Source organism: Canis aureus, chromosome 3, assembly GCF_053574225.1.
Source record: "Canis aureus isolate CA01 chromosome 3, VMU_Caureus_v.1.0, whole genome shotgun sequence".
NCBI lineage: Eukaryota > Metazoa > Chordata > Mammalia > Carnivora > Canidae > Canis > Canis aureus.
In genome coordinates, this window is record NC_135613.1 from 50264061 (window position 1) to 50335620 (window position 71560).

Below are 71560 nucleotides of genomic sequence, written 5' to 3' on the forward strand. Positions count from 1 at the left end.
AAAATGGGTCATACAGGCATGCTTAACTTCAAAGGCAGCAGAGAGAGGCAGTGCTGTCATGCACATAGAAGGCAAAGAACTGGAAATAGGTAGTGAATGGTACTAATGACTTCCACATGCTTATTTGGCTTCCTTGCCAAGCATAAATGTGTCAAAAGCTATGAAATTGGTTTTCCAAACTTCTGGAAAATATTTTGACTTAAACCCTGTTTATGCTTTGAAGAAGACTTTGAATGTTGGCTTTGAAGTTTTAAACTCTTTAGATAAAAAAATATTCAATTTATAACTGGAAAGCAGTATCTTTGTACTTATTCTAGAAAAAAAATTCTCAACAGGTTTGTGAAAAAGGTCATCATTGGAAAATGATACAGAATCTTTGTCCCCCATTTGACAAAATTTCTAAACAGACAAATCTTTGCAGAGTAGAATCAAGTAAGTTCCTTGGTCTAGTGAAATTCAATTTTAATTTATTGTTTTATATTTCTAAGTAATATCTACACTCGATGTGGGCTTGAGATCACGATCTGGAGATTGAAAGTTGCATGTTCTACTGAGCCAGCTAGGTACCCCTAGTGAAATCTAATTTTAAAATTTATTGTCAGTTGGGGGTTGTTTGTGAGAGATCTACTTGCCCATCACTTGTTCTAGCACATGCAGATTCACAATCTATATTTGAATTAGGCTGGAATCCTCTTTCCTGTTTATATTTATGATTTTATTTTGAGCTGTAGTATTTATATTACTATTTTCATTACACTCTTATTTAACAAACCACTTTTGAGTCATTGCTTCTTTTTTGTGAACTGTGGATTTAAAACAGAAGAGAGGCAATAACAACAACAACAACAAGATAAAAAAAAACAAAGGGTAATGTGTAAAGAAAATAAAACAAAGTGCTTACATGAATTAGGACTTCATTGATTAGGATGGACATATTTTGTACAAGTTGACTTTAAAGTATATCTCATTTTCTACAGTCTTCAGCAGGAAATATTTTCCCATTGGGTGTGTGAGTCGGGAAGATAATTTACAAGCAAGTTAAGTTTAGAGCCTTTCTCCCCCCACCCTTTAAAAAAAAAAAGATTCTATTTATTTATTCATGAGAGGCACAGAGAGAGAGGCAGAGACATAGACAGAGGGAGAAGTAGGCTCCATGTGGGGAGCTCGATGGGGGTTTGGATCCCAGAACTCTGGATCACGCCCTGAGCCAAAGGCAGACACTCAACCACTGAGCCACCAGGCATCCCAGGTTTAGAGTATTTTTGAGTAAGGTATTTAGATGATGGGTAACTCATGCTCTAGAAAGCCTGTATTTAGATGACTTGTGAAAACGATATAGGCAGAACTCTGTATCTCCAAAGACAGATAAAAGTAGAAAATCCTACCTCTTTGATTTTCAGAAAGTGGTAAAATCTGAAAAATTCATAGCTTGTGATCTCAGAGAATGTGATTCCCCCTCTCCATTCTACTTGACAATGTCCTTCTAAATACCCTCAAATGGTTTTGAGGTGTTGTTTTGTCTTTATTGTAAGAGACATATCAATTATTTAATTGATCCCCCCTCTTTTAACTTTAAAATTAATAACGTGATGAATCTCAATGAATCAGTGGTCATCATCCCTCCCTGAGGAAGGACCCTGGAAGGGGTTAGAGAAGGGTCAGCTGTGTTCTCTTCAACACTCTTCCATAGGGAGGAGAAAGTGAAGTCCATCTTCTATGAACCAAAATAAGAAAAAAGTAGAGAAGAAAGTCCCTCTCTGGCACTCATGTTTATTATCTGCTCTGGTTTGAATGTTTATGTCCCCCAAAATTCATATGTTGAAACCTAACCTCCAAGGTGGTGGTATTAGGAGATGGGGACTTTGGGAGGTGGAACCCTCCTAAGTGGGATCAGTGTCTTTATAAAAGGGGCCCTAGAGAGCTTCTTTGTCCCTTCCAGCATATGAGAACACAGCAAGAAGGTAGTGGTCTATGAACCAGAAAGCAGCTTCTTACCAGACACTGAATTTGCTGGCACCTTGATCTTGGACTTCTCACCTCTAGAACTTGAGAAATAAATTTCAGTTGTTCCTTAGCTACCAGTCTATGATATTTTATATAAGACATTGTCTCAGATAATAGCAGTAGCAGCAAAGAACGTGAGCATGCTGGTAGGGCTCACATAGAAGGAGCAGCAACTCTATGCAATTGAACTTGTATTGGATCCTTGTGGGCCAGGTCATGTAGCGGGCACTTTATAGTGATGGGAAGAGGAAACAGGGCTGACCTCATGCTCAAGGGATCATGGAGATAGTTCCTATGAAGGCTAAGTGCAATTCAAGAGAGACAAAGTAAGTGGTGTGTGGAGGTAAGGGTGGAAATAGAGGAGCTCTTATGTTTTGGATCAGGAAAAGCTTGATACAGGAGGTGGGATTTAAAGATGGAGACAGATTAATAGGATAAATTGTGACAAACAAGGGGATAGTATGAATGAAGGTATAGAAAAAAAATGTGCTTTTTGGTTGGCTGGAACAGTACTCTGTGAGGGGAGTAGTGGAGGACATGCCCAGGAAGATATATTGGGGCCCTTTGGGAGAGTGATTTGAACTTTATTGACTAGTCCATGAGGAGACATTAGGGTTTGAGCTGTGCTTTGGGAAGATGCATTGCCCATAGTCGTTGGGTCTGTGGAAGAAGGGAGGGCTGGGCAATGGTAGAGTTAGTGGTGAGTGGGATAAGGTTTGGCCAAAAGTGAGTTTGGTTAAGAGATGGACTGCAAAGGAATATAATTTTCACTGATTGAAAGGAAGAAAGAAACCCAGAAACTCTAAGCCTGTTCTGGAAGGGGAATCTTTTTTGGAGGAGGGGGTGAATGGACTTGAAGCTGCTATTCTCTTCTCTCAAATTTATTTTCCCTTTGGAAATCCCTCAATAATTGCCAAGGCCCCACCACACTGTTCTGTGTAAGGATGTGATGTGGGCTGAACTGTGATCTCCCTAAAATTCATAGGTCCAAGTCCTAAATCCCAGTACCTCAGAATGTGACATATTTGGAGAAAGGGTTGGCAATTAGGTTAAGATGTGGTCATGAGGGCAGGCCCTCACTCAATATGGCTGGTGTTCTTATGAAAGGAAGAAATTTAGGTGCAGACATGCACAGAAGGAAGACCATGTGAGGACATGGGAAGAGGATGGTCTTCCACAAGCCCAATGAGAGGCCTCAGAAGAGGCACCTTGATTTTAGACTTTTAGTCTCCAGAACCTTGAGAAAATTAATTCCTGTTGTTCAAGCCAACCAGCCTGTGCTACTTTGTCCTGGCAGCCCTAGCAAACTAGTCCAGTGTGTAAGGGAAGTGACTTCACTTGATGTTTTAGAGCACAGCAGAGAGAAGACATTTAACATAGGCTTTTGTAAAGTTTGGGAGACAGCAAAGATGAGCCAAATCCACAAACCAAGATAAAACTAGGCAATAGAACTTGTTTGAAATGGCTGGCTTTTTAAGACTTTAGCAACCCATCCCATTCATAAAAGGATGTATCCAGGGATAGACGCCTTTGGATTCTGTTGCTGCCTCTTGCATTCAGAGGGGGAGCCCCCACAGTATCGCTCTGCCATTTTGTCATGGAGCCATGTGCTGAAAGAGGGGTTAAGACTCAGAGCACAGGTGGCCTGTGGTGGGGCATGTGGTCAAGAAAAGAGCAATAGAATCCGACATCACAGCCTCCAGGTTTGTCCACAAACCAGTCTGGACATTCTTGGGATCGGTATGGCCTATGGTGTCCCCATGCACTTGCTGGGAGGGCTCTACCATGAACAAAGTGTTTTAAGCTTTGATGAAAACTGGGTGTTCCTACTTCTCACCCCCGCCCCACCACAAGCCTGCCTGGGAGGGCAGTAGTACCGGCAGCTGCTGTCCTTGCACGTACAGAGGAGGGGTGGTGATTCCCTCTGACTGGAGAGAAACATTATAGGAACATTCCCTGGCAAAGACTCAGCCCTCTAGAGTGCTCCAGGAAAATAGTTCTGAACACAGGAATTGCCAGGTCTGGATAAACATAGTTCAGCCCCTCAGATGTTTTGAGCATGACTGAATGTTCTCAGCGAACAGCCTTTCATCAGAGGTCTTCAAATAGTTCACATAAAATCCTGATCCTATTCCAAGCTGTGGCTTGGTCAAGAGTTATCAGATCCACTGTTCTGGGGACCCAGCACCGTCAAGTGCTCATCTTTTTGAGATAAAATGAACTTGTGAGAAAGTGAAAGCTTTAAGCTGAGCTGGTGGAGGGGCATCATGCTCCCCAGGAGGGTCCAATTCTGGTTTTCTGGCTAATGGACTTGGGAGGTGTCTTTATACCCTGAACTTCATTTTCCTCATGCATAAATAAGGAATGTTGGTAAGAGTGTGTCTTCATATGCATGGCTCCTATGTTTTTAATCCAATTGAAAAGCAAAAGGCAAAAGGGTTAGAAATTTAAGGTGTTTGACATAATGTACATAAATGAGTTGTAAAAGAGCTCAAAGCAATGTTTAGCAGCCAACGGATGGTGCATATAAACATGGGGTCACCACGGGGCAGGCATTCTAGAAATACATGGAGGTTTGGGGATTTATACGTTTTTCTAACTATACTCTCATTTATTCATTCATTCAACAAATATTAGTAAAGTGCTTATTTTATGCCAGGGACTATAATTAGGCATAGGGATCAAAAAACAGTAAGACAAGACCCAGCCTTCCAAGGCTTATAGACTAAGGAGGAATATGGTAAGGAAATAAATGGACAAATAATGCATAAAGTATAATTAGATTTTAGCAGCTGGATGTGGTGCTGGTGTCAACAGCCTATAAGTAGTCACACAGATCTGCGACATGATTTTTAGAACTTGATTTTCTTTTTTAGGGACGTTTTAGTTTTACAGAGAAATTGAGAAGAAGGTATAGAGATTTCCCATGTAGTCCTCTCCCCATATATATACCGCCTCTCACATTAACAACATCCCCCACCGGAGGGGTACATTTATTGCAATTAATAAACTTACATTGATACATCATCATTTACTCAGTGTTAAACATTCTATGGGTTTGGGCAGATACGTAATGACACAGGTCCCTCATTATGGTATCATACAAAGTAATTTTGCTCCCCTAAATATCTTTTTTCCCCCTGCCTATTGGTCCCTCATATCTCTGTTAACCAATGATCCTTTTATTGTCTCCATACTTTTGTTTTTTCCAGAATGTCATGTGGTTGGCATCATACAGTATGCAGTATGCAGCCTTTCCTGGCTGGCTTCTTTCACTTAGTGATATGTAGCTAAGTTTCGTCCATGCCATTTTTTTTTTAATTTTTAAAAATATTTTATTGATTTATTTGAGAGAGAGAGAGCCTGAGAGAGGGAAAGCACGAACAGGGGGAGGGGCAGAGGGAGAAGCAGGCTTTTCACTGAGGAGGGAGCCTGATGCGGGGCTCAATTCCAGGACCCCAAGACCATGACCTGAGCCAAAGGCAGACACCTAACCCACTGAGCCACCCAGGTGCCCTTCATTGATGTCATTTCCTGGCTTGAAAACTCATTTTCTTCCTGTGCTGAATAACATTCCATTATCTAGATGTATCACAGCTTATTTAGACATGCTGTGATTTCAATCTTGCTGAGAGCACGGCATAAAATGTATGGGCAGGAACAAGTTATCAAAGTAGTGAGGAGACCAGCTCATCACCCATCACCCACTTTTCAGAAAGGCTTGGTTCTCTGTGGGGTGGGGGGAAGTTTCTCCAGCATGATTATCTTCAGAGTGCAATAAAATCCTATCTCAGTACTGTCATGGAAAATGATCCTGAGACAGAAACCAGCTGCTATGACAATGATGGAAACAAGAAGCAAAGATGTCTAAGGAAGCAGTAGTTCTTATCCAGGAAACAGCATTTAGAGAAAACAAATAGGCTGTATTGGTGGACCCCATTGTGGGAACCCATGAGGCCCTTGGAGTGTATTCCTGTCAATATAAAAGCTCTATTCTCTACAAAGGGTACAACAGTAGGGGGGGGGGAAGTCAAAAGAAGCTTCATGAAGGAGGTGATCTTAGAGCAGATTCTTGGTAGATAAGTCATATTCTGACCAGTAATGAGGAGGATCTTTGCTTGCTTGGAAAGTACTGATAAAAAAATCAAACAAAACAACTTTAATTTCTGGCCAAGAAGTAATGTCAGAGACTGGATTTACCCTCTGACTAGAAACAATAAAAAAGAATCAACAAAAAGCCAAAAACCAGACAAAATACACAGAAACTGGACGTAGACATCAGGCAGCAAAGAACATTCATCCCCTGTATATAGAGACATGAATAGGAAGGAAAGAAGGGAAAAAGATATGATATATTAAGGTTAATTTTTAAAAAGCTGGAGTGATAAATATTGGACAGTCACTCTTAGACTTCCGGGCAAAGAGATACATTTTATAATAATAAAAGGATCAATTCATCAAGACGACATAACTATTCCAAATGTCTATGCACACAGTAGAACTCCAAAGTAAATTAAGCAAAAAATTATTAAACTGCAAAAAGAAATAGCCACAGCCACCAGTAAAAGTTAAATGTTACAACACCCTTTTTCAATATTTGACAGAAAAAAAAAAAGATAATCAGGAAGGATACAGAAGACTCAAGCCACACTATCAATGAAGGGACTTAATTAACATTTATAATGAACATTTCTCCATCCAGAAACAGCAAAATGCATAAACTTTTCAAGAGCACATGGCACAATAATGAAAATAAGCCATGTGAGGACCATAAAAAAGTCTCAATGAATTTAAAACGATTAATGTCAGACAGAGTATATCCTCTTACTACAATTGAATTATATAAAAAATTAGCTGTAAGATCCGGGAAAAGTCCTCACATATTTGTGAAATAAGAGACAGACCTCGAAACAACCCATAGGTCCAGAAATAAATTAGAAAGGAAATTAGAAAGTATTGGGAACTGAGCGAAATAAGCAGTACTGATCTGGACAGTATTGATCTAGAGGATTTTTTTTTTTTCAATTCTAAAAGACAGAAAATGGCTTTTCCATCTTTTGATTGATACTCACTAGGTGCTGAGGGTAAGGAGACTTCTACTTTTAATATAAAGCACTAGTGAGAAAAACAGACCCTTAATGAACCACTTTTGGATTGTTCAACACAGGTAAATTCTAGTTTGTAAAGCAGTCATAGCAAGAAACATTCATAAGTTGGTGGCTTGCCCTTGAAATGTCTTTTCCCCTAGCATTGGTTGGAAGTTTCATTCCCAGCTAACCCTCAAAAGCCTGTCTCAGCCACACAAGGGGGATATCTCAACTACATTCTGTGTTAAGTAGGTTGTGTGGCCTTGTTTTGAGACACAGTCACCATCTTATACATTGTTGGCCAAGGAGCAATGCGGGGTGATGGGTAGAGAAAAGAAACCGTGTTTGTTCAAAAAGTCCTTTTACCAGCTGCCAGGTGTCTGTTGAAATAGAAACAGAGAGGTGTGGGTGACAGGTCTGGCGTCTGGGAACAGCTGGGCGTCACTTCTGTCTCAGTAATGGGTGTGTTTTGGTCAGTGGGTGAACGATTTGTCCAAGGGCTTGAGGGCTTTTTCCTCCCTGGGGACGCCTGCCCAAGGCTCTTGGCTACTTCCGGCAGTGTCAGTCCTGAAGCAGGAGCTGGGGTGTCCTTACAGACCGGGAGCCTTTCCAATTTGATACTGTTCCTTTTAACCCAGGGTAATGAGATGAGTGAAGAGGTATGAGATAATTAATGATAGTGTCCATGGGGTAATAGTTTGTGGATGTTTGGCAATGTGGTGGAGACAAGGCTGAGTGTCTCAGTTGGGTTGATTCGATTCATTTTGGCCAATGATGCTAAAGAAAAATGTCAAGCTGAGTAGTACAGAGCCATGTGTACTTTCCACCTCTCCTGCCTTCCCACAGTGATCTTGGATGTTACTTATTTATATGGATGTGTCATAAGAAGAAGCAGGAATCCTGGATCCTTGAGTCATAGCTTGGATGAGAGCCCTCACCGACCCCAACTGGACTTGGAGTGAATGGCCAATAATCTTTGTTGGGTTAAACCACTAAGATTTGGGATTTTATTTTCTATTTCAGGAGGGTCCATTCTCTCTTTGTTAATACACTATTTAAAGTTTGAGCCACTATTTGGCTGCAAGTGGTTGCTGCCACGCAGTAATGTGGGCTGGGTGTTGCCAAGTGCCCCAGTTTTTCAAGGCCAGCCTGAAATAGAGACTTTCACGTGACTCCAGGTTGGAAATGGTGGCAGTGAGTTCAATTTGAAACCATCATGGCCCTATGGTGTGGAGACCAGACGTCAGTGGGCTGGCTTCAGCCTATCAGTGGCTCATTTCCGATCTCCAAGGTCCCTTTTCATCTATGTAAGTATTTTACAAATTTAGTGTCCTATTATATTTGTAACTTCAGGACATTACATTATGGACATAAATGTCTCAGAATCTTCAAGCTAAAATGTACAAGGCCATGGCCAATGGAGGACAACCCAAAGCGAAAGTATTTCTCCTACTCAGCCCACTCTCTCCTGTCTTTCTTTCTCTGCTACTTTTCAGGAAAGAGGTGAGGCATTCATTGCCTTACATCAGATTCTCCAGAAGCCAGATGCAGATGGGGATTTGTGAGCAAGTGGTTTACTAAGCAGATACTCCCAAGGCAGACTGGTAAAGGATGGGGACGCAGGGTAGTTGAGAGGAGCCAAGCAAAGGCACCACCATCTTCAGCAACATTGTGTGGAGGGTAGCTTTATCCTCACCCTATAAAATATTGGAGGGTAAGATGCACCTCAGGGTTGCCCCAACCCAAAGCAAGAAATCTGAGTTTTCACTCTCCCCAACCTGGCAGTCTGGTTAATGGCCACTATGCGGGTGGGAGGCCAGTATGTGAACTCCCAGGCACCTCTGGCTCTCTGTGCCTGCAGGTACAGCATTCCAGGAGCCCAAAGGCAGCCCTTCAAAGAAGAGATTGCAGGTACTGGCCATTGGAAACACAATGATGGGGGAGGTTGACCAGCAGGGGCACAGAAGTGATAAGACAGGATTTGATGGTATTTTGGTAGAGCACCAACATTGTCCACTTTAGGCATAAAAGAGATTTAAGGGGAAAAATTTCCAAAATTGCACCATCAATCAGTAGAAAAGAGTCATTTTTGTTGGGGGCTCATGGAGACATAGGGATTGTAGTTCTATATAAGCAGATGATACCTGCATGACTCTGGGCATCTCATTCAATTTCTCCAAGTCCCAGTTAGCTTGGGACTGTATGGCTGCTGTGAAGAACACAGACGTAGTATGTCAGGCACTTCAGGCCTGGTGCATTTTGGTGCTCACTAAATGTCCTTAGCATCTTCCCTCTGCATGCTCCTGGTACAAGGAGCAAGGCCCTCCCCCAGGAAGATGCCCAAAGGGACACTCCTGAATGCACTCTAGATTTTTTTTCTGGAATTTATTTATGCTTCTGCTGGCTAAAGATTAAGAAAGTGGTGGCTCCGTTGAAGGGAATGGATGTTTAGAGTTGGGGCGCATCATCTCACTGGCTGGAGTGCTGTTTCTGCAGCCCCCGAGCTGACTCTGCCCAGCAGTCCCTGCACTGGCATTCAGGGTAGGGCTGGCACACAGATTGGCATTGCTGTCAAGACCATGACTCACAGATGGTCACAGAACAGTGCTTTTTAAGTACAGCCGCGTCTTCTGGCCAGTGGGGTGCTGGATGTTGAGAGTTATTATTTTATTATTCAGTGCCTTTCCCAAGTAAGAGTTCTGTTCTTTACAAAAGTTGTCCTATTATTTGACTTTCCATAGGCCTTGCATTGGTGATTGAAGAAATGCCGTTTGGCTTGGTGTCCAAAGAGAAACTTTAATGGTTAAGCTCCCGCCACAAATGAGAGTTCATGGTTCTGGGCCAGGGACTGTGCATACTGTAGGGCCAGCCACAGCCCTCTTTGCAGAAATTCTACTAAAGCGTGGTTCCCACACCAGATCAATGCCAGCTCACAAATTGCTACAGGGTGTCTGTGAGGCCAAGACAGAAATTGAAAGTCAGAATTTAGAAACTTTTGTAGCAATGTCTTTTCCTTTTTTTTTTTTTAAAATATTTTATTTATTCATGAGAGACACAGAGAGAGGCAGAAACATAGGCAGAGGGAGAAGCAGGCTCCCTGCCGGGATCCTGATATGGGACTTGATCCCAGGACCCCGGGATCACAACTTGAGCTGAAGACAGACACTCAACCACTGAGCTACCCAGGTGCCCCTTTTGTAGCAATTTTATGTTGCATAGCATCCAAGTACACCATCAGTGGGCATGTCTTATCTTGCACGTCCAGTGGGGTCATACAGCTGACTGGAATGGATCAGAAATAAAGAAAAAGCAAACTTTCTTTGCCACAGTTAGTTTGAGCAGTCCTGCTTGACTCTGCATTTCAGGACACCCCAGAAATCCACAGGACTCTTTACAGACTCATAGCATCCCCATAGAACTAAAAGATTCTCAGAAAATACCAGGGGGTTTCCAGAGAGTCCTAGTGATTCCCCCAGAGCCCAAGGAATCTGTTCAATCTCTCTGACCTTACTACTTTCCTCCCTCAGAGAATCAGCTGAGCCAAGTATTAAGGTAAATTTTCCAGGCCTCAGAGCACCAGGAGGGAGTGCAAGTCAATTTGCTACTGCAGGAGCCGCTGCCTCTGCCCTGCTGGCATACAGTACTGTTTCTAAAGAATATATTTTTGGCACTTAACCCCAATTCTAGGATTGTTAATATATCAGCTAGTTTTTTATGTGTAACAAAGAACCCCAAAACTTTGCGACTTGAAACAACAAATCATCGGTTTTCACCATTCTGACTGCTGGCTGGCCTTGTGTGGCATCCCTTATGGTCTGGGCCAGGCTCAGCTGCTCTTGTCTGGGGTGGCTTACATTTCTGGAGCCTTCGCTAGGATGGCTGGAATGGCTGGTCTCTCAATATCTAGCAAGATTCCCTGGGCTTGTTCAGGTGATGAGAGAATAGTCTCCAGCAGGAAGAGGGCAAGACCCAATGAGCAAGCACTCTTGGAAGTTTCTGTTTCTGCTGAGAACATCCCGTTGGCCCAAACAGGTCACACAGCCAGGTTCAGATTCAAAGAGTGGAGCAATGGACTACACTTTCGATGGAGAAAATAGGAAAGCTACACTGCAAAGAGGCACATCTAGAGGGTTGGGAATCTTTTGCATTCTCATGGAGATGAAGAGGCCAAGCGACATTGCTTGCTTCTGGTCTATGGTAGCTGCTCAATAAATCCCTGTTGAGTGAATACAGTTGTGAGGAGCTTTTAGTTTCCATTCTCCTCACGTAGTTGAGGTTAAGATGGTCAAAATACACTTCGCTCAAAGTCTGGTTCTGTCTGTGGATGGCTTTGGATGCCAAGAACATTTAGTCATCCTCTGTTTACTCTCTCATCATGGAAGAGGCCAGCCAAGTCCAGTGATCTTAGTGAGAGGAACTATATGGCTTTTGTTTCCTTTATAGAAGCAATCACTGGTGTCGACTGGGAACTAATGCTTTGGTTGTATGGTTGTTAAGACCACACCAGCCACTTTCAGCCCTACCAGGTAGTCACACATAGCCCAGTGGATAAGGGTCGGCTGCTGAAATTGATCGGTAAACAATGAGTCCATCAGTCGCCCAAGCAGGAGTCCACCTGATGGCATGCTGTCTGGGTGCAGGGCTCTCGTGGCCTGCCACCAGACTATGTACAGGTGTCTGAACCAGATTGTTCTTTCCATAGCTACATAGTGGAGTAGTTCACACCTTCAGGCTCATAACAGGTGTTCTCCCTCAGCTTGAGACTGAGAAGGGTCTTCCCATTGGCAGCTTACCACTGGCAATCCATGTCAACTACTTGCACCTTGGCCTCTCTGGAAAAACAAACAACAACCCATTACGCTTGCTATTTGAGGAAGCTGGAATGGCTTGTGTGATGAGACCTCTGGGATGCTTCTGTCTCTCTGGAGGATTTTCTGTGTGTGTGAATCCTAGGGCCATGGCTGGTTTTCTGTGTGCTGGCTCCAGGATTCTTCTATGTCTCACATCTCTCCATGTATATGTGGGGGTTTATTTGATGGACTTTGGGACTGATCTAGGGAAAAAAGATATGACCAAGAGAGAGAGTAACAGGCAACACACTTCATTAGGTGATGCTTGGGTAGGGTTACGTGAGAGGGGAGGTCCCTCTCAGCATGAGCCTGGCGAATGGCTATCATCCAAAAGGAAGAGGGAGAAGGAAATTCTTAGAAGACAGGATTCCAAAAGGGGGCTTGCGTGTATAGGCGATGTTGCTTATCAACATGGTGGGGAGACTCTGGGTCAGAACTGTGAAGGGCTATAGCATCTTGGAGCCTCATAACCACAGGCTTCTATGTCATCAATGGCCTGCAGATGTGCAGTGAGGTTTCTTGGGGTGCAAACAGACAGGTTCTAAATGGACAAAAATCTGCTTGTTTGAGCTATTTTTAAAAATAGTTTAACATGTAAAAATTTGAATTAGACACCAGCAAGCTTTTGAGCTAAAAGGTCTCAGTCTGCAGTGAGAAATACACAACTTGGGACCAACACACAGAGGCCACCTTTGGGTCACTCGAATAACATCATAATTGACTTCTACAGTGTTCTCCCAAAGACCATGATGAGACCACCCCCTGAGTTTAAACACTGTGGTCTCTCCAAAAGGAGAAAAAACATATGACAAGGGAGGGGTTGAGTGGCCACTCGGAGTGACGTGGCTTGGTATGACCTCAGAGGCCATCCACCCAATTCCTCTCTCAGAATCACAGCAACAAGTGTCTCAGTTGGTCTCCAAGGATGTTTTCTCTTACCTGCTTGGGGAAAGTTAGCTGGCCTGGCATCCTTAGTGAAGCCTTCTGTCTTCGAATCTGTCCCTTCATTTCCTGAAATGTCTACAGTTTGAGGGAATGCCATTTCCTCTATTTGCCCCCACTGGGAAAGATGAGAACATCAGAGCTGGAAAGGTCATGTAGCTCAGTGTTCCAATAAAAGTGTTTCCAAGAGTGAGTTCCATTGGAACTTACATCTTGGAGAGAATCTAGGAATAAAAGTTCAATGGTCCAATAAATTTAAAAAATGCTTTATAATCTAGTCCCTGCCTAAGAGTTTCCAAGACTGAGTTGTATATTCAATGATCCAAGATCATATAGGAGCGAGGCACGAGACCATGTCAAGTAGACCACCTCCTGGGAAGTCTCTTGAAAATACCTTCCTTGGAAGGAAAAAAATTTAAGAGTCCTGAGGCTTCCCAATGGTTGAGGAGCTCATAAAGTGGTGAAATTCAGATAGTAATGTTATATTTTTTAAAGATTTTATTCATTTATTCATGAGAGAGAGAGAGAGAGAGAGAAATAGAGTGCACCAGAGACACAGGCAGAGGGAGGGAAGCCTAACGTGGGACTTGATCCCAGGTCTCCAGGATTAGGCCTTGGGCTGAAGGTGGCGCTAAACCACTGAGCCATGTGAGCTGCCCAGTAATGATATTTTGATTTCATTATGGTTGCATACCATAATGGATGGAGGTGGCAAGAGAGAGAGAGAGAGAAAGAGTGAGAAGACAATGTGGCAGGTGATAGAGCATTGACAACCATGTAGGACTTTCCCCTTTGGTCAATGGACCACAACTGGTCAGTGCACTTTTACTCATCCCAACTATGTCTGATCATATTTTTGTAGTGAGTCATGAGGATTCTCAAATTCAAAGTCACATACCTAGACTGATGGGCTGTTGGCTCATTCATGGTCCCTCAAGATCAGTAAGGGTCCAGGATACTTACTTTATTTTTCTCTTTGAGTCTCCTGATGTATTTAAATAAGCATAAAATAAGGTTACCAAACTCATAGTCCATATACAATGCTGACATTATACCATCAATGTTGTTGGTGTGCTGTCAACATCGTGCTTCCTTGTAAGAGGTACAACGGAATTCAATTCTGTTGTACTACATCTGGGTCTGGATTGTGACTCCATTTGGAGACAGTACAAGAGATGAAGCAAGGCCTGGCCCGTGGCTCTCCTGACCCCTCCCTGGGGTAGGCCCAGTGCCCATTTCCTCCACGTTAGCCAGAGAATCACAGATTCATCTGATGGAGGCACAAGACTAAGATGTGTGATTATTAATCACGATTGGCTCTGTGATAAGTTCAGTTCCATGCAAATGCATTTTCCTCATTTCATGTTGAACTTGGAAGCCCAGTGTTGTGCTGCATTCTCAGACTTCGCAGGCTTTCAGATCTTGCTTTCATTGTTGTCACCGTGGAACTTGCGATATGTCTGAAAGTATACATTTGTGGGAGTCTAGTGGTTGAGAATGCAGATTGTCAGCATTTATATTTTGGTGCTACCACTGCAGCTGTGTGCCCTTGGCACTACACTAACCTCTCGGTGCCCTAGGGATCAGAGATGTCCAGCCCTCCTAGGATTGTTGTAGCTATTAAATGAGAGGGTCAGTGCAGTGCCTGGTAAGCACCCAATAAATTACAGATCTATTATTTCCTAACTTTTCCCACACTAGGCATGCATTGCTGACTTTTCCTCATTTCATGAAATAAACTTCTTTAATGTTATTTTTAGTATCTACATAATATTCCATCTTAGGACTGCACCATAACTTCTCCAGTCAATTCCCCATTGTTTGAGACTTAGGATGTTTACATTTTCCTTCACGGTAAAAAGGGTTACAAAGGCCAAATTGTTGCATGTCCATCACTATCGTGAGGCACATTTCTAGAATTTTCATTTCCGGATCAGAATTCTAAGCTAATTGCTACAGGAGACCCCAGGGTGCCACTGAAGTCCCCTGGATAGATATTCCCTGATCTTCAACAAGGAAAAGTAAACATATTTGAAGCTTTGCCCACATCTGCCTTGAACCTCTCAAAGGGAGTTTTGACCTTTGTCCGTGAACTTCCCTGGCTCGAGCTGAGATTTCACACTTGGTAAGTGGTTCAGGGACTGAAACATCTGTGTTCAAGTTCATGTGTAGTGCAACTGCTGTTCCTCCGGCTCAGAGGCACTTGTGCCACGATGCACTCTGGGGCTTGTTCACTGGGGGTGTCTTCCAGGATGGTTGGTGCAAACTTCCTTCTTCTGGTGGGAGATTAATGTCCCATGGCTTGGTGTGGCCTCTTCTACCTGAATCGAACATTCCCTTGGCTTATAGCGGACTTTCCTATGCACCTACCTCAAAAAAGACAACCTCTGACATGGAGGCTGGGCTGCCTTCCCTGGCATTGTAGTATCTGGCCTGTGGGGCCCAGAAGATTCGTCCATTCCCGCCCATTCCAGCCTTGGCCCCGTGACAGGATGGATCACCTTCCCCAGCTCTATGGGCCTCTCCCCGGCCAGGAGCAGAAAAATGTCCCTGAGGAGTAAGAAGTCTTAGAGAAAAGTTTCAAACTTTTCCATCTCTAGCATACATCAATTTCGGACCCTCTCCTGCTTAAATTTCTCCCAGATCCCTTCTAGAAAAGCCCGTTTTCTCACCCTCCGCTTGCATCTATGGAATCTGGCTTTCCTAAGCAACAAACATTGGGGAACAAAGAATTCTTTGTACTTTGTGTCCTTCCAAGAGCACAACATAATCGCTCTGTGCTTTCTTGCTCCCATAGGTGAAGGGAGCTAAAGATGCAATTTACCCCAAGATAAATTTGCAAATTTTAAAGACATAATTTAGGGAACCTGCCTTGTGCCAATTTGGGTGTGTGTGGGTCTTCAGGCTGCTTTCTACCTGCTTCTGTTGTTCCCAGGGAATGTCTTCTGGGGGCTTAGATTTGCCATCATTCCAAGTGTGTGTTATTTATAGAGATCTGCTCAAGGAAGTCAAAGTGGCTCCTTACATTCCTTCTTTTCTCCTTTCTCTCCCTCTTCTCTCTTTTTTTCTTTGTCCTCCCTCCCTCCTTCTTTTCCTCCCGTGCTCCAGCTTTTAATACTAAGCTGCTCAGGAGAGTCAGAGGAGTCTCGATGAGGCAATAACCTCCCCTTTTGAGGACCTTTTCAGACCAGATGTGCCCAGGCCTGGCCAAGAACGCCCACACAGGCTGCTGGCTGCAGTGAGACAGGAAAGGCTTCATTTGTCATGTAAACACTCCCCAGATATTGACCCAGTGCCGGGCCAGACTGACGCTCTGACGACACCTTCATCCATGGGACAAATGCCCAATTAAGACTCACCTCTGTTTTTTTTTTCCCCCCTTGGGGCTAGTCCACATAATGGAAAAATCACAGGTTTGGAAGTCAGAGGAACTGGTTTCGGGGCCCAGCCATGGCACATTTTCCCTGGCTGATGGAGGAAACATGACAAATTCTCCAAGCCCAACCTTCTTCACCTAGAGAAGATGGTCAAAATTGGCCCCCGCCGTTGAATAAGATACTACAGGCGGCAGCATTTCTGCAACTCTAAAGGCAGAAAAAAGGGGGGCTGCAGCCCACTTCAGAGCCTGTTTAGATCCCACACCATGAAGTCGACAGCAATGGTCTTATAAGATTAAACTGTCCAGTGTGCAGGATCCAGGGCTGCAAGGGTGTGCGACACAGAGACCGTGCCCTAGAAGGCAACAGGACACCTTCGAGGGGAACTCACAGGACTGGTGCAAGCAGTGGAGGTTTTAGGATATTTTCTGCTTTTTTAATGGAGAAAAAGAAATGCGGATGTAGAAATAGAATGTATCAGTATCTTTGGCAGAACAAGGAAATTAGATTATACGATGTGTAGGGCAGTATGGTGAAGAAGTATAGATGTTCTGTGAAGGCTGAAATTAGGGTACAAGATAGCGTGGGGTACGGGCTCTATGGCCGGGACACCTGCCTCACATCTGGCCTTTGTGATTTTTTCATGAGGTGTCTGAGAAAGCCGCTCAGTGTCTTGTGGTGCCTCAGTTTCCCCTCATATGGAAAAAAAGATGAAAGGGGAGCCTATTCATGAGGTTGTTGTAAAGAGCGGTGCTTGGGTGGCTCAGTTAAGAGTCTGCCTTTGGCTCAGGTCATGATCTCAGGGTCCTGGGATTGAGTCCCACATTGGGCTCCCTGCTCAGCAGGGAGCCTGCTTCTCCCTCTGCCTCTGCCTGCCACTCCCCCTGCTTGTGTTCTCTCTCTCTCAAATAAATAAATAAAATCTTTTAAAAAACGGTTGTTGTAGAGATTAATATTCCTAGAAAATGTTCAGAATGATGCCTCATACACCAAAAGTGCCAAGTAAGCATGAACTATGATTGTGATTGTTACATTTATCAGTGACTTGTGGATGACTTGTTGCTCCCAAGCTGGGGTGGCACAGCACAGCACAAAAGCTCAGGCACTGGGATGAGCCCATCTGATGTGACCTAACTGTGTCTCCTCTGGAAGTCTACCTGACTCTCGTCGTCCCTACTTATGTAATGGGTAGAAATAATAGAAGTAAAATACGACTTGGTCACTATGCTAGTCACTATGCTAGTCATCATTATGACAAGTGACGCCGGGGGGATATCTGGCCCTAAGGATCTGCTCAACACAGATGGGCTGGGGTTTCTTTTGGCCGAGGACGGTCTCCAGAATAGGGGAGAGAAAGGGCCAGGAGGAGGCAGAGAGCCTGGCCCAGATGGGTAGAGATAAGTGTGTTGATGCCTGATGGGTGGGCCAGTGGGGGAGCACAGCAGGGACCAGCTCTGGGAGTCATCAGACAGGTCTCAGCTAAAGCCAGCAAGTTTTTAGGGCTTGGTTGCAGTTGATGGAGCAATCAAAGGAAACACGAGGCCAAGGGAGCAGGTCCTAGAACATGGAACTCTTGGGACGCCTGGGTGGCTCAGTGGTTGAGCGTCTGCCTTTGGCTCAGGGCATGATCCTGGGGTCCTGGGATCAAGTCCTGCATTGGGCTCCCCAGAGGGAGCCTGCTTCTCCCTCTGCCTATGTCTCTGCCTCTCTCGGTGTGTTTCATGAATAAATAAATAAAATCTTAACAACAACAACAACAACATGGAGCTCTTGGAAGGTTGGAGGGCTGATCAGATGCTTCCTACCTGTACCCTGCCCCACCCTTCTTCCTCTGAATTCTTAGCTCTTGGAGCAGAAATGGTCTCAGACATCTTCTGGCTTAGCCCAGCCCAAGGGGCAGGAACCTTGTCATGCAGCCTTCAGATGGGATCACGGGGGTATCTAGGAAGGGGGTTGTCTGGGGAAGCCCAAAGCCATGCTCACTGGGTCCTCCTTCACTGCCTATGTCAGGGGAGGATTGAGGGAACTCCACTCTCTCTCTGCCCCCCCCCCACACACACACACTCCAGATATACACACACACACCGTGTGTTACCTGGTAAGACCAAACCATAACTTGTCTAACATTGTAGGCCACACTGGGCCTTACTACCATTCGGGCTCTACCACAAAGGCAGTGAGCAGGAAACCAGGGACCCTCTGACAACTTACGACAACCTGGCCGGACACTGAAGCATCTCGAGGAGTGTTAAAAATTACCCACACCTGAGCCACATCCCAGAGCACTGAGTCAGCCACTCTGCACTCAGGCCCAAGCCGGCGGTATGCAAAGTTCTTGGTCATTTTAAGTAGCAGCCAGATCTAATGAGCCCCAAGGCTGGGTCAGGCTGTTCTACTGGGCCTGAAAGATCCTGGCTTGTAGCAGAATAAGGAGAGGGCCTTTGGGACCCCCTTCTGATCACAAAGCCCAATAAAACATAAAGTGTTTGTGACAGAGAAAGACTTCCCCAAACTCTACAGAGCAGTACAGATTGGCACCCCTGACATAAGAGGTGGGGGAAGGTGCCAGAATTCCAAGAGACTCCTTCAGTAAAACCAAGTGCCCTTGTCTTGGGGTTTCTACCCAGGAGAACTTGCTGGAGATGGAGGACCCTTTCTGAGAGCTTGAAGGTGCAGAGAGTGCAAGGAGCCTGAAGAAGGCGGTACTTGAGTTCATCTACTACCCCATAGCTTTCCAACTGCTCTCCAGGCCTGTTCCGCCTGACAGGTTGGAATGTCTTCAACAGAGGCTTGTTTACTTGAATTGGATCATGGCTTGAAGGTCAATGTGATCTGTGCAATGTTTGAACTTCTCAAAATGATGATGTCGACTAAAAATGAGACTTAAGCTGTATGTAACACATATGACAGTACACACTCAGACCTTTCACATGGTGTATTTCCTCCTTGAGGAACTCCCTGGAGGGGGGGAGAGGAGGGACACTGGTTGCTGGGGCCGCTCTGCTGTCCCACAGCCTGGCACCGCAGCGGGACTAGGGTTGCCTTCCCAGGTTGTGGGCAAACCCAAAAGGCCTCTCCCTGTTCACCCCAGGTTTTCTATACCCTGGAGCGCCTCTTGGGATCACTGTGCTCTGGCAAGTACAAAAAGCTGGGTGCTGTCTCTTTAAGTAGTAGAGGCTGAGAAGCTCTCAGGCCACCATGACATATCCCAGCATTGGACCAGCCCCTGAATAAACTGGAAAGACGCCTGGTCTGGCTTCAGTTACAGGGAGCACCAACAGGGAACATCTCAGGGAGCCTGGTTGGAAGCAGTGGGGCTCACAGTCTGCCAGCTGCTGGTCTCTCTGCCGCCCTGTGGGGAGGGCCTTGCCGTGGCATCCCTTGTGTTTGACTGCAAGGAAATCCGCCTGGAGGAAGGGGTTACACCGTTTGGCCCGGTGAGTTTTCTTGGCAAATCGTCCCCCTGCATAGTGAGTGTATGCTTATGTTTCTTGGAGAGGTGCCCGGTCCCCCACCCCCTGCAAACCACCACTGGAAGGGATTGCAGTGGAGACAGTGCTCTGTGTTGCAACCGACAGAGTTGGAGCATTTTTTTTTTAATCCTTGATTAAGAGCTGGCTATATACTGGCTGGGGAGGTGAGAAGGACTATCTGAGAGCAACTAGAAACCCCAGCACATCCAGGTTTGAAGGGAGCAAGGGGACCCGATGCTATTTCCCTGATGGGAGACAGCTCTGCATGCACAGCTGGCAGGGGACGTAGGCTTGGGAAGCAGGTCAGGGAGAAGCTTCCACCTGTAGCAAAGCCCTGGTTGGGCCCTGGGTGTGGCCAAGCCTGGTGGACCCTTCCCTGGGCAGTGTTTCTTTTCCTATCCTGGGAATCGGGCAGGTGGGAGACATGGGCAAGGCAGTAAGGGCTGAACCAAAGGGTTTAGGTTCCCGTGTCCAAAAGTCACAGCACGGTGTGACCTGCTCATTGACTAAAATATTGGGTTCATGGGAGAGGAAGAAACAAGCTGTGCTTTACAATGTGTGTGCTTTTCTGGAGGTAGATACCTCATTAAAAAGTTACTTGGAACAGAAAGAAAGGAAGAGAAAGAAAATCCTGAGTTAAATATGCTAATATTTGTAAAGTGCTTAGAATAGTTCTGGGGACACAGTGACCACATAAACGTTGGCTAAATAAATAAAAGTCTGAATGGCATAAAGTGAGGCCATAATTCCTGGGGGCAGCCTTGACCTATAAAATGACCCAGGAAAAAAATAAAATGACCCAGGAGGAGAGGCTATACTGCCGTTGCTCTGGCTGGTTGTTCTATTGGCATATGCACTTCCGACCGGTGCGATTTCTAAGCTATTTTAGCTGGGGGTGGAGGGGTGGGGGGTGTCGGCCTTGCCTTGAGGGCTAAAGGTTATACAATAATAACTGGTGACAATTTACTGGCTCCTGGTCCCTATGTTCTAGACACTGTGCTAACAGCTTCACACACTTCGGCCCCTTTACTCACTACCATAAAACAGGCATTACCAGTCCTGCCTGCAGACCAAAAAAATGGAAGCTCATGGAACTTTAGCTACTCACTCAAATTCACAACCCTGAGGAACCAGGTGTGTCTGAGTCCAGAGCCAGAGGTCCCATTGGCATTGCCCCACCCCACCTCTCCCAGACTGTGTGTCAAGTCCTGCTAAAGTGCCTGCCACACCACGGGCATTGAATCAAACTTTTACATGTCATCTTCTTTGTAATCTGATAATAGAATTATCAGAAGAATCTTTCTGAATCTTTAAAAGACAGCTGTTCGAAGAATCCTTCAGATAATGTACTTAAAGAGAAGAATATGCAATGGGGCTGCCCTAAGCAGCTACTTTGAGGAGTAAAATCGTATGGAACCGTTTGAATCATTTAGAGCGATAGGGTTTTATGACACAGGACACTCGCAGGAGGGGTGTGTGCGCCAAGTGCTGCATTAGTAAGCAAAGGCATTTAAAGCCCACGTTAGGGCTCCCTGTTTGTGCATCAAGGCTCCCGCATCCTGGTATCTGGGTCCACCTGCACCACGCCCAGAAGGGCTCGCCTCTCTCTCTGGACGCTGGGTGGACCGCGTTCAGGCGACTATGAATCAGCGGATTTCCCTGGCTGTTCTACCCCCACCTCCAATGGCCAACTCCCCACCCAGTGGCCCGGTCGCCAGCGGAGGCTGGGAGCCAGGCCAGGTCGACTTCGTCTGGAGCTTACCGGGTTGTGGTCCGGTTCTGCCCAGGCTAGGAGCACCCAGACCCCCCGGGGGGACGCTGTTCCGTAGTCCACGGGGCTCTCCCTCCTCCCGCTAATCCTCACCCAAGCAGGCCCCGCAGGTGGGTCCCCTGGAGTCCTGGGAACCCGGCTCACGGCCTAGGCGCAGGCACTGACAGCGCAGCGCGGGCGCGGCCCAGGTGCGCCCCCGGCTGAAACGCCAGGGCAGGCCAGGACCCGAGAGGACAGGGGCGTCCTCCTGCCCTTAAGTGCCAGCTCCCCAGCTCCCCCCTACCCGGACGAGAGGAATCCAGGCTCGGCCCCCGCGTGGGCGCAGTCCGCGTGCGTGCGCCCCCCAAGCCCAGCGCCCGGCACCGGCGGAGGCGACCCCGGGAGGGCTTTTCCCTCGTGGCCGAGGGGGCGGGAGGGGGGAGGGAGGCCAGTTTATTGGCCAGCCCTTGGTCTCCAGGAACTCGGGGAGCCAGAGGAAGCGGAGGTGACAAAGCTCAGCTGCCGCTAGTTTGGAGTAAAAGTCGCCGCAGCGGTTTTGCAGAGATCGACTTTCTCCCGGGGCGGACTGAAGGCCGAGTAACTGTCGCCTGGCCTCCCCCCCTCCCTCCTGCCCTCTCTCCTCCCTGAGGCCCGCCCCCCTGCACACGCTGACCCAGGGACACACCCTGTTGCAGCGACGCAGACAGGGCGTTGCTCCCGTTAAAGGGGAACGCCGGGAGCCTCCCTCTGGCCCCTCGCTTCGCGCGCGCAGCCGGGCAGCGCAGGAGTCTTCGGGGACGCCAGCAGCCGAGCAAACGCACCGAGTTTGTGCCAGAGGCCACTTGGAGGATCGGGGACCGCTATCCCTTTGGGCTGTAAGTGCTTTGGTAGGCAGGGTGGAGGAGATGGAGGAGAAACGGGGGCATCGTGGGCATCTTCCGTCGATGGTGCCAGAAAGCGCGGGGCAGGCGCGGGTTTTGGGTTGGCCAGGTCTCCCCGCTGTTTTTCCGAGCTCAGACACAGACAGACCGCGATCTGTCTCGAATAGTTCTTACGGGGCTTCTAGGGACACGGTGCGGCCTGCCTCATGGTCCATAAGTCGTAAGGGCGCGCGGGTGGTGGTGTCTGGATGTGGAGCAGGGGCTGAGCGGTTTTCTTCTCATTGGAGAGGCGCCTACTTGGGGACTCATTGGCAAAGCGGTCCCTGCGGTGGACCCCGGGGAGGGGGCGCTACGGGACTCCCGTGGACCCCCAACTTCTGCTCACATACCCTAGCCCCGATTATCCTTCTCGTGTCCCTCCCCGGCTCTAGGAGCCCCTGGATTTAATTTAAACCTTCTGGGAGACATCAGAGAACCTTATTTCTTCCCGTTGAATGTTTTGCTTATGCAGCGCAACGGAGGGGCCCGGCATATCGGGTACTTTTTAAATTAAAACTGAGTTATTGAAACGTCGTCTCCCTGGCCCAAGGCCTTGTACTGAAACGCCCCCTCAAGAGCAGCAGGGTTTTCGGAGCCACACGTATCCGCCTAACGGGTCACGCGGGTCTTCAGTTCCCCCAAGGACTGTAAAATGAGGGGCTAGGACGGCAGGAGGGGCTAGCCGAGGAGGGAGGACGCCCTGCCGGCCCTGGCGGGCTGCGGTCCCTTCGCACCCGACGTCTGGCCCCCTCCGTGCAGGCTTCTGGGCGCGCGTCCCGGCGCGCCGAGGCTGGAGCTGGACCGGGTTGCGTCTTGGCTGTGCGTGCCGGGGAGGGGGCGGGGGGCAGCCGGGACCCCGGCGAACCGCCCAGGGCCCAGCCCGGGGAGGGGAGCGCAGGGCCCGGCCCACGGGGGCCGCCGGGGACGCGCGCGGTGGGCGGCAAGCGGGGGACCCGGCCACTCTCCGGCGGCGGCTCTTTCCTGCCCGCGCGCCCCGGGCTGTGCGCCTCCTCTCCCGAGGGCCAGGACGGCGCCCCCGCGCTGGCCCGACCGGGTGGGAGCTCGGGAGCTAACGGAGTGCGGAGCGCAGCGGGTGTGGGAAACCAGCTCCCAGCCGCGCTCTCCCTGGCCGGTGCCGCCGGGTCCCCAGGCCTCGGGCAGAAATCCGGGCGCCTGCCTCCTGCCCCCTACCCGCCCCCCCACCTCGGTAGAGGAAGGGGGCACCCTGCCCGCCTCCTGCCCCCTTCCCCACGCGGGGCTGTGCCCGGAGGCAACCCGGGTGGGTGGAGGTGTGCGGTGGCCTCCGCCCGGCTGCCGGGAACGCCCCTCCTCCTGGGGTGACTTAGACGTGCGTGCGTACCCCTTGTTCTGTTCCCCAAGCGGGGGCTGTGGGGTGGCGGGCGGCTGCGGGCGGGGATGCTGCGGTCGGCTGCTGCCCTCTCTCGGCCGGCGCCCGGCGGCGGCGGTGGCGGGCGGGCGGGCGCGGCGCCAGGCCCCTGCATTCCGCGGGCGCGGGGACCCGCCCCCCGCGCTCCTCCTCCGCGGCTCGCCCGGCCTCACGCCCCGCTCGGGCTCCGTGTCCCCGCAGGCAGGACCTCCGCTGAGCACCACTCGCCGCCAGAATGCTCCTGCTGTTGCTGGGTATCATCGTCCTCCACGTCGCCGTGCTGGTGCTGCTGTTCGTCTCCACGATCGTCAGCGTGAGTGGCGGGCGGGGCACCCCGGCCCCCCAACACCCCCTAGCCCGGGGCTCGGCCTCCCGGAGGCAGGTCCAGCGGCGCCTGCCTCGCCCTCAGCGCCCGGTCGTTATTTGCAGACAACGTCAAGTCTCAGACGTCGTCCCGGGGCGTCTTCGCAGTTTCTGGCAGTCTGCCCCCTTTCAGTTGTTTTGAGAAAACCCAAGCAGATTCATGGGGTAGGAAGGAAGCAATCGCCGCGCTAGGTCAGCTGCGCAGGCCTCCCCGTGTGCCAAATAATTTCAGAACAGAGCCAGGGTTCCCCGACTTCCATTTGATGAGATTAGCTTAGCGTTTACTCCCCCCCCCACACCCCCCGCTGTAGATTCGTGGAGGAAGGAAGCAGAGTATTTATGAAGTTTTGTTTTTCTCCACGTGTCATACATAGGTCAGATGGGTGACTTGGTTCATAAAACACCCTGGAGGGCTGGAGATTGAAAAGTTAAAATGGGTTCTTCCAGAAAAGAGTTCACAGCCCCCTGTTCTGTTTTATGATGTGGACACAGCACCTTCCACCATCAGATAAGCCTCCACTATAGGAACAGGTCATCAGGGTCTCTTGGGTCACAGAGACTTCAAACATTAAGCACCTTAGTTTTTTTTTTTAAGATTTTATTTATTTGTTCATGAGAGAAAGAAAGAGAGGCAGAGACATAGGCAGAGGGAGAAGCAGGCTCCCCGTGGGGAGCCCCATATGGGACTTGATCCCAGGACCCCAGGATCACCAGGACCCCAGGACCACGCCCTGAATGGAAGGCAATCACTCATCCACTGAGCCAGCCAGGCATCCCAAGCACCTTAAATTTGAAACTTCCTTCCTTGGCTGTGAGGATGAGCACAGACTCAGGCTGTCTTGTGGCTCTGGCTTTAACTTTTTAATATAAGGCAAGTCCCAGGCATGATTTTCCCGTGCCTTTCAAAGGATGAGAGATAATTATGTCAGAACGAGAAATATTGATGTTGGGGACTTGTGGATTGTTCTATCATTTATAAGCACCTTTACAACATCTTAAAGACTCTTATCGGATTAATAGGAATAATAATAGGTAAGGAGATGGGCTCAGAGAGGTGGGACAGACACTCAGGGGATCCAGGACAAGAGCTGGCTCCCATGCAGGTGCCGTGGGCCGAGGCCGTGGCTCCTGTCGGAGTACATACTTCTGCACGTACTAGCTGACGCGTGCATGCTATTTTTCTAATGACAGTGTGCTTTCTACTTGTAAACCCTGGGGCTCCCCGCAACACCATGTCTGAGCCAGCCCACCACGTCTCTCCTTTCTCCAGCATAACTGTGACCTCTGGCCAGGCCATACTGGGCAGGACAGGGCAGGGCAGGGCAGGGCAGGGCAGGGGCAGGCTGGCTAGATGAGTGGAGGAGGCTGCTCTTACCTCCCCCTTCCTTGGTTCCTCACCGGGCTCGTCTGACTTAAGATGTCTGGTTCTTTCTAGCAATGGGTCGTGGGCAATGGACACGCCACTGACCTCTGGCAGAACTGTAGCACGTCCTCGGCAGGCAACGTCCACCACTGTCACTCATCATCAGCAAACGGTGAGACTGGCTTTTTGCTCTACACGCTTGCCCTTGTCTGTTGGTGCCATGTTTCTCAGTCCAGACCTGGAAACGCTTGTTCTTGGAAGACACGGCTCCAAAGTCGTCGCTGGGGTGGGGCGCAGAATGCAACAGGGGACCAGGAATCCAAGACAAGATGAGAGGAACAGAAGTTGGGCTGGTTAAGCCAAGACCCTGGGTATTTACTGTACATCATCTGTATTTGGGAAGATGCCCTGGAGTGCCCTCTTGTCACTTGGTGTGATGCTTCCTGTGTGCAAAGAAATGCAGACACAGATAAGCAAGCAGTCAAGGTGGCACAGTGGCAAGACTTTAGGCAGACCCCAGTCGGACTTTGGATCCAACTGGCATCTTTGCTTTGGTAGCTGTCTCTATCCAGAAATGTCCTGTTTCAGTGACAGTCCCAAGGGTGGTTGGGCCAGCTTTTGATCCCACATTTACAAGACTGCTTTTCTAAGTGGTGGGCCTCCCTGGTGCCATTTAGCATCAAAACTTTTGAGTGTTTCCTTGTGGCAAGACAGGAACTTGAAGCTATTGGGAGAATGTTAGCTGAGCCCAGGAGGGCCCTTCATCCATAGGATTGTGTTCCTTCCTCTGTCCTCAGCACCATTGCTTGTGATACTTGAAACCAGGCTTACTTGGATCCAAGTTAAGGGGATAATTGGCAGTGAAGCACCCACTAGAGATCTCAAGTACTCAGAGAGAGCAGTCCTCAGCAGGGAGCCCTGTGTCTTTGGATGTGGAGAGGGCAAGGAAGGAGGGTGCCTCTTTTGGGTGGCCAGGTGCTGTTTAGTGGCTTCTAAATGGAAGGAGCCACTATGGAAGGAGCTGTAGTGCTTGGTGTTGAGGACATAGTGGGGTTGGCTTGGCATGGTCTCCTGTTTCAAAGCATCTATCCTCAGCCTGGAGAGGGGAGTAGCTTTAGGACGTACAGAGCTTTCTTGTCATCCTGGGTTTTAAAAGACCAATAAAATACGGACGGCCTGCCTTGTTGCTAAAGGAGGTGCTCATGATCCAGTATTTCTTTTTTATTTTTAAAGATTTTATTTATTTATTCATGAGAGACACAGAGAGAGAGGCAGGGACACAGGCAGAGGGAGAAGCAGGCTCCCTGTGGGGAGTCCGATGTGGGACTTGATCCCGGGACCCCAGGATGACAACCTGAGCCAAAGGCAGAGGCTCAACTACTGAGCCACCCAGGTGCCCCCCTATCCAGTATTTCTGTTGAAGATGCTACAACCAGTGAGAGAGAGCAGCTTCGATCCAGCACAGTAAAGCAGTGAAGGGGCCCTCCATTCTGGCTTCCCACAGTGCAGTTTCTTTGCTGGGCTTTGCCTCCTGTGGGTTCCACACACAAGCTGTCACTGAAGCATTACAAACCGAGCCTCTTGAACCTCAGTATAAAGAGAAACTTCTAGAATAGCTATTGGGAGCTTATGTGGGGAGGAGAGGCAAGGAGTAGAAAACCGTACTTAATGTCGTCACTTTTCTGGGCCTCAAAAAAAGAAAGGCCTCCGTCCTTACCGAAGCAAGCAGTCCCAAATCTTTCCTCTGAGTGCGTGAGAGATGCTGCATTGAAAACATCCTCGAGGTGGCACCATGAGTTTGCACGGTGAGCTGGCAAATGGAATGAAGCACTCATGCCTGCGGGAGAACAAGGCCGGAGCCCTGCCTGGCCCCAAAGCCACAGCATCCGGTGCGCCCCCCCCCGCCCCCCCCTTCAGGGTCTGGCTCAAGTTCCCTGAAGCCTCAGGATGGGAGGCGCCCCGCTCGCTGCTGACACCTGGTGGTCACAAGTGGTGACCGGGCCCCAGAGGGTGAGCGGCTTTCCCTGAGGCCAGCGGCAGTGTCCACAGTCACCCTTCCCTAGAGGCGTTTGGCCACATGAGGTTGGGGCCGAATCCTGGACTCTTAGGTCCGGAGGGGACAGAGGAGCAGCCGTCTGAGTTGTGCTCAAACCGTGTATCCGAAGGAGAGTGGTCCTCAGGTCGGGGTCTGTGACCCTTCTTGCCGCACCTGCCGTGGTTGTGTCGGGCTGTTCTTGGGCCAGCAGCCCATCTCAAAGAGGCACCAGTGTCACTTGCATCAGGAAACTTCTCATCTTTCAACTGGCTCTTTATGCGCCAAGCTCATTCCTTGGGTTCCTTGACAATGACTTTGGGGTTTTTCTTGTTGCTCAGCGAGGTGGGGGGCGGACCCTGGAGCGTGGGGTCTCCCTCCTCCACATCTGCTTTCTCTGATGTGTTGAGGGAATCTGGACACGCCCTTAAGTAAGCTGGGTTGGTTTGGATTCGGGCTTCTTCTAAGTTAGAAGTTTCCATGGAAGCTTCTCCAGTAGCTGTTGACCTTGCCGACATCTCCCTGGTGGGTCAGCGTGAGCTGCGATGTCAGATCTGATAGAGGGGAATCCTCTGGACCTCCTCCACCTTGCTGATCCGGTTGACCAATTTCCGTGGCGAACAGTAGACGCAAAAACATATAATTACAAAATGAGATGGTCTTTACGAATGAACTATCTTAAGTCGGGAGCCACTTCCCTTGGTCCGTGAGTTTGCTCTCAGGATGTTCCAAACACACTTTTTATTGAAGGTATCCAAGTAATTCTTTACTGATACTGATTTGCAAAGAGCACGTTACAGGTGTGTCTGGTGAACATAGGTTGGTTGATCTGACTTGCTGTTTTTTTCCTGAAGGGGCTTGTGTTTGTAAGTTTGTGGGGCCAGGGCTTGGTCCCCCTCCAGGGGTCATTGTGGCCTTTGTCATCTCTATGAACAGTGACCCTCACCTCATGGTGGTCAAACAGCTGTGGTACATAGTTTGAAAGAGATGTCACATCTTTCCCTCTTGCTACCTCTTGATACTGGAAGTGGTTTCAGATTTCTTACTAGCCGCCCTCAATCCTGCCTGCCTTCTTGTTTTCTCAATTTATTTGCTGGTTCCCGAGCCTCTTTGAGGAGCCAGGGGATAAGTGCGGAGGGATGAATCACTGTGAAGGCAGTGTAGGCCAGATGCCCAAGGAGTGGGGGCAGGCAGGCAGCGCCAGAGTTCAGGGGAGGAAGTGGAAGGGAGGTCTCGTGTGGGAGGTGGAATTTGATCCATCCTCCAGAGGATGGGCAGGATTTAAATAAATACAGGCAAGGAGGAGGATATTCCCTATCAAGGCAATGACGTGACCAACAGCAAGGGGACTGCGATGCCAGGGACGTGTTGGGCCAGTCGGCTAATATTCTGGTTAGGATTAAGACTGAATGCATATAACAGAACATCTTCAAGGGGCAGTGGCTTAAATAAGATAATTTATGGCACTCGTATGAAGTTGTCAGAGACCCAGGCACTTTCTAGCTCATTTCTTTGCCATCCCTTGGATTTGGTCCTCATCCTCATGGACAAAAGGGCTGCTGGGGCACCAGCCATCTCATCCACACTTCAGGCAATAGGGTGGAGAAGAGAGGAGAAGAAATGTGTGCCCTTCCCTTTTTATGAAATGTCTCCAGATAGACCACACACTTCTGCCTCTGTCTTGTACAGGAACTTAGTCACACGGCCACACCTTTTAACAAGGGAGGCTGAGAATGTAGTCATTTGGCTTTGTAAGAAACATGGCTTCTTAATTCCTAGAAATTTAATAGTGAGCACCTCCCAGTAAGCCTGGCTTGAAACACCACCCCACTGTTCTGGTTGGGATCTTTGTTATTTTTCTTCCAGCCTAGACTTCTCTTGTGAATTCCAGACTTGCATATCCAGCTACCTTCTAAACATTTCCACGGGGCTGTCTCATGGGCATCCCCAAACCAGTCCGTGTCTTCCACCGAACCCCACCTCTCTGACAGGGTTTAGGATTTTAGTGAATGCTGCTAATGTCTGCATGCATTTCGTCCTTGCTCCTCAGTGCCATCATAGGGCAACCCCCGGCCATTGGCCATTCCCTTGTGGGTCGCCATACCTTGCAGGACTTATCAGAGCCCCGGAGGCAGCCCCTGAACTCCCCACCTTTCTCTTCTTTATTTGTGACTTGCTTTTCTTTTTTTTTCTTTTTTAAGATTTTATTTATTTATTCACGAGAGACATAGAGAGAGAGAGACAGAGAGAGAGAGAGAGAGGCAGAGACACAGGCAGAGGGAGAAGCAGGCTCCATGCAGGGAGCCTGACGTGGGACTTGATCCGGGGTCTCCAGGACCACACCCTGGGCTGAAGGCCGGCACTAAACCACTGAGCCACCCAGGCTGCCCTGTGACTTGCTTTTCATACTGAATCCAGGTTGATATTTTTATTTTATTTATTTATTTATTTTTTAAGATTTTATTTATTTATTCATGAGAGACACACAAAGAGAGAAAGAGTCAGAGACACAGGCAGAGGGAGAAGCAGGCTCCATGCAGAGAGCCCGATGTGGGACTCGATCCTGGGACTCCAGGATCATGCCGTGGGCCAAAGGCAGGTGCTAAACCTCTGAGCCACCCAGGGATCCCCAGGGTGATATTTTTAAAAACCCAAAGCCAGTCCTTGGACTCTGGGCTTGAAGCATTTTAGAGTCCCTGCCTTGGTCTCAGTCTTCAGATGAAGATCTTTACCAAATTGCATAGGAATCTACCTGAATGATCTGTTCCCATGAACCCTCATCTCCCATCTCTTCTCCCCCATCATCTTGGAACTCTAGCCTCCTCTTACTTCCTTGACCATGAACTTCCCATCCCAAGGTCCTCCCCTCCCCCTTTCTCCCTTCTCCTGTTCTTTGGTGCACAGCTACTCATGGATGCCTACCAGGACTAGATACTGTTATACACGCCCAGGATACAAGAGTGAACAAGAGCTTGCATTTCACCGGGCGATAAAAACAGCCAAAGAACATGGATAATTTGGGGCCAAGGATGGGAAGTGCAGAGAGAGTGAGACAGGGTAATGTGTAATGAGGGCCGGGGCTGGGGGTGGGAGGCTTCTTGTCGGATTGACCCCTTGAGGATGACCGGGAGGCATCCATCTGTACATCTGGGGCAGGTTCCAGGCAGAGGGGCCACTCAATGCAGGCCTCAGGGCAGGGGAGGGGCCTGGCAGCGAGGAGGGCTGGAGGGCAGGCCAGAGCGTGGGAAGACAGAGGCCGAGGGGCAGAAGAGTAGGCCTGTCTATAGGTCCTTCTAGAGCCTAGTAGGCAGTTGGTGCATACAGGTGCATTTCTACTTTTTCTGATCTCATTTAGACTGGCTGGATTGATTGATTTATTGATTGATTGATTGATTTAAAGATTTATTTATTTATTTGAGAGAGAGAGCACACAGAGGGAGAAGTAGTTCCCCTCTGAACAGGGAGCCCAATGCGGGGCTAGATCCCAGGACCCTGGGATCATGACCTGAGCTGAAGGCAGAGGCTCAACCAACCCAGCCGCCCGGGCACCCAGACCTGCTATGTTTTATATGCATCTTTCAGCTGTCCGTTTTACTCCAAGTTGGAGTGGCAGCCCGGATCATTTAGGGGGCGGAACATATGAGACATCTTTGGTAGTAGAAATGCACTGATGACTGTCTGGTGATTGTCCTGAGACGTGGGATTCTTATCACTTTCATCATTGCTTGCCCTTCCTCCACCATCGTGCTCATCTTCTTCGTTGGGATTTTTTATTTTCATAGAAAATCCCCTAGGAATCTACCTGTTTCACATCTAATTTTCCATATAGCCATAATGTTATTTCCTGATAGGAAATTAGTATCGGGTAACACATAGGTTCTCTCTGCCTTGAGTAGGACAGTGGAGCCTCGAGGTACAACAGACAGGCCCGTGGGGCAGCATCCACACGAGCAGACATCCATCCAGAGACAGATGAGGCCAGTTCCTGGAGCCTTGGTTTTCGAACTAATAAGATCTGAGCAGCTCTAGTTGGGATCTGGGGAGTCGGGGTGGATGCACTGAACCTTCTCCCTAAGTCCTGGAAGCCTTTACACAGTGAGTGAGTTTAAAATCTACCGACCCAGAAGGTTCCACAAGACCTGTGCCTTGCATTGACCCAACTAATGTTTTTTGTTTTGAATTCTCCAGAGTCTGCACATTTTAGGTCCAAATACACACATGCATTCTCCCACTTTTTGTTTTATCTACGTGGACCTGGTGGGTAGCCGAGTGGGTCGGAGTATTGGACTCAGGCCCTGGGCTGCTTGGGACCCCAGGCGCTGGACAGGCCCAGCCCTGACCTTGCCTGCCCCTTTGCTTGGCCTGGTCTTCATTGGGTTCACAGACTCCATCTTTCATAAAACCTGTCTCCTGTGCCCTGCCCCCACTGAAAAAGTTCTCCTTTGTCTCAGAAGAGAGCTCACAAACTTTTTCATACCGAGGTGTCCACACATAAAATGTGTATGTTCTTGAATTCTCTTCATTTTAAAAGAGAGGGCCCATGCTGAACACGAAAGCATGAAGGAAAAAACAAGGCCCTCCTCCAGTCTGTCCCCAGAACATACAGGGCCACCTCTCATGTCTGAGGGCAGCTGCACACATGCACCCCCATTTCCCAGTGACGCCAGGCAGGTCTGCTGTGCCAGAGTGTGGGCTAGAGCCAGGATCCCAAGCCAAGAAAATGAGCAGTTGATGCTTTTTCTTTCTGTTCTAAGCAACAATGGCAACAACAAATTCATGGCAATCAGGTTGTGGGCAGCATGAGACTGACGCTTTGGATTGAAAATTAGAGAAATATAAAGCTTGCCAATCTCGGGAGCCCCTAGCTTGAGCCTCAGCGGTCAGTTGTTGTCTGTGTCTTCCAAGATTCCAGATTTCTCTCTCTTTTTTAAATCCATTTGGTGGCATTGTCATTTCGGCAAGGACATCAGACCATTTCCTCCTCTGTGGCTCAGCTCTTGGTCAGGCTTTAGAGAACACAGGAGGCCCTCTGCATTTATGAGTTCATGTTTTGCAATTTAAAATCTCCGTTGCTCTCTGGGCCAACCCACAATCTCTATCCAAGTGATGGCTCTTGATTTTACAGGCCCTTGTGGGTTTGCTGAGGCCCTGGCGGGCGAGGGAGGCACAGAGGATGGGATGTGGTGTCATAATGCTAATGTTTCAACCCGCAGAGTTTCTCATCAGATGCCAACATCCAGGAGTTAATTCTGAACGCTTGTTCAAACCTGAGTCTCAACCACATGGCCCTTGAAGCTCAGTCTTTGCTTTTTCAAAGAATTTCCGTTTCCAGGGTTCCAACAGAGTCAAGAAAGCACCTCTTATATTTCAGGAGTGGGGATTGGCCATAATGCGGCCCAAGGTTGTGGGCGTTGGTTTTTCAGAGCTTGAGAGAAGGATGTCTGGCATGAAGCCTCCTGAGTGTTCTCCACGGGCACACACATAGACTCTCAATGTTGGTAGGGGTATGGGCGTGTCATCAGGTCCATCCCTCTCCTGCCACATCTGAGCTGATGCCCTCCTTCTTCACTGTGCCCACCCCATGTTTATCCTCCTAGTGATGGGGAACTCACTACCTTTAAAGAGGGCCTCCCATTTTCGAAGAGCTAATAGCACAGTCCTTTCGTTTATATTCCTTAAATATGTTGAGTGCATCTGATGTACCAGGCACTGCTCCACAAGCTGACCACACAGAGCCAAACCAGAAAGACCCAGCCTTTGCTCTAGTGGGGCTCACGGTTACTTGGTGGAGACAAGGATATACAAAAAATACTCAAATGTAGGCAGTGGAAAAGACTCTGCAGGAAACAGGGAGATGACATGGAAAGTCACCATATTGGGGGGAGCCAGTTATGGAAGGTGTCTTCCTTCTTTCCCTGTCTTATGGATGGAGATGGGAGGGATCCATCCTGTAATGAAAAGAGGCCAGTGTGGCTGAGTGTGCTGGCTGGAGGAAGGGGTATAAGATGTAAGGTGAGGTTTGAGGGGTTTGGGGCCAGATTGCAAGGCTTTGGACTGAGGAGGATGATCAGGACACCGTGAAGGGTTTTAAGCAGAAGAGTGGATGATTCCATCCATGTTTTGAGAGCTCATCTGGCTGTTATGTTGAGATTATGGAATGGGAGCAGAGCACTGGGATGTACAAGTTGGCAGCTCATGGCGGAGGCCTCCGCTAGACATCCAAATATGGGAGTCACTCATCCCTACGGGAGGGTGTTGTGTCTAGAGCTGAATGGTCTTACCTAGGGAGTTGAGAGAGGGGGGGTTAGGAAGAAAGGAACAGAGTCCAGAGCTGAGGGTCGGGATACTCCAGTGATTAAATGGCGTGAGGGTCAGAGTTAGTGGAAGGGATTGGGAGAGTGGTCAGTGATGGGAGGAGTGCCATGAGGTATTGGCACGAAGCAGTGACTGTGTTGGACCTAAGCGTGTCCCCTCTTATGTCCGGTCATTTCTAATGATGTGCTAGGCATGGCTCATCCTCAAGCCATGAAGGGTCCCTAGGCTGACTTCAAGTACTCAGATTGGAGGGTCTTCCCTTGTCTGGGTGATGCCTCCTTCTCTCAGTGGCTTCTCTGGTGTCAAGTACTGCCTCTAGAAAGCAGGCATGAGCCTCCTCTTGCCCCTCGGATGCGGGATGGGGGGTGGTGCTGGTTTGGCTTTGCAGGGGTCCATGAGCAGAGATGAGGGAGACCTCGTGACCTTGCCCTCCTCCCTCCCCAGCTCCTGTGAATTCTAAACCTAAAGCAGGGCAGCAGGATCATTTAATTCATCAGATTTCAAAACATCATTGAACTTGTCAGTACCACCATCACCACTACCTCCATGTATTGTGGTGGAAAACCCAGTAGAATGGACACCAGGAGTCCTTGCTTTTTTGCACTGGGCCTGCCTCTAACAAACTGGGACCCTGGGGCAGGTGCCCTGGTTGCCCAGTAGAACGAGTACGGAGGTAGGGCCTGGAGTTGACACCTTCCACATCACGTCATGGGGCCTCTTCATATTCAGGATATAATTGTGACATGGCGTGGGGGACAGTTGTGAGCAGAGGTGGCCTTTGAGATGGGCCGTGGAAATTGGGTAGAATTTCAGTAGGTGTGTAAGGGAGATTAGGGCATTGTGCTAGGGGAAGGGGGGATTATTGTGACCACTGAGGTAGGGGCTCAATTCAAGCTCTTTTTTTAAATAAAGATTTTATTTATTTATTCATGAGAGACACACACAGAGAAGCAGAGACACAGGCAGAGGGAGAAGCAGCTTCCCTGTGGGGAGCCCGATGTGGGACTGATCCTAGGATCCTGGGATCACAACCTGAAGGGAAGGCAGTCACTCAACCATTAAGCCACCCAGGTGTCCTTTGATTCTAGCTCTTAATCACCATGGTGCTTGTCCTTTTCAAAAATACTTTTGGGATTAAGAGGAGAGGGGGCTTCGGGTTATTATTATGTGGAAAATGCCTTTCAGGCCCAAAGATCCTTAGAATAATGCGGGCGTCCCCCCTCATCCACTGTACACTCTCAGAGAGTACAGCTCAGAAACAATGCGTTTCTGTCCTGGACTGCCATTTCTCTGGCCCAATCCAACTGTTCCAAGTGGTCTGTTCTTGAAACAAAAAAGGTTTTCTGATGAGTCAATTTGAAAAACACACAAATTTGAAACTTAAGAAGGCTTCTTCCTTTATGGCAAGAATTCTCTGAGCCTTTAATATTTTATTGCGCCTTGGAATTAACATCCAAGGAGGGAGGTTAATGGACTTGACCATGGAACCCATCCCCTCTTGTTTTTTTTAAGGATTTTATTTATTTATTCATGAGACACAGAGAGAGAGGCAGAGACCCAGGCAGAGGGAGAAGCAGGCTCCCTACAAGGAGCCTGATACGGGACTCGATCCAGGACTCTGGGATCACGACCTGAGCCAAAGGCAGAGGCTCAATCGCTGAGCCACTCAGGTGCCCTGTTTTTGTTTTTTTAATCAACCGGTGGGTTGATTAAAAAGTGGTCCCACGACAATTCTTTGAGAAACAAACACAGCCTAGCCTAACCTGATCCTCTAGTTACTAGAATTTTCCAACTGGAAATAAAGGAAGCCTCTGACAGCTTCATATTTTCAGGTACCTCTGTGCTGTATTATTTTCCCATAGCAGAAGACTGTTGATATTAAGCCACAGATAAAAGTTAGACTCTGAAAGGACCTCCTCCCCATGTGGCCTTCCTGGTCTCTGAGTTCTGGGCCCAGATCTGTGGGCTGAGGGCCCGCACAGCACAGAGCTTTCCCCTCTGGTTTGCATTCAGCCTGAGACCTGAACCTTCTTTCAAAGCCATCAGCTGGTCTGGATGAGGAAGAAGCCAGAGCCCCACGCGCTCAGCCCTGCACATACTGCAGCTAGTGGGTGAAGCCTGGATAGAGACCTCTTGGCAACTCAGCTATTCCTGGAATGGCATTCATAGGGAGAAGGAACGACAATGGCAGGGTGTGATGGGAGGGCAGGTGGGGAGAGCCAGGCCTTGGTGGTCACGTGCTTTTTTTAAAAAAATCTTTTATTTTTTAAATTATTATTATTATTTTTTGGTCACATGATTTTTTATTTTTTTAATTTATTTTTATTTTTTAAAAAAGACTTTACTTATTTATTCATGAGAGACACACACACACACACAGAGAGAGAGAGAGAGAGATTGAGAGAGAGAGGCAGAGACACAGGCAGAGGGAGAAGCAGGCTCCATGCAGGGAGCCCAATTTGGGACTGGATCCTGGGACTCTGAGATCACATCCTGAGCCAAAGACTCAACCACTGAGCCACCCAGGCGTCCCTTGGTCACATGCTTTTGAAAGCAGCCTAGCATTATGCCACTGTGCAGTCTGATCTCTTGCCCTTGGGATCCATCCCCTCTGATGGCCTCTTTCTTGGAGGTTTTATTCTCTCCTGGGCTCCCTTGTGTTTGCTCTGACTCTCCCGCATCTGCCCTTTCCTCTCCCTTCCAAGAAAACCGGTCCTCTTGACTGAGTCAGGAAGCTTTTCTGAATTCCCCAGAGCGGGACTCCAGGCGGAGCAGGGGATGGGAGGGGCAGGTGGTTCTGTAATGAAAGGTGCGGAAGGGCCCAGAAGATCTGGTGCATTTAAAAGTGCTTCCTTCATCCTTTCGGAGCCCGTAGCTCCCTGGACTGCAGGCCGGGCTAAGAATACAGCTGCGGGGGAACATGTACTTCCTTCACTGCTAAGCTGCCACGGCCGCAGGAATCTGACCTTGAGGTGAGCTTTGATCACTGAGTAACTCAAGCTTGCCCTTGTCTGCCGGGGGAGCTGGGCCCGCCTGTCACAAAGCTGTCAGCAGCTCCTGGGCCTGGCGGGGGCCTTAGAACCAAGTCTGCGGAGAGTTTTAGGCCTTCTGATCCCTGTGCCTCGCACCAGGGTTGGAGATTAAAACGCTGCCACGAGCAATTCCACAAATACTTACCTAGGCATCCACTTGGGGCCTGCAGGATGACCCTGGGTGATCGTGACGGGCTCAGCGGATGATCGCAAACTTGCAATCGGAGCGAAAGTGTGTCTCTGCACCGGGGCTGGGAGAGGAGCTCAGATCTGCCACTTGGAGTGGTGGCCTGTTAGGTTCGCTCTGTACAGAGCAGGTTTGTCATCGATAGCTCTGTCCCTTATATCGGATACCTCTCTACCCTAATAATGACATCTGGTACATCTGCTTTGCTTTGCCATAGCAGAGGTTAGCCACTGAAGCCTGCAGGCCAAATCTGGCCCACTGCTCGATTTTGTAAATAAGGATTTATTGGGGGAGTGGGCCACACCCATTCATTTACATATTGACTAAGACCCATTTTGTGTTAAGATGCCAAAACCGAATAGTTGCCATGGACACCAGACCTGTGACTTGCAAAGCCTAAAATATTCACGGTCTGACTCTTTACAGATAATTTGCAAATACTTCCAAATACTTCTGCAGTTCTGGTTGGTGCTTCAAGGATATGGTGGCTTGTGTGAGCACTGTGGTCCCCATCAATCATTATGGGAGTGACGCAGATGGAGTAAACCGTCTGCTGGAACAGTCTGTAAATGCTTATTTACTCTGGTCCTCAACATCAGCTTTTTTAAAAAAAACGTTTTATTTATTTATTTGAGATAGAGTGAGATCGGGAACAAGGGAGCATGTGTGGGGGTGGAAGAAGGTAGGAGAGAGAGAGAGAAACAGGCTCCTCACTGAGCAGGGAGCCGACTCGGGGCTCAATCCTGGGACCCCGGGATCACACCCTTAGTGGAAGGCAGACACTCAACCGACCGAGCCACCCAGGTGCTCCTAACATCAGCTTTTTAAATGAGGTACTTGGCATCATCCTTTGACAGAGCTTTCATATCAGCATGTTTGATCATTGCGCCAGGCCGACCAGCCAGTCAGTATGCCCCGTCAGAGAAGAGAAATTCAAGGCCAGGCACGTGGTAAGTGGCAAGTTAAGCCGATGGTCCGCAGAAGCAGGTGACAGAGCCGTCCCCTGGACCACTGTAACTGGAGCACGCGACTGCTGGTGGTCAGGCTTCGCGTATCCTCCTATGGGATGGAACCCCTGCCGTGTCCTGAGCCGGGATACCTCCCTGCTCTCCTGGCCTAGTCCGGTCCAGGTGAAGGGTTCTGGGTCTGGAGCAGTGGCCTCTGCAGTGCAGAAGCCGCGAGGACATCGTGGGCTTCCTTCTGATTAATACTGACAGGCGTTTGGACTACTCAGGCAGCCTCCTGAGGCTGGAGCGGAGGCTGCTCCCTTCTGGCTCAGCGCTGCTGTTCTTCCCTCACCCCTGCTTCCCATGTGCAGCTTCTGATTTGATAGCATTTGAGGGAAGGATAAGTGTCTTTCCTCTCTGCAAATGGAAGATCAGTCCTGTCCAGATTCCAACTCTTCTTCGAATTTTAGCGTCCTTGCCTATTATGACCGGCAATGTCTAGTGTACCTTGGGGTCTTTTAGATTATTTTTAATTATTCAAATTTTACATGAAAGCATTCTCCTTATTAAAAATAAATCAAATGATAGAGATCTCAACCAAAAACCAAACTCTCCTCCATTCCAGCTCCAGTTCGTGGAGGCAGTGTGAATATCACTCTGGCACGTCTTTGGCTCTTTTTCCAGTGAACACACACACACACACACATTGATGTGTGTGTGTGTGTGTGCATATTCACACCTCCTTATGTAGTTTTTGGGTGTGTATTTACACAGTGACATCCTGTTGTGTGTACACCTTAGTCTTTTCATCATCTTGGAGATCTTTCAAAGATTGTTCATTTTCGAAGTTGTGATTTTTTTAACTGTTGCAAAATACTCCATTGTAGTCATTTACCCTAACTTGTTTCCACTCATAGGAGTGATGGTACGATGAACATCCTTATTCATTTCTCTTTGAGTATATGTTTAAGTATTTATCCAGAATATAGTAATTACATTGTGGACTCATATTATGGGCATTTAAGGATTAAAATGTATTCTTCCAAATTGCCAGTCACAGGATTATCATATTATCATTCCTCTGAACAGTGTACAGAGGTTATCTATTGTACGTGTACTCTCTTGATGCTATCAACCCTTTTGCTTTTTGCCAATTTGATAAACATTGGCATCACATTCCTTGTGCATTTCATTGCATTTTCCTAGATACTAAAAGATTGAGCACCATTAAATATGTTTTTTTTAAAGGTTTTATCTATTTATTCATGAGACAGAGAGAGAGAGAGAGAGAAGAGAGGGGCAGAGACACAGGCAGAGGGAGAAGCAGGCTCCCTGTGGGGAGCCCAATCAGGACAAGATCCCAGGACCTCGGGATCACAACCTGAGTTGAAGGCACACGCTCAACCACTGAGCCACCCAGGCTCCACTCAGATACGTTTTTAAAGTGTTGGTCAAGTTCTAGTTGGGATATTATTTAGGATAGCATCGAATTAGTACATTACTTTGGGGTAAGTGGTGTCTTTAAGATTTTGAGTGTTTCTATCTGGAAACATAGTATGTTTCTGTGTCTTTGACACTTCTTCTATGTGCTTTAATAAAATTTATCTGCCTTATTGAGCACCACTCCCACCAAAGAAAGTGATTCTCTAATTGATTGTATTTCTGTCGTTTTAAAATTTTATTAAAATTTGCTCTTATTAGTGAGTCCATTAATTTTGGATTCATTTAATTATTCCTTTTCTAACTTCTTAAGTTGAAAGTTTAGTTCATTCTTTGTCAATACTTATATTTCTTAGTGAAAGCTCTAAGGGTATACATTTTCCACTGAGTACTGATTGGACCACCACCTGTAGATTTGGCATTTACTACTCTCAATACCAATCCTTGCTGAAGAATGTTTTAGTTCTCATCTTCATTTCCTTGTCCCAATACTATTTTTTAAGTTTCCAATCTTATTTTGGCCAGTTTGTTTTTCATTTCTACTTTCTGTTCTCCTCCAGTTGTGCCTTTATCACTTCTGTTTCCTTTGAGATTTATTGAGCATTTCTTGTTGCCTAATGTGTAGTGTGTAGTTTCCTTGAGTTTGAAAATAATTTATGATCTTTTTTATATGGACACAAAATTTCTTTTATCAATAATCTCTCTGCTACAGTAATTGTTTTTTAGTTACTTGATTTGTCTATTCTGAAAGAGGTATGCTGAAGTCTCTCACTATAATTGTGATTTTGTCGATTTCTTCTCGTATTCTAAGTGTTCTTTGCTTTATACCTTTTCTGGGCCATGTTATTATATGCATAAAGGTTTATGACTCTTATTTCCTCATGGTGAACTGGATCTTTCCATACTATGAAGTATCCCTGTTTGGCCCCTTTCGTCTTTTTCAATTTAAATTCTGTTTTGTTTGATGCCATTATTACTAAACTTACTTTCTTTTTGTTAATATTTGCCTGGCACCTCTTTTTAAAACCTTTTGATTTTTCAGCTGTTGTTTGTTTTAGGTGTATCTCTTGTATCAGACTATTTTTATTTATTTATTTATTTATTTATTTATTTTTTGTATCAGACTATTGATAGGAATTATGTAATTCAAGGTGAAGTTCTACATCTTCTAACAAGGGATGTGAATCCATTTATGTATATTGTGATTGATGATGTTATTATACTTACTATGTTTATCTATGTGTTTTATTTATTGTACCTGTGGCAAAAAAACCTTCAGCATTGTATTCCCAGAGCCAACCAGGGGGCTGGCCTCAAAACAGCAGATGTTCAGCAAATGCTCATTGGATGAAAACTTCCTTGAGCCCTTTATTCTGATCTGATTTGACAGATTATGGGAAAATAACTCCATTGTAATGGGGTTGGGACTAAAGTCCAAAGTATTGGCAAAAGAAGTTTCAAGAAGGTTTTAGTTACATTTTTAAATCTAAGGGATTTTTCCTATTTATGTAGATTTAACTTCAAAGATTTTGAGTTTTCAAAAAAAAGAAAAAAAAACAAAGATTTTGAGTTTTCTCTAAATATGAGGTCTATTATTAGTGGTAGTGGGGAGTAAAGAGTAAGTAAAGGTTTTAGAATTGGAGGAGGTAATCCAGGCTGTCATCTGTACCAGCCATGCTGCCTGGGTGGGTGTACACCCAACATTTCCCAGCAAAACTCCATCACTGTTTCAGTTCTGGATTTAGATCTCACATATATTGATATTTCCAGCCTCATCTACCAGAGTACCGGATAATTGATTTACTTTTGAAAAAATAGTATTATGGCAACATTAACTTTATTGCAGACTGCTCCCCTGGAGGAATTACTAGGCTGGAGAAAGACAAACAGATTTAATGGAGAGGTATATAAAAAAATGAAGTTAGGATGGCTCACAACGTAGGACATCATTTTCTTACCTTAATTGACAAAGAAATTGAAAACATAAAAGGAGCATATGTTCCATCACAGTGAAAAGGATACTAGACTGGAATCAAGGGCCTCCCAGATTTGGCTGTGCCAGTTGGGCTCATCAAAACATCTCCGGAAATCCCTTTCAGTACAAAGGAGCTGTATTAGTTGATCTCTGACATTTCTTCCAACTGTAAAATGCTTCCAGTCTGTGTCTGGAAAAATCTTCCATGAAACTCTGGTGACAGTTAACCCAACCGGTGCCCTTAAGATTCTGTCATGATCTCCCTGCAACTCATACCAGGTTCATCTTACTTGGTGATTGATTATAAGCCATGCAGATTTCATAGTTTTGAGTACCGTGTTGAGCATTGATGTGTTTCTCTAAGCTTTTACATGGTAGCCAGTTACTGCGCTGTGAGGATAAAGCCCTGTGGCTTCTCCAGTTGCTTTGCCTTGTTTAGAGCAGCACTCACCCCAGTGATTCTTTGGCACTCGGAAGAAAGGACGCGGGGGACAGATGGACAGAGCTAAATGCAGCTCCTCTAGCTGGACACCAAAGGTTCCCTCCGTAGTGCTGAACCCAGGCTGTCCTCTTCTCCCTTCCTCCCTGAAATGACATTATTTTGCAGTAGAAGGTGAACTACAGAATTCTCTTCTCTGCCTGAATATCAGTTGGAAGCTTGGAAATTTGATCCAACCTGGGAGTTCAATGAATCTACAGAAGTAGAACCCAGTGTCCCACCTGGTGATTTGACTGAGCACAGACTGCTCTGTGCTGAGGCTAAGGACTAGGGTTAAGATACCAAGATACAGCTTGGCTGAGCAAATGGATTTTCATAGCCTCCTCTTCTCCATCTGCGTTTTCTTCCAATTTACTACAAAACTGGTGTTGGCCTCAATACTGTTTGCTCTTCCCAGCCATCCTCACGATTCCTACCTCCTTGATGGATGTTGATATTTTGAAGAGTGGTTTTAAGTTATTCTTGGAATATAGGGGTTCCACTAAGCAAGCCCTTTAAAACCTCTTGGGGGCAAGAAGAGAGCAGATAGTGGGTGGGGCTAGGGCCCTCTAACATGTGTACACTGGGAAAAAACCTGGGAAGGAGTTTGACATATTTTAACTTGAGTTTAACTCCTATGAGTGGAACTAGAGCTATTTCCCTACAGCCTTTCCTTAAAAATGGCCATAATTAAGTATGTATTATAAAAGTGAATTGTCTGAGTTCTGTTCATACAAGATGGCTTCTGCCCCCTGGGAGGACTATGGCTTTCAGGGGTCATGGTGCGCCAGGCGCCATGCTCCTCGTGGCACAGCTGTCCCCTGGTCCTGGCCAGCTCTTCCTAACCTGATGTCTCTCCCCTCCCAGAATGGCTGCAGTCTGTCCAGGCCACCATGATCCTGTCCATCATCTTTAGTGTTCTGTCGCTGTTCCTGTTCTTTTGCCAACTCTTCACCCTCACCAAGGGGGGTCGGTTTTACATCACTGGAGTCTTCCAAATCCTTGCCGGTAAGTTGGAAATGAAGTTCATGGGGGAGACTGTGCCTGTCCATGTCCATGGCTGGGGAATGATCAGTTAGTAAAGGGACATGGCCCCAGAATGACTGATATTTGAGTGTACCTTGGATGGTTTTTATAAAGTACAGGTGGGTGACTATGTGCGTTGAGTGCATACCTACACCTTAGGATTTGGGAACTCTCCACTGTTCCACAGAATGAGATCCATAGGGAATAGGACTTAGGGAGTCTGGAAGGAAGGTCCCTAACCAAGCCAGACCTATCACCAGGAATGAAGCTACAATTGGGACACATATCAGAGATAAATGCAAAGAGTATCAGTAGAGCAAAGGCCAGTCTTGAGGGTGTATCTCCGTAAATTACATTCTGCCCTGAGGAGCCATCCCTACTTCGGCATGGAAAGTGGCCCCAATGTGCTGCTGAGCCTGCTCTCAGGTATGTGTCTCCTCCCTCTGAGCAGTGACGAAGGCATGGCAAATTCTTACTCTCCTTTATTCCCCCTCCAGGGTTCCACTGTGGTTTGATTTACTGTTGTCATCCTCATGTGTCTTCATTTTGACACTCCTGGGTAACATGCCATTATTTCCAAATATGGGGCCGTGACAGCACATGGGAGGTTTCCTTTGTTTCCTCCTAAAATTACCTTCAAGTTCCCCCACTGTACAGGTTATCCATATGTACAATATGCAGAGTCCTAGAAGCTTCTATTATAGAAGGTGACATCTTCCAACTTTGTCTCTAGATTCTGACAGACATCTTCCTTCATTGACTCTTATCCTTCTGTCTGTTGACTACTAGTTGACTCAGTCAGTAGACAATGGAGAGAAATAAGAGGCAGATGTGGTGGATCTTATAGTCCATGCTAATAAGTCACAAACTCCATATGTACCAGAGTACATCTACGTACTATGAGATGTCCTAGTGTCTGGCTATCTGAATAGGCAAAAGGGCTATTCTATTGTCTTTTATTTTCCTTGGTTGTTGGAATGTCCATGGTGCTGAATCACCACTCTGTGCTCAGGAGGCCAGAGGGTTGAAAACAGCCCACATGTCCTTGGTGGGTGGATGGATGTGCAGATAGAATGGCTTACACATGGCTATATAAGGCACGGCTGAGGTTGAATGTTGACCTTTTCTAGAAGCCAGAGAGTTACTTTTTCCTGGAAAAAGGAATTAGCCTGGACAGCTACTTATCATTAAATACTAAATACATTTCAATATACACCGTTTGAGGATTTCAAAACCAAATAGGGCTTTGCTCCTTGCGTAGGTGTTATTATACTGAGCCAAGCTCCTGGAGTGTTGCCAATTTTGTTAGATCACTAATTATGGAATAAGGTATCATTCCTAGGTATGTTAGAATCAGAGCTATCATTAGTCACTCCATTTCCAGAAATAACACACAAAACTAGAATGTATTCTGGGATTTCTTTTTTGGCTCACTATTTACGGTTTGATATCAAGTCAAATGATGTTCATATCTGTTGCATCAATGGATGCATGCCAGACTTAGGAACCAGATCTTTCACAAAATGTTTATATCTGACCTATACAAGTGTTATTTTATTAATAAATAAACTGAGACCGGGAGAGGATAATGAGTACCCAAGAGCACCCAGCTCATGCAAGAACAAGTGAATGCCTCTACTTCCTCTCATTCCACATGGACTCAATATACACTTAGGAACATCCTTATAGTTAGAGATACAGAATCCACCAAAGTTGCTACAGAACACAAAATCCAAGGCAGAAACTTGGCTTTTCCAAAGTGAATGTGCTAATCTGTCCTGTTTTGAATCTCCTCTGAACTCAACTCATGCCTGCTAGAATTCTGCTATTAAAAAACCTCTCTATATCTAAAAGCACATGATTTGTTCCTCACTTCTCCCCTTCAAATATCAATTCTTATCTCTCATGGGACCCAATTTTCAGTTTATCTGTTCGTCAACCCAGTAGCCCATGTTGGAAGAGGAAGTTGTCATGAATTAGGAACGTCAAGCCACAGTAGCCATCGTAATTTTTAAGCCCAGAGAATGTTCTGTTCCTAACTGTTTGCTCCAGTTAACGTGAGCTGAAAGCAAGTCCACTGGCAACCACAGGCTCTCCAGAATGTTGGGTTTGAACTTGCCATGTAGGGCCTTGCCACTCAAGTTGAGGACTAAAGGAGGAAGGGGCTTCCTTTAGAGACTCCCGTGCTGCTTCAAAGCACCGAAGTATTTTGAGTGGAAGCCACTGGAAGATCTTCTGAGTCTCCCAGGTGGCTGTTTCGGGCTGCACTGTCTCTGCCTGGCTTCTCTTTGGAGGTCTCAGCTTCAGTCTTCACAGATCATGCACAGGAGCATGCAGGAAAGGCAGGGCTGAGGTGTGGGGGGGGCTCTCAGGCCGACTGTAGCTTTAGGAGCAGTCTCTGCTTGCTCTAGATTACACCTCTGCGTGTGGTTATCGGTCTGCCTGCTTCGCTGCCTCATCCCCTTCTGCTTTTCATAATAAGCCACAAGCCTCACATTTAAGAGCTGTCTTCCTTTGATTACATACTTCTTAGGTTGGCTGCTTCCTGGAGATGTGTCGAGAGGCTTCATCTAGTTCATCACTTTTCAATCTTAGCTGTACATCAGAATCACTGTTGAGGGGTGCCTGGGTGGCTCAGTCAGTTGAGTGTCTGACTCTTGGTTTCGGCTCAGGTCATGACCTTAAGATTGCGGGATCAAGCCCCGCATCCAGCTGTGTGCTTGGCAAGGAGTCTGCTTGAGATTCTCTTTCTCCCTCTCCCTCTGCCCCTCCTCCTACTTATACATTCCTTCTGTCTCTCAACTAAATCTTTTTCAAAAAGAAAAAAAAAAAAAGAATCACCTTTTTAAAAAGAAGATGCTTTAAAAAAAATACAGTGTTCAGCCTTCATCCCCGAAGAGCTCTTGGGTGGGGCAGCTCCTTGGGTGACTCTCATGTTAATCCAGGGTTGGGAATGACTCATGTAAACCATCAAACCATCTCTAATTCCACTATAAGGTCTTCAAAGAATTTCTCTGTTGACAGCTCATCCCATTCATGAGCCATAGATTCTTCTAAACCTCTTTCTTAGAGAAGAGTCATTGTATCCTCTATATGGATTTGGGGGTCTTTTTAAAAAAATTTTTTTTCATGAGAGACACAGAGAGAGAGGCAGAGACATAGGCAGAGGGCGAAGCAGGCTCCCTGCAGAACTCAATCCCAGGAACCTGAGATCACAACCTGAGCCAAAGGCAGACGCTCAATCACAGAGCCACCCAGTTGCCCCCTGGAGTCTTTTTTATTTTCAGAACCGGTACCCATCTGTTCTCAGACAATGGTTACCCTGGCCCTAGCTCCACTGGGCTGGGTTGCACTCAATGGGAAAGCATCAAGAAATTCATAGAGATACAGACCTGAAAGACAGAGCCACATGTTTTGATCTGTATTTCACTGCTTAACACCCAGCACCAAGCTCCGGGCATACCACGTAGAAGGCCCTGAATAACCCACTTGTTGGATGACTGGATAATTGTATTCCCTTGGCAGAATCAAACACGAGTCACATGTGTAGTTAGTATTTATTGTGATTAAGAAGAAAAGACGGAAAAAAAGACTCCTGAGTGAGTTTTTCTGTTTGTTCTGTTTCTTCTATCAAATAGATACAGACATTGGGGCTTAAGCATGAAAGACTTTGGGGGATGAATAAAAGCACAGCGCCCTCCTTATTCTGCGGGGCTCAAAGGCAGTGGCGGCCAGTTACCACATTTACAGACCCCCCCCCCCCCCCCCGTTGGGGGTGAACTGTTCCAAATGTTGCCCTGGCCATGCCCAGGTCAGAATCCAGGAATGCTGTGGGTGGCTTTCGAGGCAGCAGGGGTCACTTGGACGCTGAAGATGGAAATGGGGCCAGCAGTGCAGAGAAGGTTCTGTGTAGGTCAGATAGAGAGCCCAACGCTTTTCAGTGGAATGGACCTTCCGGCCTCTTCCTGCCCCACCTTGTGACCCTCCAAGGTGCTCACTCATCCATCCAAGGCCATGAGGCACCTCGTACCCACCATTTACTTTCTAGCCAACTTCACCCTGGCTTGTGCTCCAGGTTCTCGAATGAACGGCTTCTGCAGAGATCGCTGATGTAACTGCTCAAGTCACTTGCTGGGCCCCTGCACGCCTTTCAGTTCTGTTGACCTCTCACTGCTCCCAACTGTTTATTCTGTGGCTTCCAAGACCACTGTTTGCCCAGTTAGCTCACTTAGCCCACCGGAGGCGGGGGAGCCAGGCCAGGGTCCCCCTCTCCCCCTCACCCCAGATCCAGTCCAGCCCTGAGTCCCGCCCCACTGTGTAGCATCCTGGATGGATATTGTGTCCATTTCTGTCCTCTTCTTGCACTCACTAATACCACCGCAGGTGTGCAAAAGCCAACTCAGGTACCTTCCTGTCCCCTGTCTCATCCCTGCCCCTAAATCCATTTCACCTGCTGCTGCTGTAGTGATCTTCCTAAAACACACACCAGATCATGTTTCCTCTCTGCCAACGATGTGCTTCCCACCACAACTTCCTCAGCGTGCGGCTCAGGGCTCTGTCGCCAGGCCTGGGGCGCTCCCCTGCCTCCCCTTACGCTGCCCCCACTCTGTTCTGGGAGATTTTTGTCTTGGTGGTTCTTCTGCTGGTGGTTCCCACCCAGCCCTCTCTGTCTTCCTTGCCTCCCCCATGTTCTTCCTTTACTGGCACCCCCTTCTCACCCTTTCTTCACCTGGCTGACTCTCTTGCACCCTGTATACTCAGGTCATGCACCAGCTCCCCCACCAGGCTTCCCTGGGCTCCCCAGTTAGGACTCTGGGCCTGTCCATGCTCTCAGGGCATCATCTAGTGCCTTTCTCTCTCACTCTCTTGAAATCATGTCAGACGACACTGGAAGGTTCTACTGGCGTGGCTGTTTCTGAATGACACTCCCCTCTGAATCTAGGGGCCATGTCCAGTCCATCTTGGTGCCCTCAGTAGCTAGGACAGTGCTGCACACACTAGGGACTCATTACATGTGTTCTGAACCAGACAGAATGGAGATAAGGAAGTGTGGAGAATTCCCTCTTTTTCTGCCTTTGCCTTTGGCCCCTTTTTGGTTCCCTTCTAAAGGTTCTGGGGTCTGATCGCTCACCTGTGTTTGACTATCGCTGTTAAGGGAGACTTGAGGCCTCCCCTTAAAGGGGGCCTTGGTGGTTGCAGATCCAGCTCAATGTTGTCTGGACAGGGTCAGCGGCCACCACTTACAGGTGACTGCCCTCCGGGACTCAGGCCCCTACAAGGGCGTCCCCATCACTGCCAGGGCACAGATTCTGGTCCTTCCAGAAGGAAGGACCTTACTTACCTTCCCCGTGGGGGCCTTCATCCCCACGCCCCCACCTGCTAGTGGCTGAGGAAGCCAGTTACAGCCCACTTACAGGGACAGGTGTGTGACATTGGAGGGACTACCGAGTGGCCTCAAATACCCCATTTTCCAGGTCACTTCTCGTGCTGTACATGCAGACAGCCTGGTAATAACGTATTCCCTAAAACATCAGTCTCCCGACGACCGTAATTACAAGGCGTGTGTCCACTCTCGGGCTTTGTCAGGATCTGAGCTCAGTGCTTGTCGCAGCGAAGCTTAAATTCATTTACTGCTGAGATTCTCTTGCAGCGAATATCATATAAACTAGGCCACCTGGTCAGTCACCACACTTCTGAATCCTGCCTCCCTCCGTCCCTCTGGGTCACAGATAGTTTGCTCTTTGCCAGTGAGATCTGGGCACAGCTGGTCGATGCAACTCTCGTTCCAGATGGCCCATTTGGAAGCCTTGCCAGCATGACAAGTATCACCTGGTCTTTTAGCATGCATTTCCCTTGGTCACATTTCTCTTTCCATAGCCCTGCTCTCATGAGGTTAGCCCAAGAGATAGTCTCAATCTTTCCTAAAGACACAAATTTGCTCTCTGCAGAGGTGAGCCATGGAGCTGTGGGGAGAAAAGAATTGGGGATCACAGCCTGAGGCCCAATGAAGCCTGTCCCTGGCAGATGCAAACGGCTGTCTTTCTCCAATGACAATTTGCCAGCTGTGGTTTCCCTTCTAACACAGGCATCTTCGCTGCCTCCTGCATTTTCTGTAGGTGGCAGGTCCTGGATCCTATCCCGCCATAGTCCCAGGACTATTGTGTGGCTTTCTCAACAGGGGCCAACCCGGTGGGAGTTCACTCCTCTGACTTGGAGAAGGCCAGTCTTATCGGGGTGGTGAATGTAACATATTCCCACTTAGGCACTTTATTCAAACAAAGTTGCAGTGTCCCATGGAATAGCAGCCCAAATAGCAGCGAGGTTAGATGTAGGTGGTCTCGGGCGTTGGGAGCTTTGGAACCACAGGCATCCCACATAACATGCTGGCTTTATAATAGAGTCACTCAGAGCCTCTCACAGACCCTGTTTTCAAGGAGGGAACAGAGTGAACAGAGCAGGCTTTGTGCAGCTCCGGGCGGGGTGCTGACATCACCGGGCCCCCTCCTGTGGGGGGATGCCGACTGTCACTGTGGGCATGGACCATCACTCTTGAACTTGTCTGCTTCAAGAGCCTCTAGGTGGAGGTTTTTCTTATCCTTTTAATGCCAAACAGCTGCAGAGGTGGGCCTGATTTTATCTGTGTATCCGATGACCTTCTCCTCCTCTTTGGGCTTCAGACCAACCTTTGGGCACCAGAAACTATTGGAAGGGATCAAGTGCAATGATAGTTTACTCTCTCTGCTTCCCACCCATATCCTGTCCTTCCTCCTCACCTTTTTTCCTCTCTCCATATTCCTTTGTCTCGATCAGTTACGTGGCAGTCCTGCTGAGCAGCCCTGGGTTCTGCCCCGAGCCCAGTGCTCCGGCCCTGGCACCACTCAAATAATGGCAGTCATTTCACCTTACTGGTTCAGATGACACCACCACCCATTTGTAGAGTGACTCGCGGGTTTCCAGGGGCTCCCCCACCCAAATCTCCTCGGAAAGAGCTAGGTGGGTTTATCTTGCAACCCACATCATTGCTGGCCACCTCCTCCTGTCAACTAGGAATTGGTGACAGTTGGAGGCACAGAAATGGGACCGAATAGATGACAAGGCGCCTTGGAGATGCCAGTCTGGGGCATGTAAGTCAGAAGCAGAGAGCAGATTGCTTCCCATGTTCCTATATCTTTGAGACCCCTCCTCTCAATTCTGCATCTGGCAGCAGATTCTTTCCAGAACCGGATATGCTTTTCTTGTACAGTGTTGTCTGTCAAAGATTGGGCGATATGGTCTGTGTGTGTGTGTTGTGTGTGTGTGTGTGTGTGTGAATGAGAGAGAGAGAGAGAGAGTCCAGGGCAGACAGGGGCTGGGGCAGGTACCAAGGGTCCTGTGGAGTCTGCACTGGGGATGGTAGACAGTGACCCCTCACTGTGACCTCTCCCTCATGCTACTTGTCCCTCTCTTTTGGCAGGTCTGTGCGTGATGAGCGCAGCGTCCATCTACACGGTGAGGCACCCAGAATGGCATTTCAACTCTGACTACGCCTATGGCTTCACCTACATCCTGGCCTGGGTGGCCTTCCCGCTGGCCCTTCTCAGCGGTGTCATATACGTGATCTTGCGGAAACGTGAATGAGGCGCCCAGACAGTTGGTCTGAGGCACTGAGCATACATAGGGAAAGGGAGGAAGGAAACCAGAAACCTGAAGAAAAAAAAGAAAAAAAAAAAAAAAGAGCTAGCCAAAAAACCCAAACTCAAACCAAACCAAACAGAAAGCAGTCGAAGGGGGGGTGGGGGTTAGTGTTGATTGAAGATGTATATAATATCTACGGTTTATAAAACCTATTTATAACACTTTTTACATATATGTACATAGTATTGTTTGCTTTTTATGTTGACCATCAGCCTTGTGTTGAATCTTAAAGACGTAGCTAAGGAACTTGACATCTTAACCGTATAATCAAGCTCAGTAGTTTTGTTCTGTGTTTTGTTCTTTTTGTTTTGCCCGGACATACAATAACTCCATCTCGCCCCTTCCCTTTTATCTGAAAGAAGATACCTCCCTTCCGCTCCACCTCATTCAGAAAACCAAAGTGTGGGTAGAAACCCCTGAATGGCCAAAACCCCTTAAACTGTGGGGGACCCAGTGCATTGTGCACAGAGACGGGCACTGCCCAGGCCTCCGTGCGAAGCCTCCCACTCACATGGATAAAACCCCTAAACTGGAGCCCTTGGCAAAAACAACGGCTTGTGGCTTTGGAATACTTGCCCTTGACGGTGGGTGTCTCAGTCACACGTCTAGATGAGAAATCGGTGACAACGAACCTATGAAATGGTGCTATGTATTTACCATTCCTTATTATCACTAATCATCTAAACTACTCACTGGAAATTCAATTAACGATTTTACGACGTAAAGTAGAATGGAGACCTGAATAATTCTGTGTAATATAAATGGTTTATAACTGCTTTTGTACCTAGCTAGGCTGCAGTTATTACAATAATAAATGAATAATAAACACAGCCTTCATTGCTCCTACATTCTTCTTACGGTCGGAGCATGAGGACAAGCCTCTGGACCCCCCGGGACAGCGCATTCCCAGGGCTCAGCTGGGTCTAGACTGTTCTCTGCCTCCAAGGACTGTCTGGCAATGACTTGTATTGGCCACCAACTGTAGATGTATATACGGTGCCCTTCTGATGCTAAGACTCCAGACCTTTTTTTTTTTTTCGGCTTTGCTTTTTCTGATTTTATACCAACTGTGTGGACTAAGATGCATTAAAATAAACATCAGAGTAACTCACTGATCTCTCCTGGGATTTTGTGGGGACCTCGGTGGGGGTGGGACGTGCGTTTCAGAGCCGAGAGAGGAGCTGCAGCAGAGAACAAGGTTGAGCTCATGGTCGAGGTTGCACTTTGGCTTGGCTTTCTTTACAGACTACAGGGAGCATGTCATGCCTCCCATAAGCCTATGCAAGATGTCTGCTAATTGGGGAGGCCTGGGAGTTGCAGCTGAAACAAACTGTAAATGGGCTGGAAGGGACTTAAGTGTTCGTTTAGCTCAGCCCTCTCTCTTGTGGTCTTTTCTGTGATGAGCCATGTGGGGACGATGGAGGCATGTCATGCATTTGCCTAACCTATGGAGAATGTTGGTGTGAGCAGCACAGTCCCCTGACCTGTAAAAGGAGGGGATGTATGTTTTAGCGGAAAGTCTACATGATGAAGACTTGAGGCCAGACTTTCAGGTTACTAGGCATCAACTAAGTGCCTGATGTGGTCCTGAGGGAGGGCACGGGCCAACTGTGTCATCTAGCTCCAGTTTTCTGGGCTGTGTCTCACCCGTAGATGTTTTTACCCATTGACATTATATCGCACGTGTGTAATACATTGAGCTCACGATGCACTCAACGTTAATCCAATTCTCATTGAGTACCTACATTGAACTGGGCATCAGGGATCGAGAAAGGATCATATACACTTTTTAAAAAAGATTTATTTATTTTTGAAATACCATGCGTGGAGAGAGGGACAGGGGGAGAGGAAGAACGAATCTCAAGCAGACTGTGTGCTGAGCACGGAGCTTGGCACTGGGCTCGCTCCCAGGACCCTGAGATCAAGACCTGAGCCAAAATCAAGAGTCGGATGCTTAACTGACTGAGCTACCCAGGTGCTCCTGGAATCATATACCTCTTAATCACAAAGGGTAATATTTTAGTGAGAGCATAGGCAAAACAATTATATTGTAATGAAGAACATATAGATTAGGCTTCTTGGGTTTGAACCTGCTCTCTGCCCCTTACCAACTGCAGAAGGCTATTCAAACTCTAAGATTCCATTTCCTCATCTGTAAAATGAACATGCCAGTGCCAAATTTATGGGATTGTAGAGATTAAAAAGAGATGGAATATATAAAGTGCTTAGTATAGTGAGCAGTAGGTAGAAAGCCTTCTGTAAATCAGTGGTTATCAGAGATGCAATGTTTGAGGTGTATCACAAGGAGACGTTGATTGTTCTGGGATATTTGCAATTCCAGGCCCAACATTAGAATCTCCCATGCAGGGGCCACCCCAGAGATTTGGATTCCTTCTGTCTGTGTTAGGCCCCACCCTGCCTTGATGGATTTAAGGGACCCTGCAGGTGATTACAGTGCATAGCCAGGATGAGCAGCCAGGAGCTAGTCAAGTGCTTTTCAGGACTTCAGTGTGCTGAGGAATCACCTGGGAATCCTATGAAATGCAGATCTGGTTCAGTAGGTCCGGGGTGGGGACTGAAGTTCTTCATTTCCAATTCGTGCCTAAGTGATGCTGATGCTCCTGGTCCATGGACCACACTTTGAGGAGCAAGCGCCAGAATAAAGCCACCTTCAGGCACCTCATGCTCTTGTGTCTTTGAACATCTATGATGGGAAGGCCTCCCCCTTTCCAGGTTTTCAATGATGATAAGCTAACTCTGCTTGTGACTTGGAGAGATGGGGTCAGGTGGCACAAATTGCTACAGGAGCATGTGAGACAAGTAATTGGGAAAACTAGGGACTTCAGGAGCTTGTACCTTGAAAAGTATACTTTCATTTCATAAACCTTCCTTTATAATATTTACCTAAAAATTAAAAATGTATACATGTAAGAATAAAGAAAATCAAAAGTGGCCCAAATCTCCCCACCTAAGTAATACTTTGGCATAAAAAAATTAATATATATCTAGTATTGTAACATCCTAAAGACATCTAGGGGGAAAAATAATGTGTGAAAGCCTCTTTCTGCCCTCCCCAGTCTCTTGCCAAAGATAACCTATAAAACATAGCTTATGATGTCTTCCATGAAAAAAGACAATGCCCATATATAGAAATCCATAAGTATTTAAAAACTATACACCAAAGTGGGGGTGCTTGGGTGGCTCAGTTGGTTAGGTGTCTAACTCTTAATTTCAGCTCAGGTCTTGCGCTCAGGATCATGAGTTTGAGCCTGACATTGGGCTCTACACTGGGCATGGAGCCTACTTAAAAAAAATAATGTATACCAAAGGGATCAAACTACTTACGCTGTTCTGTATCATGCTGTTCTTTTCATATCAGCATATACTTCATTATTTTCAATGAGCTCAGTTTAATTCTTTCAAAATTCTGCATTAGTATTTTATTGTGTAGCTATACCAACCTTACTGAGCCTTGGCTCAGAGATTTTTGCCTGGGTAGAATAGTTTCTACTCTCCTTCCAAGGAATAGACTTCATCTGTACCAAAGAGTGAAGAAGTTCAAGCCTCAAGGTGCTCTCAAGAATAATGGAAGTGCTGGGGGAAGACTGTGAGAGGAGATTCAAGACACACTCTAAACTGTAGGCTAGTTGGTTTGCAGGAAAGAACACGAGAACCCTACAGATCAAAGGAACCCTCTGGAATCAGAACAAAAAATCAAACCTTGACTTCAGAAACTATTCCTTTAAAGGAGTAAGGATTGACTGGATTAGTTTGTAGATCAGTTTATTTTATTTATTTTAAGATTTTATTTATTTATTCATGAGAGACACACAGAGAGAGGCTGAGACATAGGCAGAGGGAGAAGCAGGTTCCCAGTGGGGAGCCCAATGTGGGACTTGATCCCAGAACCCCAGGATCATGACCTGAGGCAAAGGCACACGCTCAACCACTGAGCCACCCAGGACATTGTTGAAAACAGTGGAGAAGCCAGCAGTAAATCAATGGGATCTAATAGTGGGATGTGGTCTGGAAAATAGAGAAAGAGAAGCTTCCTGAATCTCTTGACATCCCAGGGTAACAGTGAGCATTCCAAAGCTGTGCTTCCCTGAAGAACAACATCAGAGGCTAAACACTGGGGAGGAAAGAGATCTCACTAAAATAATCTAATCAGTTACTGAATACAAGCATACCTCATTTTATTGTGCTTCTCTTTGCAGATCTTGAATTTTTTTACAAATTGACGGTCTGTAACACTCTGCGTTGAACAAGTCTATCAGCACCATTTTCCCAACAGTATTGGGTCATTTTGTGTCATTATATCATATTTTGATAATTTTAGCAATATTTCAAACTTTTTTATTATCACATTTGTTATGGTGATCTGTGACCAGTGATTATGATTTGCTAAAAGCTCAGATGGTAGCAATTTTTAGCAGGAAAGTATTTTAAAGTGTATCCATTAGGTTTCATATGTATAACATCATTGCACTCTTAGTAGACTACAGTAGTGTAAACACAATTTTTATATGCACAGGGAAACAAAAAACCCTACTTGACTTGCTTTATTATGATATTTGCTTGATTGTGGTGGTCTGAAACAGGACCTGTCATATGAGGTATGCTTGTAATTAAACAAACGAATAACAGTAGCAGAGTAGGGAGAGCCATATCCAGAGTTGCTATAATATATTTATATATTATAATGTATTACATATATTATAATATATTATCTAAAACATCCAGTTTCCAACAAAAAATTATGAGGCGTGTGAAGAAACAGGAAATATGACTCATACACCAGAAAAAAAAACAGAAAAACTGTCCATGAGAGAGACTAGATGTCAGATTTATCAGAAAAAGACTTTAAAGTAGTCATCAGCTGAGTGAAGTAAGTCAGTCGGAGAAGGACAAACATTATATGTTCTCATTCATTTGGGGAATATAAATAATAGTGAAAGGGAAAATAAGGGAAGGTAGAAGAAATGTGTGGGAAATATCAGAAAGGGAGACAGAACGTAAAGACTGCTAACTCTGGGAAACGAACTAGGGGTGGTAGAAGGGGAGGAGGGCGGGGGGTGGGAGTGAATGGGTGACGGGCACTGGGTGTTATTCTGTATGTTAGTAAATTGAACACCAATTAAAAAAAAAAAATAAAAAAAAAATAAAATAAAATCATTAGAAAAATAAAAAAAAAAAAAAGAAGATAAACAAGAGGAGGTGATAGAATAATAGGGGATGTGGGGAAACAATAGAAGTATATTTCAAGAGGTAAAATTAGAGCTTAGATTTAAATGATGCAGAGAAGATAAACATTCAAAGATCCAGGGCAGCAACTTCTAGGCAGAAGAGACAGCAAGTGCAAAGCCCTTTAGAAGAAGAGAGTTAAAAGAAAAATCAGATTGGAAAGATAAGCAAGTAGAAGGTTCCTCCTTCCTCCAACTCCCCACTTCACCTACCCCAGGTCAGAACCTCAGCCACCTTTCTTCTCTAGACCTAGAAATCAACCCACCAGATTGGGGCATTGATGGGATTTCATATGTCAACAGCAAGTTACAGACTTTATTTTATTTTATCTACATATTTGCATTTGGGAATTCTTATATTTTGCATGGAAGCATTACTAAATCAAGTGATGTATTAACCACTGTTTATAACTGAAGAAAATAAGCTGTGGCATATAAAAGCAAATACCTGGAACCCCAGTGCTATTCATCTCAATGTGAGAGACATTGCCTTTACTTTCAGCCAGTCTTGGGCTGAAACGTAACAGCTGTTGATCTACTTGGGTGTTGCTAGCAGGTCGAGAACAGTGATCTATAGAGTAAAACACTCAGTTCATTAAGAAAAGCTGGTATCTCAGAGACAGATACCCATATCCAGAGTAATGGGGAAAGAGTGGTTTCCATATTGTTGATAGAACACCCCAAATCCTCAGGCCACTCATCAGCACAGTTATTTATCTTCTTCTCTAAGTCAAAGGAAGAAATACATCAGGCTTAAAAACCCTAATGGGAACAGGGAATAAAAAAAAGAAAGAAAGAAAGAGTGATTTGTAAGAACCAGTTTTGAATTTTGTTTTGGTTTCACTAAAGAAGACTTTGGGTAGCACTATTAAAATCAGATATATTTCAATATGACTGACATATATAATATATATAAGTTTTGAATACGTAATCCATTCGTATGGGATTAAATAAAAACAATATAAAGAAGTGTTCAGCAAAATGTTTCTACTTTATTCTTGTCCTTCATTTCCACAAGGGTAACTTACTAGCTACTTGTGTCTTTGTTTTTTTGTGTAACAAAAACTGAAGTATATATATTATTGATTCCCCCTTTTTATATAAAGATTCTATACTCCTTAAAAAAAAATAAAATAAAGTAGTCATCATAAACATGTTCACACAATGAAAGGAAATCATGATTAAAGAGGTAATTGAAGGTATGATAACAATTTGCATCAGATAAAGAATATCAATAAAGAGATGGAAACTATGAAAAAGGAACAAGTGGAATTATGTTGTTGAAAAGTACAATAATGCAAAAATCATGACATCTCAATCAATAGACTTAGAAAAATCATTTGACAAAATCCAATGTTCTTTCATGATAAAAAAAAAATCCAACAAAATAGGAATAAGAGGATATTCACAACCTAATAAAGAACATCTATTAAAAACCCATGCCTCACATCCTATTTATTGGAAAAATATTGAATACCTCCCCTTTAATATCAGGAACAAGACAAGGATGTCTGTGATTACAACCTCTATTTAACATTACCTTGGAGGTTCAGCTAGGACAATTAAGAAAATTAGGTTAAAAAAATCAAGATTAAAATGGAAGACTAAAATTATCTCTATTTACAAATAAATGATCATGTATACAGAAAATCCTAAGTAATCCCATAAAAGCTCTTAGAATAAATGAATTTAGCAGAAGCAGGACAAAATGTCAATGTACAAAAATCTATTGTATTTCTATATTTGCAATGAACGATTCAAAAATGAAGTTAAGAATGCAATTCCACTTAGAATAGCATTTAAAAAGGTAAAGTACTTAGGAATAAATTTAACAAAAAAGGTACAAAACTTATAGTGAGAATTATAGAACAGTGATGAAGACATTAAAGACAATCTAAATAACTGGAAAAATATCCATGTTTCTGGATCAGATAATTTAACATTGGTAAGATGGAATGCTCCTGAATTGTTCACATTTTCAAGGCAATTTCCATCAGAATCCCAGCTGACTTCTTTATAGAAATTCACAAGTTATTCTCTTTTTTTTAAAAGATTTTATTTATTTATTTATTTATTTATTTATTTATTTATTTATTCATTCATTTATTTATTTATGAGAGACACACAGAGAGAGGCAGAGATGTAGGCAGAGGGAGAAGCAGATTCCCTGCAGGGAGCCCGATGCAGGACTCCATCCCAGGACCCCGAGATCATGCCCTGAGCCAAAGGCAGATGCTCAACCACTGAGCCACCCAGGCACCTCTCACAAGCTGTTTCTAGAATTCAAATAGATGACAGAAAATCCAAAATAACCCAAATAATCTTGCAAAAGAGCATAGTAGGAGGAACTCCTAGTTCCTGATTTCAAAACTTGCTACACAAAGCAATGGTAGACAAGACAGTGCAGTACTAGCCCAACAATAGATATATAGGTCAGTGGAATAGAGTTGAAAATCTGGAAGTAAACCCACATATCTGTGATGGTATATCATAAACCCACATATACTTGATCATATTCTATGATCAACTGATCAGCTAATGAGGAAAAGAATAGTCTCTTCAACAAACAGGGCTGGAACAACTAAACATCCACATGCAAAAAAAATTAAGTTGGACCTTTATTTAACAGCATATATAAAAATTAGCTCAAAAAGGATGAAAGACCTAAATTTAAGAGCTAAGACTATAAAACTCTTGAAGAAAACTTGGGAGTAATCTTCAGTAATCTTCCTTGGGTTTGGCAAAGATTCTTAGATATGATGCCAAAATCACCAGCTAAAAAAGAAAAATTCAATAAAATGGACATCATCAAAATTAAAAGCTATTGTGTTTCAAAGGACACCATCAAGAGAGTGAAAAGATAAACCACTGAATAGAAGATAATATTTGCAAACCCTGTATCTGATATGGGACCTGTATCCAGAATATATTTATAGAGAAGCCTTATACTCAATAATAAAAAAGACAACCCAATTAAAACATGAGTGAAGGACTTGAATAGACATTTGTCCAAGGAATATATATAAATGGCACGTAAACACTACTACTCCCTCCTCACCAAATGCTCAGCATTCTAAGTCATTGAGGAAATGAAAATTAGAGCCACAATGGGATACTAGTTTATACCCACTAGTTTAGCTAGAATCAAACAGTCTGATAATTACGCGTGTTGTTGAGGATGTAGAGAAATTGTAGCCCTCATACACTGATGGTGGCAATGTATATGGCACAACTGGTTTAGGAAACACTGTGAGTCCTCAAAGGATTAAAAGGATGTAGTGTGTTTATTAAACCATATGGCGTAGTGATTTCTGTTCTAGGAATATAGCTGAGAGACATGAACATGCAAAATGCAGAAACTCGTACATAGGTATTTATAGAGGTATTATTCATAACAGCCAAAAGGTAGAAACACCCCAAATGTCCATCGACTGAAGAACAGATAAACAAAATGTCATTTATCCACTTTTCAGAACACTATTTGTCCACAAAGAGGTAGGATGTCCTGCTATATGCTACAACATGGGCGAACCTTGGAGAATTTATGTTGCATGAAAGAAGTCAGTCACGAAAGACTACATATTCCACAAAGCAATTTCTTTGAAAGTCCACAGTGGGTAACTAGACAGAGATAGGAAGCAGATCAGTGGCTATTTAAGGCTGGGGAAAGGGGGATGGGGTGTAGGCTTGTCATAGCTCACAGGTACCATGTTTCCTTGTTGAAGTGATAGACGTGTCCTAAAATTGACTGTCTTGATGGTTGCATATCTTTTCACAGAAGTGAATATATGAAAAAAACAAAGAATTGTACACTTTATTTATTTATTTTATTGTAAAGATTGTATTTATTTGTTCATGAGAGACACACAGAGAGAGGCAGAGACATAGGCAGAGGGAGAAGCTGGCTCCTTACAGAGACTCTGATGTGGGATTCGATTCCAGGACCCCGGGATCATGACCTGAGCCAAAGGCAAACACTCTACCACTGAGCCACCCAGGTGACGCAAGAACTATACATTTTAAATGGGAAAAATTAGAGAGGGAGACAAGCCATGAGAGACCCTTAACTCTGGGAAACAAACAAAAGGTTGCAGAAGGGGAGGTGGATAGGGGAAATAGGGTAGCTGGGTGACGGGCACTGAGGAGGGCACTTGATGGGATGAGCACTGGCTGTTATACTCTATGTTGGCAAATTACATTTAAATTAAAAATAAAGGGATCCCTGGGTGGCGCAGTGGTTTAGCGCCTGCCTTTGGCCCAGGGCGCGATCCTGGAGACCCGGGATCGAATCCCACGTCGGGCTCCTGGTGCATGGAGCCTGCTTCTCCCTCTGCCTGTGTCTCTGCCTCTCTCTCTCTCTCTCTATGTGACTATCAAAAATAAATAAATTTAAAAAATTTAAAAAATTTAAATAAAAAATAAAAAATAAAAGATAAAAGGCATGCTAGTCATATAATAAAAAAAATAAATGGGTTGATTGTATGCTGTGATAATTACATCTCAATAAAGGTGTTAATAAAAAGGAAAAGTGATTGCCATCTGTTCCAGCTGTTCCTAGTTCTCTCATCGAGCCTGTTCTTTCTGTTTGAAAAGGAATACACCTTTGATTCTCCTGGTTTGGGTTATTTATTTATTTATTTAAGGGACAAGATTCTTATTCCTTCTGAGCAATCAAAAGCAAGACAGTATGTTGAAGACGAACAGTTAACATCTTTCTTCACTAAAATAATCTCGGGGTTTCCCAGGGGATTGAGCCCTTCTGAGAAGTATCTCAATCTTAGGAATTTATACAAATGGAGTTTTGATTAGAAACCACCCTCTTAGCCACTGCTTTTTGCTGAGAGCTCAGGGTTGGGGAGGGTACCATTCACAAAACCGCAAATGCAGGGAGGGGAATCGCAACTCAGGGCAGCGGGTGTGCTTGTTCCAATTTCTTTTTTTCTCCAGGATCATGTACCTTCATGTCTTAGTAAACTCGAAACTCTAGTTTTGTCTGTAATCCTCCCAAGTGCTACAAACGGCTTCGTCTTTCTGCCCCTAGCATCTGCTTTCAGACAGCTTTTCAATCCTCTTGATCTGCTGCTTATTAATTGGCAAATGGGGAAATTTGGGATTTGTGGTGGGCTCACTTCACTGGGTTTCCTTTTCTCTGATCTGTTGGCTCACGTCCTGGTGGCCTTGGTGTCAAAATGACACTTTCAAACAGATATTGAAAAAATTTTATCCAGATTTTTTTTTTTTAGTTGTTCCCAGCCAGAGGAATTTATCTGCTATAAGCTGCTGTACAAGAAGGCCCTTTTATTTTGAAAACAAAAATTCTTTATTTACCTTGAAAGAGTTTATGTGAAATTTATAAATTTTAGCTGGGAGAAAATCCACATCTTTTCCCATGCAGGTTGTAGGGGCCAAGGCCAGGCTCCCCAAAAATGGGCCACTTTGTCATATCGATTATTTTATTTTTAGGGATCCCTGGGTGGCGCAGCGGTTTGGCGCCTGCCTTTGGCCCAGGGCGCGATCCTGGAGACCCGGGATCGAATCCCACGTCGGGCTCCCGGTGCATGGAGCCTGCTTCTCCCTCTGCCTGTGTCTCTGCCTCTCTCTCTCTCTCTGTGACTATCACAAATAAATAAAAATTAAAAAAAAAAATCTCCCGTGTAAAAAAAACACCCTCCATATATTAAGAAGTAAAAAGACATCCTTATCACCAGATAGGGAGTTTAAAGCTGAGAAGGCTGTAAAAACAAACCTTGTTGCCTTTTTGCTAATCTACTAACTCAGCCCAAATTCTGCTTTAGAATTCCTTACTAGTTAAAACTCCTAAACACCTGTTTTCCTTATCTTATACATTTCTCACAAATTTACTGTCTCTGCCTAAAATGTATAAAAACTGCCTGCTTTCATTATTTCTTTGGGTCTCAATTTCATTATTGCACCTCCGTGCATGCATAATAAAACTTTGGGCTTTTTCTTCTGTTGTTAACCTGACTCATCTAAATTTAATTCTTAGTTCGGCTGGAGGACCTTGGTTAGAGGGAGAATTTTCTCTCCCTGACAATGTACAGACAATGAATAAATGCTAATCGCTCAGTTCTTAGTTTATATTTTAGGAACATATTTTGCTTTTTTTTATACTGATCCTACATTCTTTTAAAAAATATTTTATTTATTCATGAGAGACACACAGAGAGAGGCAGAGACAGGTACAGAGAGAAGCAGGCCCACGCAGGGAGCCTAAGGTGGCAACTCGATCCCGGGTCTCCAGGATCACACCCCAGGCTGAAGGCGGCGCTAAACCGCTGGGCCACCAGGGCTGCCCCCTAATCCTAGACTTTTATATGAATTCTATTTTTAGATATTTACATGTTTTTCTGACTTTTATGCATGGTTTTCATTCCACTGTATTTTATTGTTGGTTATTGTGGGTATGTTGGAAGCCTATTGGCTTTGCCTAATCAGTTTCATATTTGATTCCTTTGCTGAATTGTCTTATTATTTTCAATATTTCTCGGATTATCTTGACTTTTCACATAGATAATCAATGCATGGGCAAAAATAGAAAAATGAGATAATGTGCCCCTTTTTCTCTTCCCATATTTATAGTTCTTAATTTTTTTGACCACCTTATTGATCATCTAACACTTTCAGAAGATGCCAAATAAGACCTGTGATAGTAGTTGTTATCTTATTTTTTCTGAATTTAATGAGAATGCTTGTGCTTATCATTATTTGAAAATAATTTCTCTCAATAAGTATGCATTTCTTGACTCTCAATAGGAATTTTGACCAAGAATTTATATTAAATGTTACCAATTTTTTTTCAGTTTTAATCAAGACTCCTGTTTTTTGTTTTCTACCTTTAGTTACTATGGTAAATACTATGTTTTCTACCTTTAGTTACTTTAGTTTTCTTAATATTGACTTATCCATTTTGTTAATGGAATAAAAACTACATTTTATGGGTTATTATTCTTTTGAGAATTTGTTTTGACAAATTTTAATGGCATTTTATTGAGGCTTTTTTGGTAGTTATTAAACTTATAAATTAAATTGATTTTTAAGTTTCTTATGTGCTTTTTAAAATAAGTTTTAATCTTAGGGTTATGTAAGGGCTGTCACAGGAATAAAGATTTGTTTATTATGCTTCCTTATGGGTCTTCTGGAATATAGATATGAATGGGTTTTTGGAAGATGGGATAGTATTCAGCAGCAGAAATTATCATTATTTTTTAAAGATTTATTTATTTATTCATGAGAGACACACAGAGAAGCAGAGATACAGGCAGAGGGAGAAGCAAGCTCCCTGTGAGCCTGATGTGGGACTCGATCCCAGGACCCCGGGATCACGACCTGAGCCAAAGGCAGACACTCAACCACTGAGCCACCCAGGTGTTCCCCAGCAGAGAAATTCTGTGGCTCTTGTATAGTGATCCTACCAGCTACGCTAGCACTCTTGGTATCTTCCTCAAATTTCTGTTTCCCAATTTGTTTCCTATTTAAGTGTTTGAACTATTAATTTATTTTGATGATTTCAATATTTTCTAGGAAATTATATATTTTTCTTCAGATTTCTGATTTGCTTTTTAAAATGATACAGGCTTTCCTAATATGAAGTTTAAAGCCTCCATGTCTAACTTTCTTGTTCTTAATTTTGGTTTCCTTCTCTTGTTTTCTTTAAAAGTATTATTTTTTATCAATTTTACATATTTTTTCTAATTCATGAAGACTCTTATTTTCCTTGCTTTTCCCTTCCTGCTTTCATTCAGTTTCTTTTTCTTTTCTTCTTTTTCTTGCCAGTTCTTTCTTTGATCTCTAATAATTTCTTGCTTTATTAACATTGATACTGTAACATTTGTTGTATAAAGAAATATTATGATTATAGGTCTATCTGAATTATATCCTTTAGAATATACCATGGCCTTATTTGTCCTAATCAATTTTTTTTTTTGCATTGGATTTTATTTTGTAGGAAAAGAGCATTGCCATCCCATTTTTTGTTTATTTTATACCTTTGCACATGGCTTTACTTGATTTTTAACATTCAGAATCTTCTTTTTAAAAAAAATTTATTTATTTATTTGAGAGAGAAAGAGAAAGAGAGAGTACAAGTGGGGAGAGGGCCAAGGGAGACTGAAAGAGAATGCCAAGCATTCCTAAGTAATTTTATACCATGCCTTCCCCACTCTTGAATACTTAAATGAGCTTCATTTTATAGTTTGTTGTACTTTCAAGAAAACGTGGGCACAGTGTTTTCTGAATCTGAATAACAGAATGCCCTTCTGCTGGCTGAATGCATCAATTGGTTGGATATAAAATATTTTTAAATCAAGAGCTGATGGCTTAACTGAGTGAGCCACCCAGGCATCCCACATTTAGCATCTTGTAATAGCACCTCTGCCTCTATCCCTGCTCTCTCTCTTTCTCTTTCTCTCTCAAAAAAAAATTTAAAATAAGATCCTCCTTTTTTTTTTTTTGTCTACTAAACTGGAAAAGAGAAGTTAGTATAGAATTATAAGTAGGTATAGCTTCTCGGGGAGGCAATTTGTCAATATACATCAAAATTATTACGTATGAAATTATCCTTTGCCCTAGCAATTCTACATTTTGGGTTTTACTCTGACAGGATAGCCAAAGCTGTGTGCAACTATTTAGCTTCAAAGATATTAATTTCAGACTTGTTTATAATAAAGAACTTGGAAAAATAAAAAACTATTTAAATAAATTATGATACATCCATAAAATGGAGTATCAGACAGCTATTACAAGTGAAATGTTGTAATAGAAGAATATAAAAATGGACATAAAAGCAGAATACATTATAAAATGAAAAAAGTTGGCTACAAAACAGTATTTTAATATAATTCTATTTATTTCAACTTTACTTATTTTTATTTATTATCTACTATACTATAATAGATGTAGGGGAACAAGGCTTTATTTTTTGTGAGGAAGAACATTTCTCTTACAAAACTGGGGTTTTTTTGTTCTTGTTCTTGTTTTTGCTTTTTTTTTTTTTTGTAGATTTTATTTATTTACTTGACAAAGAGACGGAGAGAACACAAGCAGGCTCTCTCCTGAGTAGGGAGTCCCATGTGGGGATCGATCCCAGGACCCCGGGATAACAACCCGAGCCAAAGGCAGATGCTTAACTGACTGAACCACCCAGGTGCCCCCATTTTGCAGTTTTCATGCCATGTACACTTCTATGCAAATGACTGCTGGGAATTGTAAGATAATTCACAATTTATTGACCTAATGATACGACACAATCAGTAGTACCTTTTAGACTCGGTCATTCATAATCTCATATGTAGATTCCAAAATTTAACTCTACATGTTTAGAATTTCAAATGGATATTGTTTGGAATTTGTATTGGTCCTTTTTAGAAAAATTCCAAATGGTGCCAAGGAGAAGGCAATATAAGATTTTTATTTTATTTTATTTTTTTTAAAGATTTTTAAATGCCCGAAGTTTATGGCTACATCAGAGATTTAGCATATAAAATCTTCAGTGTGCTGATTCATATTGGGCAGGCATGTAGGTTTAAGAGTTGGAGAGGTAAAGCAGAGAGGTGTGGAGCACCCACACCACTAGTCAAGACCTAAATCTCTGAGAAATATTCAGCAAGTCCACATCTCAGATGGACTGCAGCCAAAAAACATTTCCTTTATTGCCCATCAGGATGTCGAACAAAAAATCATACCCTTCACTCTTTTTGCTCCTTTGGGTTCCATTAGGTATTTCCCAGGATAATTGTAGAGCTCTGCCAAATTAAGAATAGCAACAACAATGAAAAATATTCTTTAAGAGCCTTTTCCTAGGATTTATAGCATCTTTCTATATTCCTCTCGTTCATCCTAAAGCAAATGAATATTCTTTTACTTTACTAAGTCAGTGTCTGGGCTTCAAATGAATTTGAAAGGGTATCATTACCTAGGTAGACAGGGAATGCCAATCTTGAAAGTTTAAATTATGGGTGCTTTACTTGTTCTACCACCAAGTAGGCATTTCAAGGAGTCAATTACAATTTATGGGTTTCAAAGCAGATTTCCAGTAGAGGGAGCCCTTGCTTGGCTAATACAATGGAGGGACCTTTTTCTTCCCACTTGTTACCTTCGTTGAAGCTCATACCCTAAAATTTTTGAATAGGATCCATTTTCATGTTTTTTCCACCCCCAGCTCTATCTGCACATTAAACACAAGCTTTTTTATTGTTTTTTGTTTTTTTTTTGGTTGAAATGAACCACATTACTGTTTCTGTGCCTAGACCCTAGGGTAGGAATCCCCCAACGTTCAGGACTCTGGATTTGGTGGCTGGTGATTGACCATAAATCATGGAGTATTCGAGACTTGTCCATCTGTTCTGGGGTTTTTGGTCTTATCGCATTTATTTTGCAGTCAAATGAGGCATACTTATTATTATTATTATTATTAAAGATTTATTTATTTGTTTACTTACTTTAAAAAGAGAGAGAGAGAGACTGGGGCTCATCCTTTCTCTTTGGGGATAGAGCATTCTGAGCACTGTTTGGGGAATGAAATCAAATTGGCTCCTTGGTGATTTCTCTGAGTTAGTTGGGGAAAAGAATGCCTACTCATCTTAGATTCAATCCTGTGGTTGTCTCCATGATGCCAAACAATGGTGTTTACTTGTTCTTTTAATTCTCGAAGTGACCAGTTTTTAGGGATTGTTTGGAGTTGCCACTAAAAGCCACGTAGACTCAGAGGCAGCCCAAATGAAGTGGAGGTTAAGATCCTGGAGATCTTACACTCTACATTCAGACCCTAGGTCATTCACTCACTCACTGTGTAACTAGGACACATTATCTAACCTTTCCAAAATAATAACAGTATTTAGCTCACAGAATTGAGTCCAAGTGACACAATGGTGGCAAATAACAAGCGTCTAATGTATGCTAGGTATTACTGTTATTGTTGATTTTATTAGATGTGGTTTGTTTGTGGTGTCCAGAATTCCTTCATTTAAGACCTCTAATTCCTCCCCAAATTCCTACCAGCTCTGCTTTACCCTTAGCAGCTTACTGGCAACTGTAGGACAACATAGTTAGACAATTGTTATACTTAATACATATACAATTTTTGCACATTTCATAGATTGGGCATATTTTTATCATGTAGTATCAGTGGGAATTAAGGAGTACTGTGCCATTTTCTCCTCTTCCCAAAACTCTTGAGGAGCTTGTGTTTCTAGGGGGTAGGAATGGACATGGTCATGAGAATGGACACAAAATCTCCTTTTAGTTGTTGAAGAAAATGTCTTAGAAAATGAAGCCTACAAAGACAGCCCCCATGACCAAGCCAACACAGCAGCTCCTATGATTGCTCTCACTTTAAGGCACCAGAAACTTTTTTTTTTAATTAGGGAAAAACAAGAGGGAAAAAGCCCTTGTCATTGTACATATAACAATGTAATCTTATGAGTACAGAGTCACTCATACTTCTGATTCTGCAAGAAAAAAGTCTGTTGTTGTAAAACTTTATTTTTAAAAATTGACTTTGCTCTTTTTCTCCCATAACCATTTATATAGTCTGCCCTTTAGGTGGGAGGAGGTTCTAGACATCCATAGTGAAGACAATAAAACAGGGTTTGCAAGAGGAAGCATTTTTGAAGTTATGAGATTTTTAAAAGGTTTTATTTATTATTTGAGAGCAAAAGAGCAAGTAAGAGAGAGAGAGCATGAGTAGGGGAGGGACAGAGGGGCAAGCAGACTCTGTGCTGAGTGCAGAGCCTGACTTGGGGCTCAATCCCAAGACCCTAGGATCATGACCTGAGCCAAAGGCAGAAGCTTAACTGACTGAGCCATCCCATCCAGGTGCCCGGGGATTTCTTTTCTTTTCTTTTTTTTTTTTTTTTTTTGGTGTCTGATCTTATTTATTTTGTCACTCTTAGAAAATCTCATTTTTGACTGGACTCAGACTTATAGGTAGAAGCTCTCAGAGAGGACAGCCTCCGTCTCTTGGCAATCTGTTCCTGGCGTTTTTCTTTGGCCTCCTTCATTCTCTTGGCCAAAAGTTTAGCATATTCTGCAGCCTCTTCCTTATTTTTCTTAGTACGCTGTTTCTTCAAAGCAATACGCGGACGTTTGTGTTGGAGGACACGTGGAGTAACCAGACGCTGAATCTTGGGTGCTTTGGTTCTAGGTTTCTTACCTTCCTTGTTTAGGGGCTTTCTCACAACATACTGGCGGACATCGTCTTCTTTTGACAGATTCAAAAGCTTTCGGATTCTGCTGGCCCTTTTGGGCCCCAGGCAACGAGGCACAGTAGTATCCGTGAGTCCAGGAATATCCTTCTCCCCTTTTTTCACAATAACCAAATCGAGAACACTGAGATTGGCATCCACAGTGCAACCCCGAACAGATCTGCGCCTCCTCTCTCCAGTCCTCCTGGGTCGGCAGCAGGAATGCCCCTTACTCAGCAGCAGGCGGACGCGGCCGTGGGTCAAGACACCCCGCTTCATGGGGAAGCCTTGTCATTGCCACCGCTGATGCGCACCACGTAACCCTTCCATTCCTCGCCCAGAGCATCGGCAGCAACTTCTGCGGCCACACGCTTCTCATGAAAGGTACGCGGTTTGCGCTCATCGTCCACTTCAATGAGTTCCTGGCAGCCAGGAGCTGGGAAGAGATGCTCAGCTTCATCCTGAAGCGGCCTACCGCCTCGGAGGCGCCACGAAAAAGAGACCCCCGGAGATTTTTTTTTGTAGATATTTTTGCACCCCTCTTAGAATGAGAGGTGGGAAGGCTGGGGGAACCTGACGTTGCAAAAATAAATGACCGTTTTCAGGGAACTTGGAGGCTTAGAGGGATGAGGGAGAATGGATGGTTCTAAAGGACTAGGACCAATTGAACACATCCAGCTGTTCTCACCATACCACTGGTATCTCTAAAAATGAAGTGTTAAGTCATGGAGAGGAGAAAAGAGAAGACTATCTCCTTTTTTGCTGCTTTGTAAGGAAGCTCCAGTCATTTGTTGTAGGTGGGTTGCAAGTATTTGAAGGATTAAGTTGACCTTTGGTTTTTGCATAAATACCAACCACAGAGAAACTTTAGACTATTCTTGAGTGGACTAGACCTGCACTCTCCTTACAGTAGCCGTCAGCCCCTGGGGGCTATTGAGCACTTGAAATGTGGCTAGTGTGACAAGGAAGTGAATTTTCAACTTAGTTATAATTAATTTATATTGACTTTAACCACAGTGTTTATATATATATGTATATATAATATGTATATTTATTATATGTTGAAATGAGAATATTTTAGATATATTGGGTTAAATATAATTTTTGAAATTAATTTCATCTATCTCATTGTACACTTTAGAAAGTATTTAAAAATATCTTTGTCGAGTGTACCCATGGTTCATTTCTTTTCATTGCGGGCGAGTATTCCATTGTATGGCTAACACATTTTGTTCATCCATTGATGATTGTTAGGGGACATTACTGTTGTTTCCATTTTGGACTATTACAAATTAAGCTGCTATGGACATTTGCGTACAAGTCTTTGAATAAACATAGGTTTCCCTTTCTCTTGGACAAATTCATAAGAATAAAATGACTGACTCCTTTGGCCAGTGTAAGTTCAACTTGTTAAGAAACTGCCAGACTGTGTGCAAAGTGATTTTATGTCTCCACCAGCAATGCATGAGAGTTCAAGTTCCTCCACATTCTTGCCATCATTTGGTTGATCTTCAGTGTTAGCCATTCTGTGAGACTGCAGAAAATATATAATGCTCTCTGTCCCTGGCTCCTGGCAGAGGGATCCTAAATCCTTTGTGACTTCCTAAGTGATAAGAACACTGGGTGCTGGTTTCCTGTCTGTGAAATGATGTGCTATCCCGGGAGACCACAGGAGACACTCTGTGAGCAGCTGTGACTTCAGATTTTCTAGGACACTTTACTCCCGATACAGCAGCATATGAGACAATATAGTATCTTGAAAACTCAAAATTAAAAAGTTTTATATTATCTTTCTTTTTTTAAAACTCAAGTTGAATTAACATAGTGTTATATTAGTTCAGGTGTATAAGGATTCAACAATTCTATACATTTCTCAGCGGAAATCTGATCAGAGAAGGTAAGTTGACTTAAATATAGGGTTGTCAGATTTAGCAAACAAATTACAAAAAGCCCAGTTAAATTTAAATGTCAGAAAAAAGGACGCCTGGGTGGCTCAGTGGTTGAGCATCTGCCTTCCGCTCAGGGTGTGATTCTGGAGTCCCTGGATCAAGTCCCGGGATTGAGTCCTGCATCAGATTCCCTGCATGGAGCCTGCTTCTCCCTCTGCCTGTGTCTCTGCCTCTCTCTCTTTGTGTCTCTCATGAATGAATAAATAAAATCTTAAAAAAAATAAATATCAGATCAATAATGAATAAGTTTTAGTAAGTGTAAGTCCCATGCAATAGTTGGATATACTTAACACTGAAGGAAAAAAATGTTATTCATCTGAAAATAAAAGTTTAACTGGGTGTCCTGCATTTCTTTTTCTGGCAATCCTACTTAAGTCTAACTAGTGAGTGTCACATCGAAACCCAAGATATGCTAATTGCAAAATTTTCTACTATACTATGCTGACCCAAATACAATAATTAAATCTAGATATTATTTTATTATTGTATCACATATTGTGTTTTCTTGTGTTATAGCATATATTATTACGCTCTTTTTATTTTTTAAGCTCTTTTTAAATAAAACACTTGCATACAAAAAAAAAAAAAAACAAACAAACGCTAGAAGAATGTCTTGTTCTACTATTGGTCTTTGACCTCTGTCCCTGGCACAGAGCTCCTGAAATCCTTGCAATTTCCTGGGCGATTGGAGCATCTTTTGTTCTAATGAGGCAACTCTGGGCGGACTCCCAGATAGTTCTTGGATGAGAGCTGGTCACCAGGAAGATCAAACTATGTCAGAAGCTTGGAGTTTCTGTCCCACCCCCAGTGTCTTGAGAAGAGAGAAGGGCTGCAAATGGAATGAGTGATTGATCATACCTATGTGAGGAAGCCTCTACAAAATCCCCAAAGTGTAAGGTTTGGAGAACTTCCGGGTGCTGGGAGAGTGGCAGGTGCTGGGAGAGCGGACACCCAAAGAGGGCATGGGAACTCAGGCCCCTTCTCACATACTTTGCCCTTTGCGACTCTTCCAACCGGATGTTCATCCATATCCTATATCATATTCTTTTATAATAAGGAGTAAATGTAAGTAAACTCTTTTCCTGAGTTCTGTGAGATGTTTTAACAAAGCGAACTTGAGGTGGGGGTAGTTGGAACCTTCTATCTATAGTTGGTGGGTCAGAAGCACAAGTGATTGTGATTGGAGTCTGCTGTGTGTGTGTGTGTGTGTGTGTGTGTGTGTGTGTCTGTGTGTGTGTGTTGAGGGGCAGTCTTGTGGGATTGAGCCCTTAACCTGTGGTATCTGATGCTATCTCGGGGTAGACAGTGCCAGAATTGAGCTAATCATGGAACACCCAGCCGGTGTCACAGAGAATTGCTTGGTGTGGAACAAACTTCACATTTGGTGACCAGAAGTGTCAGAATCACAGTGTTCTGTGTAAGTAGTAAAGTAAAGAAGACTCACAGGGAGGAAACACACAGTGAGGAAGAGCTAGGTGTTTCCCCATACAGGAGGGGGAAAATGAGTGTTGTGGGGTTTTTTGTTTTGTTTTGTTTTTACACGTTC

The 71560-nt window shown here is 45.1% G+C and overlaps 1 protein-coding gene, 1 long non-coding RNA gene and 1 pseudogene across 3 annotated transcripts in view; 2 read left to right on the forward strand and 1 right to left on the reverse strand.

Annotated features, from left to right (window-relative positions):
• The first annotated feature begins 19508 nt into the window (after nucleotides 1-19508).
• PMP22 (peripheral myelin protein 22) lies at nucleotides 19509-51733 on the forward strand. Of its 2 annotated transcripts, none has more exons than XM_077892575.1 (5): nucleotides 19509-19697; nucleotides 23992-24103; nucleotides 25589-25688; nucleotides 42790-42930; nucleotides 50402-51733. In XM_077892575.1, the coding sequence occupies exons 2-5, from the start codon at nucleotides 24026-24028 to the stop codon at nucleotides 50563-50565; spliced, it is 483 nt and encodes a 160-aa protein (XP_077748701.1). In that variant the 5' UTR covers nucleotides 19509-19697; nucleotides 23992-24025; the 3' UTR covers nucleotides 50566-51733. The 2 variants fall into 2 exon arrangements, with proteins under 2 accessions (XP_077748701.1, XP_077748700.1); XM_077892574.1 differs by lacking the exon at nucleotides 19509-19697 and adding an exon at nucleotides 22192-22358.
• A 15981-nt stretch (nucleotides 51734-67714) lies between these two features.
• LOC144304544 (small ribosomal subunit protein eS6 pseudogene) lies at nucleotides 67715-69590 on the reverse strand (annotated as a pseudogene).
• A 1210-nt stretch (nucleotides 69591-70800) lies between these two features.
• Nucleotides 70801-71560, forward strand: part of LOC144305303 (uncharacterized) — an 11312-nt gene continuing 10552 nt past the window's right edge. The window contains exon 1 of the long non-coding RNA XR_013372363.1: nucleotides 70801-70906. This is a non-coding gene — a long non-coding RNA (uncharacterized LOC144305303). The remainder of the gene's footprint in view (nucleotides 70907-71560) is intronic.

Coding starts and splice junctions, on each gene's coding strand:
- PMP22 (XM_077892575.1), top strand. CDS start 24,026: ATGCTCCTGCTGTTGCTGGGTATCATCGTCCTCCACGTCGCCGTGCTG. Junction 24,104..25,588: donor TCGTCTCCACGATCGTCAGC/GTGAGTGGCGGG, acceptor GGTTCTTTCTAG/CAATGGGTCGTGGGCAATGG. Junction 42,931..50,401: donor AGTCTTCCAAATCCTTGCCG/GTAAGTTGGAAA, acceptor CTCTTTTGGCAG/GTCTGTGCGTGATGAGCGCA.